Source organism: Cryptomeria japonica, chromosome 6 (genome assembly GCF_030272615.1).
Source record: "Cryptomeria japonica chromosome 6, Sugi_1.0, whole genome shotgun sequence".
In the NCBI taxonomy this organism is placed as follows: Eukaryota; Viridiplantae; Streptophyta; class Pinopsida; order Cupressales; family Cupressaceae; genus Cryptomeria; species Cryptomeria japonica.
In genome coordinates this window covers 205,505,677-205,577,765 of record NC_081410.1, presented here as the reverse complement: position 1 = coordinate 205,577,765, position 72,089 = coordinate 205,505,677, and the positions used below count along the sequence as shown (strand labels likewise).

The 72,089-nt window shown below is 35.0% G+C and overlaps 1 protein-coding gene across 1 annotated transcript; it reads right to left on the bottom strand.

Annotated features, from left to right (window-relative positions):
• Positions 1–12,251: 12,251 nt before the first annotated feature.
• LOC131069804 (uncharacterized) lies at positions 12,252–55,785 on the bottom strand. The gene is made up of 6 exons (XM_058005371.2): positions 55,595–55,785; positions 55,313–55,392; positions 51,735–52,885; positions 51,514–51,592; positions 15,605–15,679; positions 12,252–13,695 (listed from the first exon to the last, which is right to left on the bottom strand). Exons 2-6 carry the CDS (start codon positions 55,355–55,357, stop codon positions 12,544–12,546), a joined length of 2,502 nt encoding a protein of 833 aa, XP_057861354.2. The 5' UTR covers positions 55,358–55,392; positions 55,595–55,785; the 3' UTR covers positions 12,252–12,543.
• Between the last annotated feature and the right edge of the window lie 16,304 nt (positions 55,786–72,089).

Here is a 72,089-nt window from a genome sequence, read left to right as displayed (position 1 = left end):
GTTATCAGAAGAAAATCTACCACATGTGTACTGGAGAGAGGCAGTAAGCATTGCTATCTATACATTCAACAAAGTTCACATCAAAGGTGAAACCGGTAAGACCCCTCATGAACTATGGTTTGGTAATACTCCTACTCTTAAGTATTTCAGAATTTTTGGAAGTAAATGTTATATTAGAAGAGATGAGTATAATAGCAAGTTTGATCTTAGAAGTGATGAAGGAATATTTCTTGGCTATTCATCTAAGAGTAAAGAATATAGATGTTTTAATAAAATATTACATAAAATTGTTGAGAGTACAAATGTAAAGATTGATGAACAATTCAGAGAAACTTGAAGGTATATAGACTCTGAACCGAGAACAAAAATCATGACAAATGAACCTACAATAAATCCACCAGTACAGAATGATGATCCAGTTACTCCGATATCATTAGAGGATTCCACAGTAAATGAAGAACAACAATAGACTAAGACACCCCAGTATGTAAGACTGAATCATTCTGAAGATCAGATAATTGGAAGCAAATTTAAAGGAGTCATGACAAGAGGAAGATTGACAAATGAAGAGGTATGTCTTATTTCTCAAATTGAACCATTATCTGTCAATGAGGCATGTGAAGATAAATTTTGGATTAAAGCTATGGAAGAAGAATTAGGACAAATTGAGAAAAATAATACTTGGACATTAGTTTCCCGGCCTAAAAATAAAAATGTAATTGGAACCAAATGGGTATTTAGAAACAAACTCAATGAAGATGGTAAGGTTGTCAAAAATAAAGCAAGACTAGTGTGTAAGGGATATTCTCAGAAAGAAGGAGTTGACTACAATGAAACCTTTACATTAATAGCCAGAATTGAGGCAGTTAGATTATTCTTGGCCTTTGCAGCCCACAAAGATTACAAAGTTTATCAAATGGATATCAAATGTGCGTTTTTGAATGGAGATCTTGAAGAGGAAGTCTATATTGAACAACTTGATGGATTTTCCTTAACAGATGACAATGATATGGTTTGCAGATTAAGAAAAGCTCTGTATGGATTAAAACAAGCTCCAAGAGCTTGGTATGCAAGATTGGATAAGTATTTTTTAAAGATTGGTTTTACTAAAGGAAATGCAAATAGCAATTTATATTACAAAGTAACTAATGATGACATCTTGATTATTGAAGTATTTTTTGATGATATAATCTTTGGAGGAGAAGATGAATTATACAAAGAATTTTCTCTTGAAATGCAGCATGAATTTGAAATGTCTATGATAAGAAAAATAAAATTCTTTTTAGGATTGCAGATTTTACAGACTAATAAAGGCATATTTTTGAGTCAATCTAAGTACTTGAAAGAACTACTTAAGAAATTTGGGATGGAGAACTCTAAACTGGTAAGCACACCTATGACTACAAATGACAAATTATCTCAAAAGGATGAATCTACACCTGTTAATCCAACTAGATACAAATCTATGATAGGAGGTTTACTATATTTGACTCAAACTAGACCTGATATTATGAATGCAGTATGTATAGTTTCTAGATTTCAGAGTAATCCTAGGGAAAATCATGAATCAACAGTAAAAAGGATTTTTCGATACTTACAAGGCACAACAAATCTTGGATTATGGTATCCTAAAGATGAAAATTTTGATCTATATGCATACACATATGCAAATTGGGCAGGAGATGTGGATGATAGAAAAAACACCACTGAAGGAGCATTCTTTCTTGGAAAGAGATTAGTTTCTTGGTTAAGTAAGAAACAGAGTTGTACATCTTTATCAACAGCAGAATCGGAATATGTTGCAGCAACAACAAACTGTACACAGGTACTTTGGCTTAAGCAGATGTTGAAAGACATAAAGGTAAAATGCAAGGAACCTATTACTATATATTGTGATAACACTGCAACAATTGATATATCTAAAAATCCAGTATTACATTATAAAACAAAACATGTTTCTATCAAACTGAATTTTCTAAGGGAAAAAGTTGAAGAAAAGGAGATAAAACTGGTTTATGTGAATACTAAAGAACAACTTGCAGATATTTTCACAAAACCTTTGCCTAAGGAAACTTTTGAGTATCTCAGAGATCAGCTCGGAGTCATCCTTCCACTGGTAGAGACTTAGACAGTTGATGATTGTCATCAACCGGCAGAATTAAATGGACAAATCTTTTATTCCAGTATTTGATGAGGAAGTTACTTCTCAGGGGGAGTAGTTTGTATTTTTGTATGGACTTCAAATTTTGTAGCTTTGGCATTTGATGTCAAAGGGGGAGAGATATATGGAAAAACACATTATCAATTGAGGAGAGATATCTATGGTGAAAATTGATACAGGATAACATAAAATAACTCATGTTGCTTCCAGGGGGAGTGACTGTCACTTTAAGGAGATTGTTGGTTTTACTTGGCATTTCTTTTTTGGCACTTTGATGGTTTTTCCATCTTGTGTTGCCATCAATGCCAAAGGGGGAGATTGTTGGTATTTTGGTATGGTTTTGTCATTGATGTCAACACCTACTAAATACACCTACTTTGGAGATCCAACAACATTCACCGGCAAACAGTAAACTGTGCAACAGTTACCGGTATATTGTTAACCGGCAGAATATAATGTTCACTGGTACCTGGAATGACATAGAAGACACTTGGCAATGTCGAAGACATCATGTGGACACTTTATTTTGAAGTAATAATCATTGGTATATTCTTATTTGCATATTTGCTCTTACCGACAAATAGGTCCAGGTTATCTAGGGTTACACCGATAGGTTTATCTTTTCCGGATTAGCATGGAACGCTATGGAGATGATTTATTATTGTTGTAAATGCATTAAGCCGACATGTTCAATCGGTTATTGCATCGGATATTGTATTATTTGTAAAATATTTTTATTGTAATATCTTGTAGAGATGACCTACTAAAATTGGTCTTAGGGTATGGTATAAATGTAAGATCTTATTTGTAAGATCAAGTGTTGAATGCGAAAAAGATTTAAGAAAGGGTATATGCAAGATAAAGCAGAGGCATACACAAAGACATCATTTGAAGGTGAAGTTAGGTTTTTGTAGAAGCATATCAACATTACACCGGTACTGAATCCAACATATGAAGATGCTATTTTGTGCAGTACATTCTTATTGGATTTAATCATCAAACTCTAGTCAGTGTGACTCCCATTTGTGATTGAGCAGTGAGCTCTAGGCTATTGGCCTTTCTGCATGTGCAAACCCCTTTTGTACACTTACTATCTGCAATAGTATCATCTGATTGTGGGTAAGGTTTCCCACCGTGGTTTTTCCCCTTACAAGGTTTCCACGTACAAATATTGGTGTCATGTGTTGTGGATGACTTTGTGCTTATGTTTCATGCATTAATTCTTACCGGTATAGTAATTTTCTGTTAACACTGTTTACCGACATACTTAACTGATTTACCGGTATTAAGCATTAAGTTGGTTAATAAGTTTTTGGTTTGAATTTATTAGACAACTGATTCACACCCCCCCCCCCCTCTTAGTTGTCTTCGGGACCTACAAGCTAAAAAGGAGGCGGACTGGTGCAACATCATCAAAGCTAAGTATTTGGACCGGGAGCATTTCTTTTATAATCTAAATACTACTGACCTTCCCCAAGGCTCCAAATTATGGAACAACATCCTAAAGAATAGAGTGATGGTCAGAGAAGGTCTGAAGTGGCAGCTTGGAGATGGCAAAAAGGTGAGATTCTGGGAGGACTTTTGGACGAAGGATAGACCGTTAATCAACACTCGCTTCCATCAAATTAGGAACCATTTCAAGGCTATCCTGGGGGAGTATGCTGCGGATTATTTGGTCCCAGGAAATGACTGGAAGGACTTAGTTCCCATATGCAGCAATCAACTGAACCTGATCCCCCTGGCTCAGGAGTTGCAACTCTTATTGCTAAAAACTAGAATTCCCATGACCACGAACGAAGACAACTTCATCTGGAAAGAGACACAATCGGGCCAGTTATCGGTGAAATCTGCTTACTCTCAACTCCTAAAACACCTTGTGGATGCGGAAGGTTGGAAGAAAGTCTGGAACCCCCAGTTAATTCCCAAAATTAATTTCTTTTGGTGGTCCCTCATGCATGGCAAAACCCTCACGCTTGATAACTTGAAAAAGAGGGGATTCCATCTCCCCACTAGATGCAGCTTATTTAAAAAGGATGAGGAATCTATTGAGCACCTTTTTGTTCTATGTCCCTTTGCGGCTCACATTTGGTCTGTCACTCTTCAGAAATGTGGTCTGTGTTGGGTCTTCCACAAGAATATAAATTTTTTTTGTGTTTGATTGGACCCCCCCTTCCCATCATCCCCTCATCATTCAACTTCGGAAACAAATTCCTCCGCACATCTACTGGGCTTTGTGGAAGGAGAGAAACAACAGAATTTTCAGAGACACTGAGACCCCTCTGGACTCTGTTGCCCTCACCTGCTTTAAGTTGATGTTTGAGAATCTAGAAGCTACAAAATGGAAAATCCCCCCCTATCCTCCTGATGAGACGGATAAGAAGATCACTGGCGGCTGGAAGCTCCCCCCTGGCTTTGATCATTTCAACAACAACACCAAGAAAAAGAGACAGAGGACTAGGTGGCCTTCCCCCAAAATTCACTGGTTTAAATTGAATTTTGATGGCTCTGCTCAATGCAACAGTCAGGCTGGTGGTGGAGTCATCAGGGATCATCTAGGGAACATGGTTGCAGCCTATGCTGGCAACCTTAGTGAAAGTTCGGTCACTCAAGCTGAGGGAATGGCCCTCCTCTGGGGGCTGAAAATGGCTAATGACATAGGAATAAAGCATTTGGAAATCGAAAGAGACTCTCAAGTTATTATCGACTCTATCAAAGGAAATGCTTCAGCAGGATGGAGAGTGGAACCCATTCTGAGGGATATCAGGTGCTTGCTGGTCAAAATGGAGGACTTCACCATAGACTACATCTTCAGAGAAGGAAATAGAGCGGTGGATTCCATGGCGATTGAAGGAAGGCTGCAGATGGGCTTACGATGCTGGAGGGACCCCAATCTGCTGCCAATCACTGTTAAGGAAATCTTGGATAAGGAAAAAGCCTTGTGCCAGGAAAGGACTAACCCTTCCGCCCAATGATGAAGGAAAATGTGTTAATTTTTTCAAATTGGTGCGGAGATCCCGCCAATTTCTACCACAAACGGACACATAGCAAAGGTATGCGAAGTCATCACTACCACAGGGGACGAATTTATAAAGAAAGGACTGACATCGGGAATGATTACCATTCAATTATGACTCGGACAGTGCCTACTGGTGACGACAAAGGCAACGTTGGGGAGCTGTCAACTCACATGGGCCCGAGTAAAGAGTTGTCAACTCACACTGGCCCGAGTAAAGGCTCGCACGCTCCGAGTAGATCTCCGGCTAGCGATATCTACGAGACTTTAAGGGATAATAATCACTATGATTATTACGATCGTTTAACCCAAGGCTGACACATTTTCCCTAACTATTCCGTCTTGAGCTTGCTTCGGCTCTACGTTCTGTCTTTCTGTCATTTTCAAATAGAAAAGCTGGAGGATTCTAAAATGGGGGGACAGGCTTAGAATGGAACCCAACAAAGTTGAGGAGTTCAAAGCCAAACCCGCGGCCTGGTTCGCGTGCACCGAAGGAGGCATTGACAATTTCATGGAGAACATGAAGGGCAACGATGAGAGACTCTCTAAACAATTCGTGTCCTCCTGGGAGGACAGAAGGGTGACCGTGGGGGGAATCTCCTTCGAAATAAACGAAGAGGTCATAGCCCAAGCTACGGGCCTCTTAATGGAGGGCAGAAAATGGAAAAAACAGAGCCGCATTGCAGACTCTACTAGCCTTAACCAGTTTTTCTGCCATCGCGAGAACCTTGTCAAGAGGGCTGGAGGCTTTAACAGAGAGGAACTCCCTCACCCTTGGGATGAAGTTTGCTACATAGTGATGAAGTATTTTACGCTTGAAGGCAGGTATGACATTTTCTACTACTACCACCTCCCCTTCCTGAACCATTTAAGGAACAAAGACCTCATTTCCATTCCGTTCTTTTTAATGCACTCGATGGATGCTAACATTAAAGATATAGCTGAAGCTAAAAAGAAAGGAAAAGACTTTCCTATCCTGCACTAGGGCCTTATGCTTTGCCTTTTCAACTTCCACCTCGCCCTCTGCCCGCCCCGTTCCATTTCTATGCAAAATGTCGGCCCCTCGACCCAACCTCTGGCCATTAATGATTAAAGCCCCCATTGCACGGAACTTGGCTCCTCCAGCAAGAAAACCAAGAATCTCTCCTCGGAGGAGGTCATAACCCCTAAAAAAGTTAAAATCCAAGAAATTGATTCGGACATGGACATTATCGAAGATGCCAACACGCCCCGCCGCTCTAGCAGATTGGCCTCTAAACCCTCCGATAAATCCCTAAGAGACCCCTCCTCCTCGCACGACACGGGTAACTCCATTCCGACTGATAACATCCCCCAGGCCCAACACAAACATTCCCCCCTTTCTGTGAGCTCAACCCATGTTTCCGAAAGCCCGACTGCCTCTATGAGTCCGGAGCCAGCCATTTTCCCTTCCCCGACCTTCAGGATTGAGAAAATGATGGTTATTGAAGAGGCCAGTAGTGTGAAGGAAGAAGATCCCAACTTGTCAGAGCTCGAGAAAAAGATAGAAGCCCTCTCTGACAACCTGTCGGTGATTACCAACAGATTGGAGGCAACGAAGTCCAAGATGTATGATGTGTCTAAATTCGCTCTGAATGTCATGAGATGCTTGGCTACTACTCTGTGCCTTTTGCAGGATAGCGCAGACAAAGGTAAAGGCAAGGAGGACGAGGACTTTAAAGGCCTGTTCAAGTTCCTCACTAAGGAATGGGTTAAGAAGCTGCCCCCTAACAAGAGCCGAGGGAAAAAGAATTAATTTTCTGCATGTGGAGAAGTTTTTTGTCTATGCGGTGTAGTAGGCTGGATAGGTCTAGTTTCGGCTTATGTTTATATTTTAATGCTGATAGCCCCGCGTGGCATCGGAAATATACTCTGACTGGTAGTATTTTATTACTGATAAACTCTCGTAAGATGGTTTTTGTTTTTGATAGAGGTAAAAGGCTGCTTTTGTTCTGATTGTTTGCGGACAATGGTCCTTCCATTGTTCTCTTAATTGTACCCATGGGTCAGCCCCCTCGTTTTTGGCTGCTTTTATTATAAAAAACAGTTCATTTGACTACTCTTACATCCAAAATTTTACTTTGATAACGAAAAATAAATAATACCCTTTTACCAACTTCAATCAACAAATCATTATATATTGGATCGACTCTAATTTAATATATAAGCTATATGATTCTCATCTCTTTTTCTTCAATAGCACCTAGACAAGGATAGTTTAATTTGAAGTGATGGCAGATCGTGTGACTCTTTTGCATGCAGGATATGCTCAAGGAACGATTACTTCTTATCATGCATTCCTCAATTCAGGTTCGGATCCTCCATAACTAGACGCATACCTAAATATTATTTATGAATTTGGTTTATCAGATCGGCATAATACCAAATTTAATAGAAGTCCAAGCACTCAAAACTATTCTAACTTTGACATTGGTTCTCACAAACTTCTACACTAATTGGCTATGCTATGAACCTATGATCTGTGTATTTCCAAAAACTATACATACAATGGAAGGAAAAGAATCGACTCAGAAGGTATGTGCAGAAATATGCAAAGTATAATTTTCTTAAACGCAAGCGCCTAAAGCCATCCTCACGGAATGAGTTATGGGTTGTGGTGCGAACTTTTTTCAAGGTGTTTGGATGAATAATTATATGTATACATATACATGCACCAAGAACATGAACAACATATTGGAAAATTGAAAAAATCTCTTTTATATATATATATAAAATTCATATCAATTCCCGTGAATGCAGAGAATATTGATATATGTACCTGTGATCCTGACCAAGCCATGGGTGAGCAACACTTTTGGAAAAGACGTACTCCTTGAAGCCATCCTCCTATATTCCGGACCATAATGCCATATGCCCCATAAACCCCTCTCTGTAGATCGTTAGCTTCCCTCTAATTTGTGCAAGACAATGAAGATTAGGAGCATTATTTCTGCTTCTTTTCTCAGTTGAATATATTTAAAGCTACCTTCACTTCTTTTGGACTTTTCAAAACATTATTAATTCTGCAAGCGGTCTCATTGAAGATTTTATTTGAGGTCATTCTCCAAAATAAGTATTTGGTCATTTCCATACAAGGCGATTTCACTGTTTGCATCTTCACATTCCTCATAAGATTCAAGGTTATATAAGCTGTATTCCAGTTCCTTGACATTCAACTCTACATCGATACCATTTTTTATGACAAGCATATCATTAATATAAGGGCATTCATTTTTCAGCAATTCCTTGTTAATTCACACATGCACACCTCCATAGAATACTGGAACCTTTACGTCTGGCAAGTCGGTGCTAAACTTTTCAAATTCATGGCATATATGATATGCCGACTATCGAGTATGGCACAACACAAGAGCAAGAACTTGCCCTGCATCGGATTCAATTCGCTAAGACAGCGGACATCCCCACTCCAGACCTTGTTTGGAAAATCATGTCCATCACAAGGATAGCTTGAGGAATGCACTCATGTTACACTAAAGTAGAATCAAATGAATCTTGTTTGAAGAAAGTCTTCTGAAGGCGCTCAAATCTAGAATCAACAATAGTTCGAAGAAGTTTTGGTCTTCATAATAAAACCTTTTCAAAAAATCCATTTTGTGCATACTTGCGCTTATGACAGCTCACCTAATCATTCACATGCATTGTCTATGCTTCCATATTTTGCATATTTGTATACCAGAGCATTTACAACTGTGATAACTTACAAAAACCCCTATTGCATTGCATTTTTATGGATGCCCATACTCTGTTTTAAAATGCCTATTTTGGAAAATGTGTGAGATGCTGACAAAAATGGAATTGAATTTGCTTTATATTGAATTTCCAACGCCTTAGCATTAACTACCTGCACCTGGCAAAGGTTGTAGAATTCGGCTCTTGAAGAAAATCCACTTCATACATATACTACGTTGGCAGGAAACCATACTTCTTTGAGGCATCTTGTCAAACAGTTCAGCATCTTGTGCATGATTCCACATTTAGCATACATATTCTTCAGAAAAAGAGCTATGCCTACTAAAGCCAATTCTTCATATGCAACAATGCCTAATATTGGAGCTTCTCCACAGAAAGGATGACATAGGTGCCAGATGCCATATGGTTAGGCAGCTTTTATGTGAGACTTAAAATCTGCTCAGCTATCCTTACCCAGTGACTCCCATGCTTCTACGCTTGCATGCATGTTTGAAATATTTAAAACTTCAGCAACAAAATCATTTTGTGCGTACTCTGCAACCATGGCATACATATTTACCAAGCATCTGCAACCACAATATCAAATAAAAATCTTGCTTTGATTATGTTTTGACGGATGTCCATTCCCTGTTCATAAAATTTCCAGCTCGAGTGTCATATCAACAAATCCATTGAGTACATATCCAGCAGTCATTGCATTCCATGAAATTGGCGTGCTTCTCAACTAGCAACTTTCCACCAGTTCCTTGAACTGTTATAAGTGTTTCGCTTGATTTTCTTTCACCTACATATTGGTAGCTTCCCTTTGTCGGCACTTTGAAATGTGTTTCACAACTCACAACCTTTTAAATTTTTAACTTTTGGATTAGAAAAAGTAGTTATGCACAACCTTTCAAAATTTTAGTTCATGGAGTTCATAATTTGTGGGTTGTGATCTGTGATTTTCCATAATTTTATTTCTTTTTAAAAAAAATATTCACAATAAAACATGTCTATCAAGCTTCTGAATGTGATTAAGGAGAAAACAAGTATAACTTTTTACTGGATCAATATTTTCTCACGGAAACTTATCACATTATCAATAATGATGTCACAAAACCCCCTATGAAACCATTTTGCTCCAGCTTTCATTAAACTTCTGATTTAATTGTTTCTGCAAATTGTCTAGTGAAAATTTGAACTTTTTAATGTTTCACAAACCAAAAGGAGTTTTGGTTTGAAAACTTACAACATTGGGAAAAATACTAGTAGTAAGACTTCAATAGAAGGGTTTTGCACTAGCTATGATAGTTTTTCAAATTTAATTGTTCCCGTAATTTGATACACTATGTGACTGCTCCTACAACTTCGACTGAAATGAAGGTTGGTTCTTCTTCAAACTGGAATATCTTTCAACATGAATCCAATCAACTACAACACTCCAAATATGGACGAAGATAATGACAAGCATATAAAACATGTGACACTATCATTTTGCAACTAGAATCGACTCAACCAATGTTTTGATACCTAATAACATTTATCGTTTTGATTAAAAAAGTTGAAATTTTGGGATGTCAAAATGAGGCTAAAAGACCTTCACAGCATCTTCTTTAAGCTTTTGGAACTTAGCTTCTCCACTTTTTTCTATTGCCATTCTAAATCATCTCAACCACTCTACATTCAATCTTAGATTCAGAAGGTAACTTCATCTACAAACTCAGATTTTCCAATAGAAATTACTACTTTGATACCATTTGATCATAATCCATTGGGTTGATAACCTTCGCGGTTACATACCTATTTGACAAAATTCTATATTCTTATCAATCTTCCCTAATGGCTTTTATTGTGTCTACAATAATACTGAAAGCTTAAATAATAAATAACAACACTATTAAACACACAAATAAACAGACCACAATGGAAGAAAACAAACACACGGCACTAATATTTTTCTTGGAGCATTTTCAACAACAATATGCCACTGGTATCTCATTCACTATATAGTGCATTCACAATGGAGACCTTGCCATGTTGATGGTCTTTTTAGGCTTGTGCAATAATTCAAACAATTATCTTGTTTCCACAAACTTCTGCACTCTTCTCAACTTTGATAATTTTGTTGTCCATCTCAACATAGAGAAAGAGTATTTTATCTCTGCTCACTAAACCCCCAGAGGTGTATTCGGTCCCCTTTTATGCCTCTCTATTTCTGCAAGAAAGGTCAATAGTTTTGCAATGGCAATGTCCACCTATTCAGTTTCCTCACTAAGAATATGGATGGTTGCCTGTAAGTAACGAGTTGTCCATTAACAACCATGTGGCGATCTCATCATCTTCTTACTAGACATTTTTGTCACTTCGTCAGCCAAACCCAAACTAATTTCTATGATAGCCTCCCAGCTTCAACAACTACTATTGTCATTTTTGTCAAAAAGTGACTTCATGACTCCAATGGTCCAATGTGTTCCTAACTTAAAAGACCTTCCTGATCATATCAAACTCTGTCACAATACAGTCAGTAAAAGTTTGACACGTGCTGAATCCATCCAATTACAACCACCCAAGAAGCAAATTATCCAAAATGGAAGAGTTTTAGAGAGGAAACAACAAACCAAGAATTTGACTATCTAGAGGGGGCAAGAAAACGACTCTTATGCTCCATGTTGAGTTCCAATTCCCTAGTACAAGTTTGGGACAATTGTTTTTGCAAGAATGAATATGCATGTATAACTTGATATGTCATTAGAAAAAATGTGGTGTTTGTGAATGCATAAGAGTATAGGTACTGTAATTCTCTGTTTTTTAAAGCAAGTGTGTAGGCCATTCTAAAGTGTACCCTGTGACATCCCATAGTTAAGCAATGGTTTCTTGGAATCTTTTTTCTATTAAGAAAAGTCATCTTTGAATTTACGTTCTTGCAATGAGTCTTTTCATTTTAATTTTAATTTTGTAATTTAATCTTAAAAGGGGGTGTTGGGAAATTGAATGTTACATATTTTACTAAATTTAATGTTAGAATACATAATTAATTGGGAGTTAGTTTCTTATAATATAGTTTAAGAAGTTTCTGTGAATTACGAAAATACAATACTTTATAAGCATTTATACAATACATTATAAAACCCTGAAATATTATATTCTAATCTAATATGTTGATCAAATAATTTTCCTACTTGACACACAATATAAGCATCAACCTTGCCGGTCATTAAGAAAAATACAGTTGACACTTTCTTTTAATACATAGAATGAATATCATCATATATATTGCGCTTTGATGCAGTCAAGGTAAATACATTGGTCATAGCTACGAGAACTCTTATTTACTTTACAGCCATATTTCTTAAGAAAGACCACCAGAACTCATTTTAGATACAAAAAACTGAAAAGTTCATTGCAATTGTTATTGTCAAAGCTTAAAATACAAAAAACAAATGGACGAGGCAGGAAAAGTTCAGCTTTGCAAGTACAAAAGTACAAAAACAAGAGTATCCCACCTTAGAGCACGATGGGAACTAGCAGTTCCATTTAAAAGCATTTTATTTATGGTGCAGTAGAAACAATACAACTAAATATTAGACATACCATGTAGCTCACTCCAGGCTAGTCGATATTCCTACTGACTGGTAATAGGTTTCAGGCCTGCCGATTTTAGCTATGGAATAATCTTAGATAACTTCATTTTGTCAATCCATGATAGCAAAGAAGATTCTGTGTTACGAAACCCAAAGAAACCATACTCCTTACTTTTGTTCATGCTAAAGGCAGCCTCAAATGGAATATTAAGCATAAGGTCTACAAACCACCAAGTTCCAACTTCCTCGATTTTGGTGGGGCATAAATTATTTTCTTTCACAATTGCCTCCCATATAGGTCCTTTGTCTTTCATTGCTTCAGCCAGACTAAATCCTTCACCTTCATATGGTAACATTTCCAGCTCAAATTTCTCTGCGATTTGTTTCCACAGTTTTTTCCATTTAACAACATCACCATTAGTACAATTGAAGGCTTGGTTCTTGGCACAGGGCTCCGTAGCAGCCCATATTTCTTGCTCTGCAATCAATTCAGCATCAGATACACCCATAAATTGTTCCCAAGTGATTCTATTGCCCGGGTATTTGAAAGAAAGCCCCTCGTATTTGCAAATGGAAGCATAGACACAGAGAGTACCAATGATATTCATTAGGCTCCAAGGAGAGAAGCCAAATATGTTTGTGGGGCGGTGAATGGACCAAGTTAGTCCCTTTTTCTTCTTGGCAGCATCAAACAGTATATCTTCAAGAGTGTAGTAGAAATTTGGCCCAGGTAGCCTAGTCAGCTCTTCATGAAAGGGTGACTCATGGGGCTGAAATTTTTCATTTTTGGTCAAATTATCAAATGAACCTATGTAGTGTTTCCCACCAGTCTGCAGACAGATATGCTCAAGATTTTCGGCGTTAGGCAGTAGTGCGTCTAAGACATTATTGAACATTCTTCCATTGTCTTCACAGTTCTGTTCCTCTGTCTCTCTATTAACCCAACAAACCCAAAAAAGATGAGTTACATCCTTCAAAGTAGAAATCCTTTCTAGAGTTTCTCCTCTGTTTAGCACATCACATTGGATGTATTCAACAGGATTATTTGGAGACCAATCAGGCTTAGGCCTCCTGGCAGCACCATAAACTTTCCAGGGTCCACCAGGAGTGTCTGACAAAGGCAAGATTTCAGCCAAGCTATTGCCCACAATTCCTGTGACTCCTATAATCAGGGCTACTCTTTGCTTGTCGGATTTTAGTTCTGAGACTTCAACGTTTTGCTGGACTCTCCCCTGCATGTAGGTAAAAAGTCACATTCACAATTTTGCTAGATATTACAACAATAAATTAGCCCAAATATTGCAACACTCGTTATTTCCTGTTTGGATGCTATTGATAAGAAATGGACGATTGACTTTAATTGAGGAAGGAAATATCAACTTCTGATCTCATTTGCATAAAACCAACACCCCCTACAGTTTACTACAAGCTAGACATGCAAATTAGGTTAATGTCCAAATTTTGATTTGAAACCTTTATATAATATTAATATACTCTGTTGGTGGCAGATTATGATGCATCACTGAGCACACAGCCGTGAATGTCACCGGCTCTTTTCCAAGCTCAAACCCAACTCCCCTCAATATGTATACCACAAAGTTACAAACCATGCACACCAACGGAACTACAAAACTTTAGCCCAAATGCAATGCCAAGTCAGGAAGGGCAATCACTCATGCTGAGTAAGCAGAAATGAGAATAATGGGCTTTTATTGCTCATCTGGGATAATTCGTCTTGGGGCGTCATTCGTCCTCCATAATCCCCCGGTCACCCAGATCGCCATAGCAATCCTAAATGCTCTCTCACCACTGAAATGATCCCTTCTGAGTCAACTTTGTTCTTAGAGTTCAGCAGGGATCATTCCAAGAGAATGAGGGCATTTAAGAGCATTACAGTCATAGCATGTGAAGCTATAATATTAATAACAAATTTAGAATGGATTTTAAGAAAGAAAGGAATTTGTTGTGTTGGATATATTTTATGTTAAATAGTTAGGATGAAGTTAATTGGTAGAGATTGGAAAATAACTTTTCAATATGATATTTAAAGAAAAACTGGATGTTATTTTGGGTTTTAGTTTCATCTATATTTGAAAAATATTTATATATATCTTTTTCATGATTCTACTTTTAATGTGACTATTAGTATTGACAGGAAAAAAAAATTGAGTAAGAGATTCATCATTATATATATATGAATGATTGAGCTTTATACAATAGAAAAGAATTTTATTATAATGAATTTTTTATCAATAAAATTTTTACCAGGTAAAATATGACAATGAATTTTGCTTTCTATTAATTCTATAACTTGTATTAGATTATATCTTCCCTACTTCTTTTAAACAGATTTATGGATGGCATGAGCAAGGACTTAAGAGAATGACACAAATCATACATCAATTCTTAAAGTTAATGTTAAACTTTTTATTAATTAGTTAAAAATCGAATCTGAAACCCCAGCACCCGAACCAAAGATGAAACGGCCACAAAAGAGGCCAATAGTTCAGTGGCAGAGCACTCAAACAACACCTAGGACCTCCTATTTGTTGTTGGTATGCTCTGTCACTTAACTACTGCCCTCTTTTATCACCAGTCCATCTTCGGTTCACAAGAAAGTTAAAAACTAAAAGATTACAAACTATCAAAATCACACGGATCTATTTCCCCTCCCACAAATGGTTCAAACTGATTGTTTTATGGAAATTGGGTTTACAGATCGACCCTGCACTTTATGCTTCTAAAATTGGTTATCTTCACCACTGGTTTTTCTTATTATTGGTGTTAATCAAAACGGAGTTCTATTGCTTTCCACTAAGCTACGCCTTATTAACTTGTTAGGATTGCCGAACCTCAAAGCCTCACCAACCTTCAAATTATGGACAATAACATATGCATAAATTCCTGAAGTTACCTGGAGCCTATTACAGCTGGAGATTTATCTTTCCTGGAAATTAAAACCCCAACTAACATGTATTTCCTACAAAGGACTTCGATTAAGGAGTTGGGTTCTATTGCAGAGACACAGTGGCCAGTGGGGTTAATAGCTACTTTGCTGCCTTTGATTATCTCACAGTTTAACTCTTAATCTGTTCCACATAAAGCAATACTATAAAACATTTGGAGGGCTAAAATACTTACAGCTCTAGAACCAAGAGAGCCTGTCGACCATGAGTACCGACTCATTCTGAAAGATGCAATAAAAGAACCCGAATGCTAACCTGTCATAACACATATCCCAACATGAGATGAAGATGCATAATAGGCAGAACGTCTATATTTTCCTTCACAATTCTATTCATTAAAAAGGGATTTGCAAGCAGCAGGACTAGGAACAAATTTGCAAAACAGTGAATTAAGACGACCGAAAAATACAAATCGATTGAATTTACTTACCTCGAAATGAAATGTATGAAGCTTGGACGATCAAGGATTTCAGTCTGGTGAACAATGTGATGAGTGTTTCGTAGTTGGCTTAATATATATGAAAATGAGATTCAAGAGGAAGAAAATATCATTTAGAACTTTCAAAAGGAGGAAAGTGCAGTAAATTTCTAGAAGGTAGGAATTGCCGGATGGGAGAATATCAATTATGTCCATCAGTTTACAGTGGTCTAGAGAAGATAATATGGATTTGTTTATTTATTAGTTCTTTCAAGATCTAATAAATGTGAAAGTATCAATCAATCAGAATCAAGAATTAAACATGGTTGACCATTTTTCTAATGTTTATATTATTTTTAAATTTATTTTAAAATACACAAATTGTTTTATCTATTATTCTATTGGATAATAGTATTCTAAGAATGCCCAGATGATCTAAAGAAGATAATATGGATTTGTTAAATGAGATTCACGAGGAAGAAAATATCTTTCAGAACTCAAAAGAAGGTGCATTAAACTTCTAGAAGGTAGGAATTGTGGGATGGAAGGATATCTACTATGTCTACCAATTGTGGGATGGAAGAATACCTACTATGTCTACCAGTTAATACACGGTCTAAAGAAGATAATATGGATTTGTTTATTTATTAGGTCATGTCACGGTAGATTCACCCAAATCTAATAAATATCAAAGCATCAATCAACCAAATAAAAAAAAAAAAAAAGTTGACCATTTTCTTAATCTTTATATTATTTTCAAATTTATTTTAAAATACACAAATTGCTTTATCTATTATTCTATTAGATAATAGTATTCTAATAGTTCTCTAAGAATGATGTGGCAGAAATGGTTGGGGTTAAAGAAGACAAGTGGCCGCCTCTGGTGAGAAGATTATTAGAGAAGTGAAAAATAAGTGTTTGGTTTTATTTTTTAATTCCATTGAGGTAATGTGTTGAAATTAATAGACCATATGTATAGGGGTTTTTGCTATATACCTTGTAATAGGGGTTTTTGCTATATACTTTGTAATATGTTCAGTGCAGGGTAGGATAAATCTTGCTACCAAATTTTGGTTTGTAAAATTTGCAGTAGTAGTAGCAGAATTATTAGCTCAAAGGGTTTGGAGCAAGGCTTGATTGATTTTGGAGACTATAAACAAATTTTTGATATAATATAATACTTGGCTACGGCCTTTTACTTAGCTAAAAAAAAAAAACAATGATGTGGCATTTTAAATGTCAAAACGTCAATCAACAAGAATTAAATTAAGTTGACTAAATTTCCTAATGTTTGTATTTTTGTTGACATTTTCATACAATAGTGTTCTTCTTTGACAATGCAATAGGTGATTTTTTATAATAATAATTTAAAGATACATAAAATTATAAATACCAAACATATAAAATGATTAAATGTATAATTTTAATTAACTCATTTATATAATGATAAAATAATAATTTCTTATATAATAAATAAAATTATTAGATAATAATGTAATATAATTTTTATATATTAATGAAATAATTATAATACATTAATTATATTATAAAATAATTAAATATAATTAAATAATTAATACTTATTATTATATAGTCATTAATAATAAATAATAGAATACTTACTATGAATAATAATAGATGTTATTAATAATTAATATTATAGTAATTTATTATTATATGTCTATTATTATTATAATATAGAGGAATATTGCATATATAATTATACATAATACTAGTTATCATAATTATTATGTTTCTTGCAAAACCTTTACTCTACATATCTAGTTTTTGTTACATGCAAAAATCATTATTTTTACAATGTTGTTAAACTAAGCAATGTGTTATAGATTTTACTGATTGGCATGAAAAAGACGCAATGCATATGCATATTTTACTAATTGATATGAACTAGATGCGATGCATCTTTTATTTCCTTAGTAAGGAAAAATATTTTATGTTTTAATATTTAAATATAGATGCTTCAAGGTTAAACTTTCCTCAACACTATTTGCCAAAAGATTTACTATATTATTTACAGAATTTCAAATTATTATATAACAATTTCAAGCTTTTAATATTACTACTACAATTGTCCAAGGGGTTGAGCTTAACTGGTTAAAACATTGGGTTCTCACTGTGGAGACCCAAGTTCAATTCCCAATAGGGACATCTGAAGTGGAATTCTAAGTTGTGACTCTTGGCCTTCCATAGGATGGGGAAGGTCTTGGGTCAATCTAATCAAACATAATAATAATAATAATAATGATAATAATAATAATAATAATAATTCAAAGATATGTAATGGGGATGGGGGCCCCTACCGTGTCCCCACTGGTTCATAGCTCTAGTCAAAAGCTATTCAAGCTTCGGCCAATTACAGATCAAAAAAAAAAAAAAAATTACTACTACAACTTTTTTTCAATAAAAGTGACCAAAGTCACTAAACTTATATTAATTAATAATAAAGTCTTATAAGAGCGAGATAACCCTACTTTGAAAATATACCAAAATTTTCCAAGAGGTAAAAGTTTACTATCCAAAAACCCTAACCGAAACCACATAGACAACACTAACCAGAGAAACCATCAAAATGGGTCATATGAAAGTCCCAAACTATCCCATTTATAATCATATTTACAATAGAAGAACCTAACCCAATTAAATTTGCATATATGTAGTACCCCTACCGTAATCGATCTCTAACCTTGGTTTAATCTTGATTAGTTTATCGTAATATTATGTTATAGTCAGATGTTGATTTTACGCATAGCTATTGATGTGGTTTTCTCACTAGTTGTATGCAAGTTGTTAGTGTACCTATTTCGTGGTATCAATATTGAGCTAACGCTTTCATTAAGTTATTATATATGTATGCATGTATGTTCTTTGGTTGCAGGAAATTTCAGGTACAACGCCGCATGAGTGCGAGGTTCGTCTTCACCTGGTTTTTTTTTCAGGTTTGAGTGTACCCTTTTTAATCCTTAGAGTTGGATTAGGTGTTCGTTAGACCCTAGTCGGCCTTAGTCGTGCTCAAGTGAGCATCGTCAGTTGTCGTCGGTAATCCCTTTTTGTTTGGGTTTGCGAGTCGTCTGTTTGGTTGACATTCTCGATTTGCGTGCCTGGTGTGTTTGGTTAAATCGATTATTTAGTCCTTAGTAATTATCTTGATTAAATATGCGTTTGTGCATTGAAGATTAATGGGTTAAATTAATCTGGTTTCCGTTATGCGATCTCCGTTGTTATTGGATTGCTTATTTTATATTGGAAGTAAATTCGAGTAAATGACTGATTTTGATTATTAAATGCATTATATATATATGCTGTTGAAAAAGGAAAGTTTTGTATTTTATCGCAATAGAGTTAATTGCATTCTGTTGGATTCTGAATATTGAAAGGTTTAATTGAATTGATTGGGAAATCGATTTTTGATTTGAATAGCAAGTTAATTTGTTGTTATAATGAGAAAAGGATTAATTTTGTGAATTATTTGTAAATAAGAATTTTAATTCCAAAAATGGAATTTTTGGGTTAACTCTTCCATATAACCCAAATTTGGGGAAAAATGGAGGGATGGACAAATTTGGAAAAATCTTTGGTTGGAGAGAATTTTTGGAAGGAAATTTGGAGGTTTTTGGGAGGAGGCAATTTTTGCTGGATCTGGGAGGTGGGCTCTCCTTCAGCTATGCCAGGATTGCGTGTTAAGGTAGGATCCAACTCTCTCAATTTTAGTTTTTTGTTTGAATTGGAAATGGGGGTTTTATCTTGGCTTTGGATTCTCCATTGAATGCCATGTTTTTGATTGATTTAGTAAAATAACCAGCTTGGCTGGGAGTGTTTTTGAGATGTGTTAATTCCTCCACTCTTTTTGGGCGTTTGAAACCCTTGGATGTTTGAATAGAATGAGAAAACCCATCAAGAAAACGTGATTTCAATCTCAGTTTATTTAAACCGAATTCATGGTAAATCGAAATTTTTCTTATCATAATTGCGGTGGGCGTTTGGATTTTCATTGTTTTCGAACTGTGTTTTCAAAGGAAAAAGAAAATATGTATTTTTATGCCGAGCTGGGCGTCTGTGTTATTTTCGGACTGTGTGTGTGTGTGTTTTAAAAAAAATATATAGAAAACAATATATATTTTGGGGTGGACTGTGCGTTTTGTGTTTAGCGGACTGTGGGTCGAGGTTTGGGAGAGCGGGGAGCGGAGCTCCACCCGCTCCCCTCCCCTCCCCCGCACGTCCCCCCCCTTCCTCCCCCGTTCCCGTGCTCGTGCTCGCAGAAGGTTTGGGGCTGTGGCCCACGGCGGTGGCCGCAGGGGCCGCGGTGGCCGCAGGGCGCCGCGGCACCTGCGGGCACCACCGTGGGCGCCGCCCGCGTGCCCTAGCCGCGTTTTTTTTTTAAATGCGTTGTTTTAGCTTGCCTCACCATGATTTTTAAATGCGTTTTTGTTGTTTTAACATGGTTTAAAAAAAAATGGTTATTTTAATGTATTTTGTTTAGTATAAAAAAAAATACATATGATTTTTATATCATTTTAAAGAGAGTTGTGTTTAATGTTAAGTTTAATTAGATGCTTAATTATCATTAAAGGGCATATCATGATAAAGGATAACTTGATTTTGATTAAGTATATAATAGAATTTATAGGTGAATTAATCATTCAATTCCATTTCATGATCTGTGCACCTTGTCTAATTAAGTTCTAATATTGATAATTTCATCATCAAATGTTAATTGGCTATACTTGGGTCCAATCTTGGATTAATAAGTTTATATCATGTGCGTTTGGAAATGAGTATCTACAACTGAATTTCCTTTATTTTTATATTCCGTGATCCGTATTATGCATCTGGAATTGAAATTATGAATCTGTAGAGATTGATTTTAGACCAGTATGTTAATGACGTTTGATTGGAGATTAAATATCTTATTTTAGTTGATTAATGGTTGTCTGAGATTTATTAATATAATTTGGTTTAAAAACTCATTATGGCTTAATTTGCCTGTTCGATGCTTTGAACCTTAGGAGTTAGAAAACCAAGAACAACCTATCCCTGGATGAGGTAGATAACTGTAACCTGTTTTAGATCATGTAGAAAACTTGATCGATTTTAATGTTTAAATCAATTGAGGAATATTGTCTTTTCTGATTATTGCCTTGCGAGTTTAATTTCTGTATTCGCCTTTAATTATGAAATGGCATGTTTTGCTTTGTTTAGTAGGACCCTGTCGTATGGATTGACTTGAGGTACCTGTTTCAGTCCTCGATTTCTGAGTTGACTATTGTATTGTGGTAGTGTCGTTTTGGTCATATCCTCGTTGTGTGAGTCGAATGATGATTCATGGTTGACCTTAGTTTGTCAGGTCTCTAGTTAGAGTACCGTCAGTAAGTGATTACCCTTGAGTCGTGTTTGACCAGATGATTGTTTCTCTCTTCTTGGACTCCGTTCGTCTGACCATGTGTATTCCTTGGTTTGAGTTCGTCTGAGTATGGTCTAGTGTCGTATGGGAAAGTGGCTTTCGATTGGGGGCCGCACCCAAAGTGGCTGCTGGGTAACCCGTCGAAAGTGAGTCTAATAAGTGATAACCTTTAAGTAGATTAGAATTGTAATTTCTAAATAAGATAAATGTGCCTCACACATGGGACGAGTGCTATCATAGATTCGACATGCTGTGAGAAGGCCTGAAATGGCAAACCATCTTCCTTGTCTTCACGAGAGGATGTGTGGGTCCACATGAGGCTTGGATGGGCCGGAAGCTCGGATTAGGTTGCCAGGGTAACCCAGTGTATGGGGCCGGAACCTATGAAGACTTGCCATGGTAACCATACCAGGTTGTGTGATGACACTTGTCCCTACGTTTGCTAGTGTGTTGTCGTTATGTCCTGTTAGGAGTACCTTTGTGAGTCGTCCTTTTGTCTCTGCCCTTGTGAGTGTCGGTTTCATGTTAGACCTTGGGTGGTGATGGCTCAGTTTTATGGATGCTCTCATGGACCTCTTGTTTTAGCTTTGATTATGTTCAGCTGGATCCTGTTCTTTTCAAGGATCGTTTATGTATTAATTGACCGGTGCGGTCGCTTGTATATTGTTTATGTATCGCCTTGATGGCTGGATTGTATGGTGTAACCTCTTGTATTCTTAACTTTATTATTTATCAGAGGGGTCTTGCAGTTGAGCAGACCCGGAGATGTAGCCCTTTAGGGGTGAACTCCGAGATCATTATGGTGTTATGTGATGTATTCTCTTATGTTCCTTTATTCAGCTTTATCATGTATGTTTAACTTATGTTAGAATGGTTAAGTGGATAATTGGAAATAACTATAAATGCTTATATTCAGTTCTTTCTTGAATGCCATGTTGATCGGATGCTTAAGTGTTTAGATGAGATTTATCGTAGATGCTAGTATGTAATCGTCTTTTGAAATGCAATAAGTTGGAATATGAAAGAATGTAACTTAGAGTAATGAATTATACTCAGTTGATGTTAAGTAATTTAAATATGCTTGGAAAGATCTCTTATGTTATGATGAAATCCTAGTGTATTAGTATGTTAGATGTATGGTTGTAATTCTAGATGAAGGCTTGAATGAAGATTATGAATGGATCTTAATGATGAATCTTCGCTTGTGATTTATATTTCCATCTTTTGAAAGAAATTATCCTGATTATGAATTATCTCGTTATTAAGATATTCAGCTTTTGGATTAATTGTGTGAGTTAAGTGAATTGTGAAATTTAAGTAATCTCGTTGGGAAACTCTTTAGGTGTTAGTTGATGTCTTCCGCTATGTAATCTGAATCTTTGATATCTTATTGCATCTTATGTGTTGTAACTTTAAAAAAAAAAAAATTTGCACTCTATTCTTGTGTTATGGCTTAATCCCTTCGGGGTTTCCTGGCGGGGCATTACAATATATAACCTAAATACAAAGATTCTACACATAATAATTAGTCCAATTACTTGAACCAACCTCCATAGGCAAAATTCTAGCATGTGAAGAAATGTATGCCACGTCAATGTCACCTTGTTGATCTAAGAGACAATGTCCTTCTCCATAGGAGACACATAATGAATAGGCTCGATGTTTAGAGGCTAGTCATCATCATGTTTTGGATGACCAAACAAAGCATGCATACTAACAAAGCAATCCAAAGGCACCACAAGAATGCTAGCATTGACATGGTCTAGAAGTCTTTCAATCTCTTGCAATGTTTGGTCATACTTGTCATAGATTATACCTGACCTAATGGCACACAATAACTTATCACAATACCCATTAGTAAGTAAAAAAAACATAACAATCTACCAATAAAAAAATCATTGTGATTAAGTCGATAATTTTCCAAACCAATTTGTTACTAGAGTTATTATTTAAAGAATTCTAAATTATCATTTAACGACGGCAAGATTTTAATATTATTACTACAATTTACAAAAGTTCCAACTTCAATACAAATATATTATGACAGGAACATGACACAAATGTGTCTCTTGTTTGAAGAGAGATTATTGTTGCTTAAATTTTAGTGTAGAATTATGTAGAGAAAATAATAACCTAGTACGTGTAGTTATAGGAGGTGCAAGGGATAAACCGATAGGTAAATAAGGGAAGACATTTATATTAACATATATATGTCTATATATGTCTATAGACATGTATCGATTATAATACAATTTGGTACATAGTTTTTGCTCATTTTCTTCATTGTTTGGATAGAACTATATTCATTTGAACTATTAACATCAAATTTGGATGAATGAAGGTCATATACGACTGTCTTCTTGTCTTTTTGCAGTTCCTCTTTTTAAATCCCAAGATTCAAATGCATTGAAACAAATTAGAAATTCATTATTTGTAAATAACTTTATGTGTTTACAACTAATTGTAATTTGAAGTTGCTATTGTAAATAATTTTCCTCTATTTAAAAAGAGAATAATAAGACGTGTAAAACTTTGTGACAACTAATTGTACATACCTAAACTTTCTATTGGAGAGCAATTGTAGGTGAGATTGTTCTCTCTTTCTACTAATATTATATGGGTTCTTTTTAATTTTGGAATAGTGGTCAAAAGAGAATGCAACCTCTGTCAAAGAAGAGAATAATTATAAGTATGCAACTTTATTAGAGTGTACAAGTAATTGCATATACTTGAACTTGCTATTGTAAGTAATTTTTATCTATTAAAGAAGAGAATAATTAGAAATATATAACTTTATGAGAGTGTACAAGTAATTGGACATATATAAACTTTCTATTCAAGAACTCAAAAGAGTAAGAAAGGAATACAAGCTATTCAAGAATGTTGCTATAGTGGAGCAGAACTGGTTGACTAAATGCCTTGAAGAATCTGAGAAATGTATCTCAAAGTTGAAGTCTCAAGAAGAAGGCACCAAGAAGTGTTGGTGTGAATATTTAGCATCTAGGCTAGAAGTAAAAAATGAAGAATATCAACAGTTGCTTGGTGGAAATGGAGATTCTCCTAAATGACCTTGAGAAATGTCAGGATGAGCTCAAGGTAAGAATCTGGTTTGATGGAAGCAGTGATGCCTTGGATAAAATGTTGAAGAAGCAAAAGCATGCCAAGGACACTGAAGGTTTAGGAAGTGGTGTTGGTGAATGCTCCACCAGCAAGAATGTCCCCCACAACGACATTTTGTTTGTCTCCTCAAATGGAGAAAACAAGGGATAGGCCTTCACAGTCAGATATGCTCCCCGGAAGAAGGTTGACCTAAATACAACAGGTAAAAAATTGTAGACAAGAATGAAGACCGATGTTGCAAGAAGGAGGAACAATGCAGATCCCAAAGGAAAAGGGAAGATGGGAGAAGACAGCTTCATCGGAAGCAGGAACATGAGAAGATATCAAGAAAGACCTCCTACCGATAGAAGACAAGGAAGTGCTATCGCCCACAAGTCAAAGCAAGTGTGGGAGAAGAAGAGACCATAAGGAAGGGCTGCACAAAATGGACAATCAAGGATCCATCCTCAAAGGAGGAGAAATGGAGATGCTAGACTGGTACGATCTCCCCATGCATGGCAAAATAAATTTGTAAGTTATATGCCATCCTTTACCGGTTATTGCTTTGCATGCAATGCTTATGGCCATAGGGCAGAGGAATGTAGAAAGAGATCTAGAAAGAATAATATAGGATCTCATAGACATCATGCATATGAGAAAAATGTATCCAAGAGTAGATACATGCATGTCCCCTCTCCCGGTTATGCTAGAAATAATCCATTTGTTGTCCCTAAAAATGAAATTATTACTACAATGGATTTGGCCATAGAGAGTTTGAATACAGGAAGAGGAGCCTACAATCACATGGAGGCCGGTATAGAAACTTTGCTCTACAAAAAGGTGGATACAGAGCATATGGAAGTCAGAGACCTGCATGGAACCAAAGGAGAAATGTCTCTGCAGGAGCAGCAGGTCCACCAATTTTGGTTGCCAGTCACAACAACATGACCAAAAGTAGACGGTCAAACTGGTATGTCAAGAGATTCCCCAATCATGAAGTTGGGATGGATGTTGTGTGCTACTATAGAACTACCTTCGGCTGTGAAGAAGAATTAGGAAATGGAGGGACCCATCAGCAGAAGAAGGAAAGACCTGCTCCCAAGCCTGAAAATGGGAAGAAGAATGAGACCAAACAGGTATGGAGAAAGAAGACCATGGACAGGAATTGTGCATTCATTGCACAAGTGATACCTCCTAAGGCCTAAAGGATATGCAGGATCTAAGGGGGAGTAATACACTGAACTTATCATTCATCCCCTCAATAAAGAAGGACACTTGGAAGAACAAGATGCTGTCGATATGAAGGTTGGACATGAGATGATAAATGTGTGTAGAGGATGCCTTGACTACACACCTACAGATGAATGTTGGAACACTACTGCATGTGTCAATGGATGAAGATTAACAATTGGAATCAGATGCAAAGTGACACAGAATATCAGGAGTCATAGAAAGGTTCTCCGACAGTGATGATGAACCGGTACAGGAAACTAGTATGTGCAGGATGTTACCGGCATGATTGCTAATAGGAATGTGCAGGTTATGTAAGACAATGAGGTTGGAGATCACTGCAATTGCCCTGGTAGCATGGAATGTGAAGTTAAGTCTCAAGTGGTGTTGATGAAGACTTGAATGACATATGTTGGCCCGATGGTTCATCATGCAGGCATGCATGCTTTGGGGCTAACCAGTTTAATTTATGGCATGATGATGTCATTGTATGACATTGTGTACATTCAGGATCATGTCATAGGCTATGGTGAAATAATGGAGCTAAAAGATCATCAGACGATCACAGTTGCACAACTCAACTGGTATATTGTGAAGATTGAAGTCTCGGTATTGGACTCGACTAGAGATGAGGACCTGAGATGTATGACTCAGGGGGAGTTTGAGTGCTTATGATGCAGAGCCAACATGCTTGAACTTGTAAGTATAAGTGTACATACTACCCAAATTGCAGTAGGATTACCCAGGAGAATTTCATGGTTATGGGTATCTGCTTGTCACTTGGTTGGTTGTATTCATAGTGCAATCACATTTGATTCTAAAGAAATTTGGGATCAAATGGGAGGTGATGCAGTTTGACCGACGGGTGAGTAGTATTCACTGACACATCCTTCTGAAATTGAGTCCTTTAACAAACAACATCAAATCTGCATACTCAATTGGTGTCAGTTGATGGTTGTGTCCTCCATCTCAAGTGTTGTGACTTGAGAAAATGTAACAAGTGGTATCAAAGGAGGAGATGCATCTAATGAAGATAAAGGGGGAGAAAGAATTTTGTTAGTGACCAATAAATACAAGGAGGAATGATATCCTGACAGTGCCCTTTGCTATTGTTGTCAAAGGGGAAGAAAGATTTTGTAGTATACCACATACTACATGTGTGAGAATCCATTGGATCATACAAAGGGGGAGAGAGATTATGTAGTATGCCAGATACTACATGATTTGACATCAATGCCAAAGGGGGAGATTGTTGGCATTGTATTGTCATTGATGTCAACTAGTATGGGATGACTACCGGTAGAAGAAGATGTTTGTGCAACACTGTCATGAAGGAGTACAGAATGAGATATCTTTGATATCACCTTGTGTTGCAAAACATCGGTAAGGTAAGAAAGAGAATGTCATTCAAAGGAATGATCACTGGAGTCACCGATACACAAGTTAGTGATTGACTTGTGTAGATGAAAGGGCAAGGTTATCGGTACAGTGTATCATCGATAAGGAAAGGATGTCAACTAGTAAGTGATGTGTTGACATGGAAAAGAAAAATCAACCAAGTGGTTGTCAATTGGCAAGATTATGAACAGTGAACAAGCAGGATGAGCACAGTGCTTGAGTTGTTGTTTGTGATGAAGAGGCAAAATGTTACCTAAATCACATCAACACCAGAGGAGAAGAATGAACAGGTCACTAGTATGCTGAGAGGTTGCGGATTGACAGGACTCCCACCGGATGAAGATGTAGTCACCATGTAAAGAGATAACTGACAGTGAATGTGCCCACATCGGATCGCATGTGCCTATTTGAAGATATGTTGCACAAACAGAGATGTCACATGAATGCATTGCAGGATGTAGATGACAAGGTGTCACTACACCGGTAAGTGGAACTTATCTCCTATTATGCATAATGTGCATTATAGTTCTGTGAGATAAGGAAGAAGAGGTAAAGGCAAGTGTTTAAAGGCTCACACCAGATCTACTGGTGAAACAAAAGGGATGCCTCGAGTATATCAAATCAGGGTTATGCACTGGACTGAAAGAGAAGGCATGTGGGGATGTCAGTGTCGCTGAAGTATGTTGGGTTTGTCAGTTTGACAAACTGGCTGAGATATGGTCTGAGTTGATCAGGAAGAAGGCAAGGTACAGATGCATAAAACTTCCCACCTAATGAGAATGAGCATGATATGGATGGACATGTCCGGCGACCAGTTAAGGAGTTCCACTGACAGTTCAACAAAGAGCAGACACGAGGAGTTAACTGGTAAAGTGTACGATACCAGCAGGGTTAGTAAATCGACAGAATAGAAGAACCAATTGAGTGTTTGGTCGGTGATCCCTAAACCAACACACCGATCTAAGCTAGCAGGTGGTCAACTTGGATGCCACGTGGAGACAAGGTGGCGGACTTGCATGCAACGATAGCTGGAATGCACACCGATGAGGTAGTTGTAGAGTTGGCCGACATTAATGGTAGATCCCGTAAATCATGGGATGTGTTGCAAAGCCATTGTAGAGGTTTACAGCTCAAGGTCTGGAGAACAACAAAGAGTCAGCTCAAAATGATTGAGGAGATCAAGGCGAAAGAAGGAAACCGCAAGACCAATCTTGGTGTTTGACCAGAAATTAGTCGATAGGGTAAAAAGCAAATTGCCAAAGATAGAAGGCGTGATCAAGAAGGCACGACAATGGTAGAGATGAGAAAACAACAGTCTGGGCGATCAGATTAGATAGAATCTTATCAAATTTGGTTTTCCTCGAGGTTGATGAGGAAACCCTAACCGCCCATGATATTGAATTGGTTTTTGGCGGGAAAACCAGGTTATAAATAAGGAAGCCAAAATCATTGAAGGCAGTTGCTGAAGAGAGGAAGATAGGACTGTTGCGAAGTGTGTGAGTGTTGCATGAGAGAGTTAGATCAATCAAAGGGAAAATAGTTGAGGATAGCAGTGACTAAGGGAGTGAAGTTTAAACTGATGTTAGGGTTTAATAGAGGGTGAACTGGTATGGTTTAAGCAACTGGTATAGTAGCTAGAGTGCACCTGAAGAGATGACCAGTAGGAGCTTGTACTAGTAGGTAGATAGTTGAGAAAACTGAAGAGTAGAATAGCAAGGAGGAGATCTGGTAGAGCAGAAGAAGAGAAGTGGTGAACCGATAGAGTTTATCGGAAATGCAGCAACAAATGAGAGCAAAAGAAGAGTGAACTGGTGTAGCAGAGAAGGTTTCTCACCGGCAGAAGGAAGTTGTGTGCAGAGGTTGCAAAACTCTTTTGTAACCAGGATATTAACTTTGTTTTTGATGTTATCGTTGATATCACTGAGTTGTAGCTCAATGCAGGGGTTGTAGCCCATAAAAGAGTTAGGGGTTGGTGCTCCTTAGGTTGGTGCCCTAAATCAGGGGTTGGTGCCCTAAACATTGTAAAGATTCATTGTGAGGCTAGATTGGAGTAGTAGACTCCAACAACATTGCTCACCGAGGTTTTTCCCATCTTGGGTTTTCCTCGTACATACTGGTGTTATGTGATGTCCCTTTGTGAGAATGCATTTGTGATTAGTCTCCCCACTAACTGGTAATTCTTCATTGTGTTAGATCTCATAACCGATATACTCACATAAGTCAGTTAAAGGAAAATATTTGAGAACCACTAATTCACCTCCCTCTTAGTGGTGCATTGTGTCTAACAATAAGGACACCCAGAAATGGTGTTGTTTAGACCATGAGCTCTATTGGACAAACCAAGGGCACCACCATACATCCCAGGAGCGCCACTATTCATACCAAGGGCGTTGAGAGACATGCCACAGGTGCTAAGGTCTTGAAACTGCAGATGCAAGAAAAATGACCAAAAATGCTACCATATGGACTAAAAAAGTCACCATACCTACCAAGAATGCCATGGTAAGTACCAAAAAGGCTAGGGCACCTACCAAGGGTGTTGAATTGTCCCGGAGGTCCTAAAAAGTTAGTTTTTGGCCATGTGAGAGTCTTGTTGGGGTTTGTGCATTCTCCAGAGGCATGTGTGATTTGTGTTAAGATTCTTTGAGTTGGATTTGATGTGGTTTTATCTTCCATGATGTTTCTTGTGCTCTGGTAAGAGGGTTCAATCCTTAATGTTGAGGTATTCATATGTGATTTGACACTTCGGCGAGAGGGAGAATGCCTCGTTGTTGAGGGATTGTTTATGTGATTCCAGTGGGATGTGTTATGCCCCACTATTGAGGATTTGATGTTATTTGGGTCTCTTTTATAATTTTCATTCATTATTGTCTTATCTTTGATGTTGCATTGGTGAAGGCCTCCTTTGAGTTTGATTTGTGAATACATTTTTCTTAGTTTGTTGTAATTGTTATTGTATCTTCTTTAGGCCTTCATGATGATGTTATGTATTCATTGGATATGTATTTTTCACCCTATGGTAATGGTCCATGGTAGGGAGAGTGGGCTCTTGCATGTGTGGACTAGGGTCTTGAGAATTAGGCCTCTAGGAGGGGGTCTAGACTTGTTGGAACCACATGAAGAGTTTTATTATAATTGTAAGTGATAAATTTAATAATTGATTAGTGGGTTTGGGTATTCAGGAATTCACTAAACAAGATAATAATTAGTTTTGTGCCCCTCCTCATAGCCCTAGAAGCGTGCACGCTCGAGATGAGCTTGGGAAGACCGTTGGATCGATAAACCAATCTCCCTGAATGGCTCCAAGGCTGAGATGGTTCCACATGTCTATCAGGGTGAGGCTTGGCCCCTTATGTTGTGAGGATAGCATGCAATGACACTCTTTCCCTACATGTGTCCATTGTCCATATGCCTTGCTTTATTGATTTTGCCTCTAGAGGGTCTATTATTGATTTTAGCCTTGTGTTGCATTTTGTGTTGTGATCTCTTGTTGGAGTCTTGTTGAGTCTTGATGTATCCTTTGGTTGATAGGTGTCAGCTTAGGTCACAAGTGTGAGTTGGAACCTTTGTCATCTCCTAACACGGGGGGTGGTTCCTTGATTGGATCCACATGGCCGGGTGGTTGAATGCCTTCTTCCATTGGGATGTTTTTCTTGGTGTAGCGTGCGTGGATTGGATTCTTCATGTGACTGTACTTTAGAGTTGATTCCTATGTTCTTGGAAGAGAAGACATTGTATCATAATTGAATTGCATATGTGTAAGAGATGATGTATTCATGTATAAGCTTTACCATGTATTTGAAAAAAAATTGTAATAGGACTTGATGTTGAGACTAGAGAAAGTACTTGGATTATTCCTTGATGTATTTGTTGTTCATAATGTAACATAAGATAGGGAATCTATGAGAAATAAAATGGTTTCGAGTTGCATTGCGTTTATGAGATGGTTTAGTATCATATTATGTTGTAGAGTGAATGATAGAAAGAATGGAATAGGTAGCATCGATCTTTAGTTGAGTAACTAGGGGATCATTGATATTATCTAGATAAATGAATGGCGAGATGTTTCTATTAGAGTTTATTATGTGATATAGATGTATGAGTTCTATGTGGAAATGAAATGGAGTAGCTTGTATACATTTGTGTTGCATTTGCATTGAGAGTTTCTATCTTGCTATGTTGTCCTATGAAATGAATATTGGAAAGGATAGTAGTGGTTGCTTGAATCCTAAGTGAAATGGTTTAGTAAATTTAAGATGCATTATGATAAAGGAAGTAATATTATGTGTGTATGTAAATCATAATATTAATCATTTACGATATGGTGTAGCAATAGAGACTATGTTCTTGTTCTATGTACCCCTATGTATTAGATCTTGATGAATTGGAAACAACAGTCTTGTAATAAAACGATGCATTAATCTTTGGTTCATGAAATGTTCATTATGTTGGAATTGAGATGCTATGTTAATGGAATGTTTGGTATATGTTTATAATATTAAATATGATTCTTGAAATTGTTAGTAGCATGGTATCCTAGTTGGAAGGTGATAAATATTTGCTATTTTAATCTTACATATGAATATGAAGATTATTTTTTATGAGTAATGTAATGGTTGTGCTTAAGGAAATAAACAAGTCCTATTTGAAGGAGAAGGATAAATGCATTTAGAGTCATGATGTGTTAAGTGATTGATGAATCAAGATGCTACTTAGACACATTTGATTAGTGTTTTAAAAAGAACTTAAGAAAATGCAATGTGATGGATAATCTATATGTATGTTAATCTAGTTGCATGGAAAGTAATTGGTTAGATGCATGGTAGCTTATGATCTTCTAGTTAAGTGTTATGTTTACATGATGTCAATTAGTGACATTAATATACCCTAGGGAGTGGTTATGTTTGCAAGAGTATGTTTGGAGATAAGTTGATATTTAAATGAAATTTATCCGCTTGCGTAATTTAGTTTTATGGTTATGTACATGTTGTTTCATGTGACCTTACAATGGTTAATTTTGCATTGATGTATGATGATGATAACTTAGAGTAATGGATGTTTTAAAAAAAATTATCTCCATTTGTTAGTAGATTTTATGTTATTCCTCTAGGGTATTTTGGCGGACATTACAATGTGTGTCAAGGTTTAGAAACCCAACACACATCAATTGCGCATAAACATGGAAAGAAAAAATACAATATAATACAAGTGGAATATTTACAGTATACATCGAAGTAAAAAATTTGGTGTGTATTGTACATATCAACCCGACATATTTGATAAGCAAAAATGTCAATAAAACACAAAAATCACGAAGGAAAAGGTAAAAAAAAATGCATACCATGGAAAAGATGAATTTGGCCTTACACCAATAATCTTCACAATCTCACAAAACTCAATCAAAATGAGAGGAAAGAAAGATTAAAATGAAAATAAAAGAAAAGAGAACAAAATCAAATCGAACACTAAATAGAAATAAATGCAAATCGTGCTACATTATAGTGTATTTTGGACTTACAAGTCCGATTTGCACCATAAGACCCAAAGAGGTGTAAGTTGGACTTGTAAGTCCAAAATACGCCTAAAAAATGACTAATAAGTACAATTTTGGGTTCTAAGTCCGACTTAACACCTAGGAAGCCAATGATGGTGTAAAATTGGATTTAGAACCCAAAATTGCACTTAGTAGTAAAAACTTATTTTAAGTTAAAATTTTGAATTTTAACTAGCAAAACAAGATTTTGAAAATGAATACAAAGTATTAAAGACCAACAAGGTGACTAAAACTCCTCAAAAAACTAAATCTTAGAGAAATGAGAACCAATTTAATAAAAATTCATAGGGGGTTATCATGTTTTCACCTGAAATGAAAACAAGGATAACAAAGGGATCACCTTTTCCATTGTAAATCTCCAATTGAGGGACTTCCATACGTTTAGGAGGGACAACATGAACAATATCATCAGATAATGGGCTTGCTACATCAAATGTGGGGACATTAAACTTGGATTGGGTAATGGAAGCCACCTGTTGTTGTAGGGATGAAACAATTTGGGCTAAGTTATTCATGGTTTCTTTGATGAATGGATTGAAATTGGACATATTAGTTATTGTATTGGAGGAGTAAAATTGTTGTATGTAGGTGGAGGTTGAGAGTAAGGAGGTGGAACACTATGATGTGTATGTATCGGAGATGATGGGTCACAAATGGAAGACTCACGAAAGGAGGTATATAAGAATTTTGATTAACAATCTTGCCCCCTTGACTAACATGTGTAGGATTAACATTTTGTGTGGAAGTGGTCATGATAAAAGATGTAAATGTAGGAACACTAGGAAAGGATGTAGGTATAGGAATAAAATGATTGACTTGACTAGTGGATTGAGTGTAACCAAGCACTTCAACACAACTTTTGATAGGCATGATATTAGTGTCAACAATATGAGCAAGGCCACACAACAAATCAACACCAATTTTATCGCTTTGAACCATTCTTTTTAATCCTTCAATCAACGTGATTGCCTCACTTTTCGAGTATTGTTGACTCATCCATTGTTGAAGATTTTCAAATTCATTGTCAATCTTCTCAAATTGGTCAACGGTAACCCTAGTTAGTGATTCATCTTCATCATAAGAATTATGAAAAGAATGGGGATAAATGACATCATTTGTTGGGTTGGAGGAACCACCAACATTCTCATGAAATAAGTTATCCACATTAGGCTCCATAGTAATTAAGCTTTGGGAAGCCTTAATTCTACAACTTCTTCTCATAGGAATATTGTAGGTAGGGCTAACGGTAACAAAACTCATGCACAAAAGAGGTAAATTTGAATGCATAAATAAAAAATTATGATTAAACAATGCAAAATTTTGTAAAAGTGATTGATTAACAAATTAATTAAGCACTTTGGTTTGCAGATTTAAAAAATAAATGCCTCTAAATCATAACATATCATAAAGATCGTATTTGAAAAATTATGCAACCCACAAGTAAATTTTAGAATTGTAAATTAGGGTTTTTGTGAATTCAATCTCTAAATTTATGTAATTCAATTGAAAATGAGATCCATGAGTGCAAATTTGAATTTTAAATTGCATAAATAATCAAATCTAAAATAATTAATCTAAATTAAGTGACCCACAAGTTTGATTTTAGAATTAAAAATTAGGGTTTTTATGAATTTAACCTCTAAATTTATGTAATTCAATTGAAAAGTAAATAGTTTGTAAATGTAATTTGAATTTGAAAACGTATAAACACTCATATCTGAAAACATAAATCATAAATTAAGGATTAAGATGTCGAGTTCACCAAAAAACTATTTAAGTGTGAATGACTGGTCAGCTCCCCCACCATCAAAGAATAAACTTCCTTATCTCCAAAGCTAAATTTAACATCCAATAAATTAATTCTAAACTTCGTATCCTTGCACATGCAGTGGCATACAATATATTCTCCATTCACACATATAATGTTGTAGAAAGTATCATGCAAAAGGATCAAGGGTAGTAACTATATTGATCATGCAAATATATATTAAATTGCATTTAATTTGATTAAATGAATTATTAAATAATATTGAAAAAATGGGTTATGACACAACACTTCCCTAATTCATGTTTTCTAGAAAAGTGTCAGATCCATGTCAATTCATTCAAAGTGGATGCTGGATAAAATAGAATAAAATAAAGTAAAGTAAAGAAATAGCATAGTCAAGGGTAAATTAGAAGGCATGAACATGATATGGGCTCATTTTCGTGGGTATTAATGACATACGACAACGAGAGTATGGTGTAGATAGGGGCACCACTCTCAACATTATGAGATGTTTTAATGGGAGAGCGACAAGAGATTAAAATGGACAAAAGGAGAAGAACAAAGGAAAATGGGAGAGTGGCAAGAGATTAAAATGGACAAAAGGAGAAGAACAAAGGAAAATGGGAAAGCGACAAGAGATTAAAATGGACAAAAAGAGAAGAACAAAGGAAAATGGGAGAGCGACAAGAGAATAAAATGGACAAAAGGAGAAGAACAAAGGAAAATGGGAGGAGAAAGGGGAGACCTTGCAGGTTGCTTAGAAAAGATATTCTTTGGTAGAGAAAACCATAGAAAAGAGACTATGCACATGCTCTGCTAGAGAAAAAGGGAGGAAGGAGTAGAGTGGATAGGCACATTGAGGAGAAAAGGAGGAATTACCTGGGATGGGACCTGACTATGTGAGAGGAGATGGGAAGAAGCCAAAACATGAAAAGGATGAGAAATAAGCTATCGATGGAGGTGAAAAAAAGGAAAAATGCACAATTCTTAGTCGTTAGAGATAAATATTTCCTTCATGGCATACAAGAATAGGTAGAAGAAAACTGCAAGGAAGGGGATAAACTAGATGTTTGGTGGGGAAACAAACAAGGACATCCATCAAAGCATTAAGAAGAGAGGACTTTTGCTAAATGTTGTAGTTGCAACGACTCTCTCTGGTAGACATGTATTCAAGATGCGCAAGAATAGATAAAGCATGTGAACTGTTTGACAGAATACCTAGAATAAATGTGGTCTTATGAAATGCAATGATCACTGGACATGCACAAATTGGATTTGTAGAAAAGACAATTTTGGGAGGCATAAGAGCATAAGAAACTACACAATGTTTGATTGAGTCCTCCATGCTTACATCAAGAGGGATTTCTTTTGAGGAGGAAGGGCTAGTGAATGGGATTAGAGGAAAAAGAACGCTTGGGTAGTTTTCTAGACACCCACAACCCCACCCTAAAGGTGATTCAGAATTTGTTGGTAAGACAAATGTGAGGAGTGAGAAATGTAGATGACGAGTATTTGAAGGATTTGAGAAATCTTTTGGCATGTTGAGATGAGGTGTGAGGATGGAGCAAAGCAGTTGTCTCACTATCGCCATGGTGTAGTTGGGACTGTAAACATCGATCAAAAGACAAAAACATATGCCTCATTCAACAATAATTTTAATGTTATCTTAGAGATAAGTATACTCCTCCATATTTTCTTTCCCAAAGTATATCTACTTTTGATTTAGCTACTCGAGCAAAGGTAAACAATCTAAGTCAATGCTTTCTCATTGTTACTGTTATAAGTAATGTAGATGCTATTTTGGGGGTGTTTTGGGAACTAGATCGATGGTTGATTGCAATAATGAACCCTTATTAGCAAGATTGATTATTTAAATGAGATGTAGCTCATTGTTCCAATGATCTTTAATAATGGATCCAATTATTTTTCTTTATGGGCTAGATTCAACTAAACCTTAGATGAATTTTAAAGAGTGGATTTAGCATTTACGTCCATTTTATGTTATGTATAAAATGTTGAACTTTAGAATATTATAATCATCAAATGGCTAAATTATACTATGAATGAAAATTAGAGGAAGTGTGGCTTATTTAACTTATTGAAAATAAATTGGACTTGTTTTATTTTATCATAAATAAAAGTCCATATACTCATCATATATCATTAATAATATTCATAAAAAAATTTCTTTCCATGGTCATTAAGGATTGAACCACTTGCAAGCATTAACAATTAATATACAATGTGTACATAAGTTCTGTGACAATTAAAGCCATGGACCTAGTAATGAGCTTAATTTGAGAGCACAACCCCTCAATTGCATCTTGGTTCCATTGGTAATTGATACTAATGTACTCTTCTATAAAAGATAAAATGGTTTAAATGGTGAATCAAGGTTATTAATTATGTTGCAATGCTCAAATTGGAAAATGTCCTTTGTGTTTGAGAGTTACGTCAAAATTAAATTTATGGTTGAGTTGTGGAATTATGCATTGACCTACAACTGTGTAACATAAATCTAATAAATTAGAGTAAGGGTTTGTTAACCACAATGAAAAGAGCTGATTACAAACATATTGTTATTATATACAAATGACTTATTGTTGACACATAGGGATATAATTAGTAGGAATATATAGGAAAAATATTAGCTCGCATATAAACTAAAACCATAATGTAAATTCACATTTTAACATTGTTATAAGTTGACACTTTTAGGTAATCCGCTTCCGGTTTTGGACTATAGGCTTCATTAATATAAGAATCATAATATTTAGACTATCATGTGAACTAAGGGAAGGTACTACAATTGTATCAAATTTTATTGCACAATTATATAAAAAGAAGCTATCATTTATTTCAATGTGATGGAGTAAAGAACCATTTGCAATCATGCAATTTAGCATTTATTTATATATTATTGTTAATAGTGAATATCACAATCAAATTATAAGTGGTGAATGTGAATATTATATGGCCAAGGAACTATATTAACACAAGAGTGTGAAGTTTCATTATAGGATAAATGAAGTAAGAAGGATTAGAATATTATTGATGCTTTGCAAAATGAACAATGTTAGACTAAAACTTGTGGTCATATAACACACAAAAACACAAGAAACAAAGATAGATGTTAGTGTCAATCAACCAAAAACTAGTCTAAGTAGGCATATCAAAAGAGACACTAAAAACATGATGAAATATTTAACTATGGAAACAAATACAACAAGGCATCTCCAAATGCCTTCTAACATGCTCTTAGCTCCTTCTCCCTTGTTCCTCTCCTCTCCAAGTTCCAAATTAGTGTAGCTCTCAACAGCTTTTTGCACTATGGATGCCTTATGAAGATTCAAGATTGAAATGATGATTAATCCAAAATGTTATGCAAATGTGAACAAGAGCTAAAACAAGGGATTATCTAATTAGCTAGTGTTGATTTTAAAACAAAAGAGTGAATATGATTGATTATCTAATGCTCTCTAAAAATGGCTATAATGTAAATGCATACCAGTTTTCAGGATTTGGATTATGAAGAAACGGGCTCTATTTATAGGAAAAATGGAGCAATGGATGGTTGAGATTGAGTAATCTCAACAAGGGTCAGGATTGAATGATATTCAATCCATGTGAGGGCTTTCAACCCAATCCCAGGATGACAAGTGTCAACATGAGATAGGTTGAGAGGAGAGGGAAGAAGCATTAAATGTTTGACATGACCTGAGAGTTAACTTGGGAGTTAAGGTCAAGGTTGGGTTGAGTGAATAAATTCATTATTCAAATAATAATGTTTTTATCCAATGGATAAACTTTTGTTCAAAGGTTAAAGGGATAACCATGGTCAAAGCAATAAATGCTTGAGAAGACACATGGGTCACATGAGGGTTGAGTTAGGGGTTAACCATAAATGGTTATGTAAGAGCCATTAATGGTTTGGAAGACTTTAGAGATTAGCTTGTTGAACACATAAAACATTAAATACTTTTCAAAGACTTTGGAGTCTTTGAGAAGTGACTCCAAGTTGCTTAGGAATGTGACAATAATTAGGGGATGGATTAGGCTAATTAGGAAGGGGTTTAGAAGAATCTAGAAGGGTGTTAGGATTGCAAGTGGGTTTGGTGGGTGAGGGAAAATAGGATTTTTATTAAAATAAAATTAATTTATTTCAACAAATAGGTGCAAGTTGCATTTTTAGGAGAATGCAAGTGGGGGGGATTTAATGATTTAAATAAATGTTTTATTTAATTTATTTAAAAGAAGAAAAGGGGATTAAATGAAATAAATAGGATCTATTCATTTAATTGATTATGAATTTAGTTTAATGAATTAATTAAAATAAATTAAATAATTTATTTAATTAATAAGAGAATGTTTGAAGATGAATTAATTAAATGTTAGTTATGGAAACGTGTGCATAGATATCCCTTGAGAGAAATGTTTTAGAAGAAGTACATGTGACTTTGACCTGTTTGGAAGCCGGAACGTAGGCGGTCCTTGGGTGAAGGATGCCCCTATGACCTCAAGTCCGTAGGGGTAGGCTCTAGGGGGGATAAATCCAATGTTTAAGGTTGTTCCTAACTTGTAGACCTTTCCTCTTTAGTAGGCTTTATATGAGGTTGAATAGGCATTAGAAGATTATGAAAGAGTTAATAAAGCCTTATAACTTGTATTTAATATTGTTGCTTCGTAAATTGTACACCCTTAATTGGGTGGTACAATTCTATGCTTAGGTTAGCACTCGCCTTAGTGTGTTTGCATCTTGCATCTTAATTTCTCTTTAAGCATTTAATTAATTAATTTAATTAAATCTAAAGTATTCTTTCATCAATCTACATATCATAAAATTGGGCCCTTTACCCTAAGTGTGCCCCTTTTTATTTTTATTCTTTCAATTAATTAATTCATCAAATACCCTAATTATGTCCATTTCGACCTTCAAGGCCCGATTTCACATATCTAGACATCTCAAATTACCATATACTCCTGGAATTGACTTTAAAATCACAATATCTTGCTTCCCAGTAAATTTTGCGAAAAGTTGGTCAGACCATGTGTTCGGACCAGGTAGCTCCCGACTTTTTCTCCCCAAATTTTTGAGCACATGTTTTGGTGGTATTTTAATGTTTAAATCCAAGAAATTAGCAAAAAATATCATTTTTAGGTTGGCCTATGACTCAAAACAAAGTTAGGGTCTCCTACATATAGCCTTTCCTTTCCTCATTTGAAGGATCCATCTACAAGCAATTGAAGGAGCCTCTTATGAAGTGAAAGTGCAGGTTATATGGAGTCTACAATCAGCAAATAAAACATTCATCAAGCATTTATGAAGCCTTCATCAATCATTTTCAACATCAATAGGAGCTTTGAAGATATTGAATAATAATAGGAGATCACTGACTGTTGATTGGCTTGTACCTCTCCCTTAGGGTTTGGTATGGTTTCATGTTATTTTCATGTCTTTGTATGAGCTTCATAACATTCATTTTTAGATTTGCATTCATGTTTTAGATCCATTATTACATATGTGATTTGAAGCATTTACATTTACATTTACACTCATTTAGGGTTTACTCTCCAAAGCGTAGGGTAGAACTCTAGACCTACTTTCTTGTTCATTTAGGATCTTGCATACACACAAGATTCTTGCACACACATTTTCAATATATTATCAGCTATTTGTGGAGTTGGAAATCACCAAAACAAGTGGTTTGACTAAGACAAAACCCTATATAGCCACCTAGACACCATTTTTCTAGTTGCAGGTGCAGGTACAGGAATCCAACGCATGCATGATTTTTAGATCCGACAAATCACACAGGTGCAGGTTTAAGGACAAAGCTAGGTCTCAATTTTCTAAGACTAGGGCATGGCGCCTTGGTCTAGGACTAGGGCGTGGCCCCCTAGTCCCTTTCATTTTTCAGTTTCTGTGGGTAGTTCATTAGATCAGACTTTCAGGGCTTGATTTTCAGAACCATAACAAGCTGTAATATCAGGGACCAAGGCACCCAATGCCCTGGGCCTTCTCGGTTAGCTTCAAATTTCAGTCACAGGTGCACATTTGGATTTCCCTCTCTTCTCTATACTCAGTCTCTAGCTTTAGTTCAGTTAGATTCTGCATTTTCAGTTTATGTTTGATCCATTGTTCATCTCCTAGCTTAGTTGGTTATTGCATCATATTTTGCACATCTCCTCTTCATTACAGAAAAGGAATAGAAACCCTAAGAGATATTCCTTGACCCTCTAACTCTCTTACAAATAGTGATCAAAGTGAAATATCTCCCTAGGCTCTTTCGTATTCCAATGTGTACATGAGAGTGGGATTAGGTCTTAGCTACTTGGTTCCATTTTTATGCATCACAAATATATATCACGTTTTTGAATGATGAGTTAATAAAGTGAAAGGGTAGACCACCTTATAGTCGGTTTGTTTATTTATTGAACTTAGAGGTCATCTTGTGTTGGATCCAAGTGAAATTTAATCCTATACCTATAAAACTTTGTGTATATACTCCTAGACCTATCTTGATTATGATCTACTCATTTTGAATTAGGAACCTCTCTTCCAATTATAGTGCTAAGCCAAGTACATGCATTGACTTTTACAACAACGGATGGAGATAGGAATCTATGAAAGCATAGGTAGAGGATTTCATTTCTCTAGCATGTAGACTAGTCCTCCCTATTTGAGGTGATCACCAAAGGTTAAATTCTATGACCTACTTAAGATAAGCTTATCTGCTCAAGATTCATTGTAGTCAAGTAGCATATTATGCTAGTAGATTGTTAGTAGTACAACCTAGTTAGTGGATGGATACTGCCAGTTGCATGCAGGCGAGGAATGCTCCAAAGTGACCTAGGATATTGCACAGATTCTGCTAGGAGCGTGTGGGCATGGGGGCCAATTGCATGCCGACTATGGATCTTCTCGTTGCTTAGCTCTTCGATGGATTGCAGGGAAGATAATTTCTAATGAATAATATACAGGTAATAATTGGACCAACCCTTGTATAATTTTGAGCATATCATACTGTGGAAGTGGTATGCTTGACTATGTTGGGATGGGGACATATGCTCAATGTAGTATGGGATACTTCAAACTCCTATTCTCACTTGTTCATTGGTGCAAAAGATCGAGAAAAGAATGTGATCCATAATGTAGTGTGCAGTGCACTTACATTCCTTTTATCTGGGATGCAATAAGGGGAAGTGATAGTTAGTTATGTGGATTTGTCAATCTCTCACTGTGTATATGTTAGTATGAAAGTATATGACCAATGTGTAAGTGTGTATGTTTGTACACTACTTGATGGTGATTAGTTATTGGACTTTGTTCAATAAGTAGTATTGGTGCAAAGAGATATTAGAGATCTCATATGAAAGGAGAGAATGAACTCCCTCTAACATTTGAGGGTAAACTATGAAGCCTTTGACTTCCCATGAAGAGATACATAGGTAGGTTCATTAGGAATGAACCCTCAGGGAAATAGGTCTAGCTCTAAGGTGGACCTTAACCTCAAGAGCTTACCACCTTTGAGTGTAAGCATAAGTTGTAGAAAAGAATTTTTTTTGACAGCACAATAATGAGTAAAATTATGAAGTTGTCACTTCTAAGGAAAAACAAAGATGCTTGATTAATTAGTTGATAATTGTAAAAAAAAAAAATAGCAAAGAAGGGGTGGTTGTTGCATGAGTATCAAAGGAACTAGGTTCAAACACTAGAGAACTACAAAGCCCACCTAACTTTGGGTTAAAGGATATAGTTTTGCACTGCTAAATGATCATAACTAAGTTGGACTCTTGGTACAAATGTATTTGCTTTGAATTTTTTAAATGGACTTTAAGCTTGTGATAATGGTTGGCTAGTCCTAACTAAGACAACATAAGGGGGTGGGTGAAGGGAAATTTTTAATATACAAATTGTAATTTAATATTAGAGTGTTTAGTGGAAATTTATGGCATTTAATTATCAAAATATTGATAATTGAATTCTTATATGTGATTTGAAATCTTGTCATGTGTGGAACTATCATAGTATATCTAAAAATATGCAGAATTTTTCTCATGATATGTGCATGAATTGATATCCCCATTTAATGCATTAGTATGTGTTAAAGATAGAGTTGGTAACGCCCTCATTGGGTAGTTTGAAACTACCTCAATACTTGATGGCATAATTGTAAGTTTGAGTGAGCAAGAAGAAATTCTTCTATAGTGATAAAGTGTTTAGGAGGAATGATAGGCGAGTGGAGACTATTATACATCCACTCATCTATTGCCTTTGTAAATGAATATACTATGAGTTTGTAAATGAGAGTATATTGTGATTGGCACAATATGAAGCCTTATGAAACATTACAAGGAACACAAACTTGTATTTGTATTCGTTAATGATTAAAATAACTTTCTTTAATTGAATTTGTTTAAGGTTGGGACACTATGATATGTGATGTCAACCCACTTAGTAAGTGACTTGATTGGGGCAAAAGTACCCAATAGGAAAGTGTATGATATCCTTTATGATTTGTACTTGCTACGTTGCATGGGTTTCTTGGTAAATATGAGAACTCGACTGTATTGGTGCACTCACGGGTTAGGAGGGACCTCAAAGAGATCAATCCGGACCGGGCAACAAGAGTAAACACAACATAAACATGAGGATATGGTAGAGGCAATGCAAAACTTAATGAATTAGATCATGAAAACTGATTACAAATAACTGATAACATCTAGATTACAAAATTCGGCTCATTGGCTTGTCACATACATTCTTAGTTACAAAATTGGTCCACTCCAGACCTTCAAATCTTAAGATCTTTCTTATATGTTCTATAGACTAATTTCTAATGCCGAATTTCAATGATTTATATGATCCAAGGAGATCCAGTCGGTCCAAAAGCGATCAAATGCCGAAGAACAAGATCAAACGTTTAAAACCAATAGGTTGGCCTCTGCCCAAGAGATTCCTCCAGAAAATCCAAACGATGAAGTGCGGATCAAAGGGAAGGTCAACCACACACCAAGGAACATTGGAATCAACGAACTGGGATCCGTAAGCTATGGAAAGGATCCGGTAGATTCACCAATGCAAATAGGTCCAAGCGGTTTCGGTGCCAGAAAACTGTCTCGGAATCCAAAATTGATAACTTGTCGGAAAAATGATCCAAATGCTCCGCGGTTTAGGAATAAAGAAGATGATCACGTCTTCAAGAAAAATCCAACTTCGCAAGATCTAGTGAGCCAATGCAGAAAGAAATGCTGAAATTGCAAAACAAAAAACAAACAGAAAAGAAATATTTTTGGTTGATGCAAGATTGCCATGAACCAGGGATGCTCCCGCATCATGTATAATATTGACCTCTCTTAAGAAAGTCAATCTATAAATTGAAATTGAAGGATTGGGGCTAGCTAAAATGCTTACTCAAGGGTATATTTAGTATACACCCTCCTAAATATTAGGATAATTATTTTAAATCAATTAAAATAAGGAAGGGAACCACTTGAGAGGTAAGGATAACAAGTTCAAAAGAAATTAGCTTACCTAGTAACCAAAGCTTTTGAAGAAAATGACCTATGGAACTAAAAAATTGACCCATAAAAAGGTCAAAATAAGATCAATAATAACCTTACAATGGTATAAATATAACTATTAGCAAGAAAATAACAATTGTGACCTTCTAATAAGCCAAGATGACATATTCCCAAGGGGAGGAGGATATCACATCTCCATCAGTTCATTCACAATGGATGTTGGATAAAATAAAATAAAGAAATAGCATAGTCAATTCTGAATTAGAAGGAATGGGCATGATATGGGCTCATATTCATGAGAATTAATGACAGAGGACAATGGGAGTGTGGTGCAAATAGGGGCACCACTCTCGACATTAGGAAATGTATCAAGGGGAGAGCGATAGGAGAGGAAACTGGACAAAAGGAGAAGAACAGAGGAAAATGGGAGGACAAAGGGGAGACCTTGCAGATCGCTTAGTAAAGACATTCTCTGGTAGAGAAAACTAGAGGAAAGAGACTGTGTGCATGCTCTGGTAGAGAAAACATGATGAAGGAGTAGAGGTGGGAAGGCACATTGAGGAGAAAAGGAGGAATTGCTCAGGATGGGAGGAGTGCGTGAGAGGATATGAGAAGAAGCCAAAACATGAAAAGGAAGAGAAATAAGCAAACGATGGAGGAGAAATAAAGGAAAAATGCATGATTTTTGGTAGTTAGAGATAAATATTTCCTTCATGGCATACAAGAATAGGTAGAAGAAAACTGCAAGTAAGGGGATAAGGTAGATGTTTGCTGGGAAAACAGACAGGGACGTCCATCAAAGCATTAAGAAGAGAGGACTTTTGCTAAATGTTGTAGTTGCAACGACTCTGGTAGACATGTATGCAAGATGCGCAAGAATAGACAAAGCACCTGAACTGTTTGACAGGATACCTAGAGTAAATGTGGTCTTATGGAATGCAATGATCACTGGACATGCACAAATTGGATTTGTAGAAAAGACAATTTTGGGAGGCATAAGAGCATAAGTAACTGCACAATGTTTGATTGAATCCTTCATGCTTACATCAAGAGGGCTTTCTTTTGAGGAGGAAGGGGTAGTGAATGGAATTAGAGGAAAAAGAACGCTTGGGTGGTTTGCTAGACACCCACAACCCCACCCTAGAGGTGATTCAGATTTTGTTGGTAAGACAAATGTGAGGAGTGAGAAATGTAGACGAGTATTTGAAGGGTTTGAGAAATCTATTGGCATGTTGAGATGAGGTGTGAGGATGGAGCAGAGCAGTTGTCTCACTATCGCCATGGTGTAGTTGGGACTGTAAACATCGATCAAAAGACAAAAACATATGCCTCATTCAACAATAACTTTAATGTTATTTTAGAGATAAGTATATTCCTCCATATTTTCTTTCCCAAACTATACGTACTTTTGATTTAGCTACTCGGGCAAAGGTAAACAATCTAAGTCAATGCTTTCTCATTGTTACTGTTATAAGTAATGTAGATGCTATTTTGGGGGTGTTTTGGGAACTAGATCCATGGTTGATTGCAATAATGAACCCTTATTAGCAAGATTGATTATTTAAATGAGATGTAGCTCATTGTTCCAACGATCTTTTATAATGGATCCAATAATTTTTCTTTATGGGCTAGATTCAATTAAGCCTTAGATGAATTTTAAAGAGTGGATTTAGCATTACGTCCATTTTATGTTATGTATAAAATGTTGAACTTTAGAATATTATAATCATCAAATGGCTAAACTATATTATGAATGAAAATTAGAGGAAGTGTGGCTTATTTAACTTATTGAAAATAAATTGGACTTGTTTTATTTTATCATAAATAAGAGTTCATATACTCATCGTATATCATTAATAATATTCATAAACAATTCTCTTTCCATGGTCATTATGGATTGAACCACTTGTAAGCATTGACAATTAATATACAATGTGTACATAAGTTTCGTGATAATTAAAGCCAAGGACCTAGTAATGAGCTTAATTTGAGAGCACAACCCCTCAATTGCACCTTGGTTCCATTGGTAATTGATACTAATGTAGTCTTATATAAAAATTAAAATGGTTTAAATGGTGAATCAAGGTTATTAGTTCTGTTGCAATGCTCAAATTGGCAAATGTCCTTTGTGTTTGAGAGTTACGTCAAGATTAAATTTATGGTTGAGTTGTGGAATTATGCATAGACCTACAATTGTGTAACATAAATCTAATAAATTAGAGTAAGGGTTTGTTAACCACAATGAAAAGAGCTGATTACAAACATATTGTTATTATATACAAATGACTTATTGTTGACACATAGGGATATAATTAGTAGGAATATATAGGAAAAATATTAGCTAGCATATAAACTAAAACCTTAATGTAAATTCACATTTTAACATTTTTATAAGTTGACACTTTTAGGTAATCCACTTCCAGTTTTGGACTATAGGCTTCATTAATATAAGAATCGTAATATTCAGACTATCATGTGAACTAAGGGAAGGTACTACAGTTGTATCAAATTTTATTGCATAATTATATAAAAAGAAGCTATCATTTATTTCATTGTGATGGAGTAAAGAACCATTTGCAATCATGCAATGTAGCATTTATTTATATATTATTGTTAATAGTGAATATCATAATCAAATTATAAGTGGTGAATGTGAATATTATATGGCCAAGGAACTATATTAACACAAGAGTGTGAAGTTTCATTGTAGGGTAAATGAAGTAAGAAGGATTAGAATATTATAAATACTAAAATCATTGGGTGTGATCTTGATATGATGATGATTTGAAACATACGGCATTTAAGGATCACTTGGGTATCAATCATGCGTAAGTAGGCTTATAACTAAGGTGTGAAATATTTTAAGGTCAAGGTTTATCATGTGGCCTTGAAGACAGGATGATGTCTTATATTCTAAGTGCAATACTCGGTATCATATTGTGGCAGAATCTCATTGGGAGCCTTGTCAAGGCTATCCCATTATTTTTGTTACATTGGAATGATAATTGACCACTTTATAAAGACATATGTACTTTATTAATGTCTCATTCTTAATTGCAATCAAGAATGCCTAACAATGTTGTACCTAGGTATACTTTATTAGAGTAGCAAGGAATCCCAATTTTTATAACGTTGTACTTAAGGGAATTGGTTATTCTTATAATCTAGCCAAATAAAGCCAAGATGGTCTTTCTTTAGAATATGACTTTTGGGATGTAGTAATTAAGATTATAATAATACAAATTCTTCCACTATGTCCTAGTGTCTTAGCCTAGTTATAAGTATATGGTTTGTGTGAACTAAGGTAATCTCAAGGTAAGTGATGAGGTTACCCCCTACATTGATAAAACAAACCTTGGGACATTCAAGTTGGTTTATGAATAAAAATGGCAGCACTTTGAGTCAAATCCTCGATACCCTGAAAGGGAAGTGTTATAGTATGGGTTCATAAAGTATGAACTAGTTGTGATTCCCCAACTATTGTTAAGAGTTATTGATTAAAAAAACCTTGGTTATGGGAACATGTGCATAAGCATCCCTTGAGAGAAAATTTTCAAGAGAACTATGTGTGACTTTGACCCGCTTGGAAGCGGGAATGTAGGCGATCCTTGGGTGAAGGATGCCCTAGTGACCTCAAGCCTATAGGTGTAGGGTCTAGGGGGGATAACTCAAAGGTTCAGGGTCGTTCCTAACTTGTTGACCTTTCCTCTTTAGTAGGCTTCAGACGAGGCCGAATGAGCATTAGAAGATTATGAAAGAGCTATAAATCCTTATAACTTGTATTTAATATATATCGCGTTTTTGAATGACGAGTTGATATAATGAAAGAGTAAACCACCTTATAGTCGGTTTGTTTATCTATTGAGTAGAGACCATCTTGTGTTGGATCCAACTGAAATTTAATCCTAGACCTATAAGATTTTGTGTAAATACTCCTAGACCTATCTTTATTCTGATCTACTCGTTCTGAATTAGGAACCTCTCTTCTAGTTATACTGCTAAGCCAAGTATAGGCATTGACTTTTATGACAATGGATGAAGATAGGACCCTACGAGGGCATAGGTAGAGGATTGTATTCCTCTAGTATGTAGACTAGTCCTCCCTATTTGAGTTGATCACCGAAGGTGAAATCCTACGACTCGCTTAAGATAAGCTTATCCGCTTGAGAATATTGACTGTAATCAAGGAGTGTATTATGTTGGTATACTGTTAGCAGTACCACCTAGTTAGTTGATGGATATTGTCAATTGCATGCAAGCGAGGGATACTTTGCTTTGATCTAGGATACTGGACAGACTTCGCCAGGAGCATGTGGGCCAGTTGCATGTTGATGATGGGTGTCCTTGTTGCTTAGCCATTGGATGGACTACAGGGAAGAGAATTTCTAACAAAGAATATGTAGGTAATAATTGGACCAACCCTTGTATAATTTTGGGCATATCTTAATGTGGAAGTAGTATGCTTGATTGTGTTGGGTTGGGGACGGATATTTGGTGTAGTATGGGATACATCAAATCTTGTTCCCATTGGCTCATTGGTGCAAAAGATTGAGAAAATAATTTGATCCACAATGTTGTGTGCAATGCACTAACATCCCTTTTATTTGTGATGCACCAAGGACAAGTGATATTTAGCTATGTGGATCTGTTAGTCTCTCACTATGTATATGTGATGTATGCTGGAGCTAGTCACTATGTATATGTGATGTGTAAGAGATAGTCATTTTGAGTAGGCGCGATGTGTTATTGAGTCAATCTCTATAGAATGAGAAAATATGAAAGGATATGACCCTTGTGTAAGTGTGTATGTTTGTACACTACTTGATGGTGATTAGTTATTGGACTATGTTCAATAAATAGTATTGGTGCATAGAGATATCAAAGATGTCACATGAGGGGAGAGAATGAACTCCCTCCAACATTCAAGGATAATCTACAAAGCCTCTAACTTCCCATGAAGGGATACGTAGATAGGTTCATCAAGAATTAACCCTTGAGGCAATAGGTCTAGCTCTAAGGTGGACTGTAACCTCGAGAGCTTACCACCTTCGAGTGTAAGCATAAATTGTAACAAAGAGTTTTTTTGACACCACAATAATTAGTAAAATTATGAAGTTGACACTTCTAAGACAAAACAAAGATACTTGATTGATTAATTAGTACTTTAAAAAAAAAACATAGAAATCGAAAGACGTCGTTACAAAAAGATTGGATACCATGAGGATCCTTAGCACACATTAAATCAGCACACATTAAATCATCCAACAAAATATGACGTCTGCTCATTAGGAGCATACTATTCTGCTTCTTTTCACAGTTGAATATATTTAAAGCTACCTTCACTTCTTTTAGACTTTTCAAAACATGATTAATTTGTCCTATTTTCATATAAAACTACAAGCGGTCTCATTGAAGCTTCATTTAAGGTCATTCCCCAAAATAAGTATTTGGTCATTTCCATACAAGGTGATTTCACTTTTTGCATCCTCACATTCCCCATAAGATTCATAGTTATATAAGCTGTATTCTAGTTCCTTGACATTCAACTCTACATCGGTACCATTGCTATTACAAACATATCATTAATATGAGGGCATTCATTTTTCATGCACACCTCCATAGAATACTGGAACCTTCGTCTGGCAAGTGGGTGCTAAACTTCTCAAAATCCTGGCATATAGATATGCCCTCTCGAGTATGGCACAACACAAGAGCAAGAACTTGCCCTGTATCAGATCCAATTCGCTAATACAGCGGACGTCCCCACTCCAGACCTTGTTTGGCAAATCATGTCCATCACAAGGATAGCTTGAGGAATGCACTCAGGTTACACTAAAGTAGAACCAAATGAATCTTGTTTGAAGAAAGTCTTCTGAAGGTCGCTCAAATCCAGAATCAACAATAGCTCGAAGAAGTTTTTGTCTTCATAATAAAACCTTTTCAATAAATCCATTTTGTGCATACTTGCGCTTATGACAGCTCACCTAATCATTCACATGCATTGTCTATGCTTCCATATTTTGCATATTTGTATACCAGAGCATTTACAACTGTGATAACTAACAAAAACCCCTATTACATTGCGTTTTGATGGATGCCCATACTCTATTTAGAATGCCTGTTTTGGAAAATGTGTGAGATGCTGACAAAAATGGAATCGAATTTGCTTTATATTTTGCCTTAGCATTAATTACTTGCGCCTGGCAAAGGTTATAGCAAAGGTTATAGAATTTGGCTCTTGAAGAAAATCCATTTCATACATATACTGAGTTGACAGTAAACCATACTTTTTTTGAGGGCATATTGCCATACACACTTCCACATTTTACATACACGACTAGCATTGCTAAAACCAATTGTGGCACTACAATCGCCTACTTGGTCAGCCAAACCCAAACTAATTTCTATGATAATCTCCCAGCTTCAACAACTATTGTCATTTTTGTCAAAAAGTGACTTAATGACTCCAATGGTCCAATGTGTTCCTAACTTAAAAGACCTTCCTGATCATATCAGACTCTGTCACAATACAGTCAGTAAAAGCTTGACATATGTGCTGAATCCATCCAATTACAACCACCCAAAAAGCAAATTATCCAGAATGGAAGAATTTTGGAGAGGAAACAACAAACCCAGAATTTGACTATCTAGAGGGGGCAAGAAAACAACTCTTATGCTCCATGTTGAGTTCCAATTCTTAGTACAAGTTTGGGACATAATTGTTTTTTGCAAGAATGAATATGCATGTAGAAAAAATGTGGTGTTTGTGAGTGCATAAGAGTATAGTAGCGTAATTCTCTGTTTTTTAGAGCAAGCGTGTAGGCCGTTGTAAAGTGTGCCCTGTGTAAATAATTGCATGTGTCTTGATTCACAAAAGGGTGTTGTGCTTGTGAATAATTGAGTAATATCTCGTTTCATGTGTTGTTGGACAATTAGGACATTTGTTTAGACATGAGCAGTTTAGGGTGTTTTAAAGAGATTTGGCAAACAATTAGGATCAGTTAGGATCAAGTATGAATATGAACAATTTATGGTCTTTTGAATGAGTAAGCAGATTTGGTGCAGATGCTTTCACGTATTTCTAAATGAGCTGATGCAATCAGTCCATGTTGTTGTGTTTACGTTCTTTAATTTTTTTTATTTTTGTAATTTAAACCTTAAAAGGAAGTGTTGGGGAATTGAATTTTATATATTTTAATAAATTTAATGTTAGATTTAATAAATAATTAATTGGGAATTAGTTTCTTATAAGATAGTTTAAGAAGTTTCTGTGAATTACAAAAATACAATACTTTATAAGCATTTGCACAATACATTATAAAATCCTGAAATACGATTAATATATTTCCATTTTAATATTTACGATACAACAACAATTCAATTTTATATTATGTATACGTCCAATATTCTAATCCAATATGTTGATCGAATATTTTTCCTATTCGACACACAATATAAGCATCAAATTTGCCAGTCATTAAAAAAATACAGTTAACACTTTCTTCTAATACATAGAATGAATCCAAAGACCTTCACACTAAAATTCATCATATATATTGGGCTTTGATGCAGTCAAGGTAAATAGATTGGTTATAGCTGACGAGAACTCTTTATTTACTTTACAGCCATATTGCTTAAGAAAGGCCACCAGAACTCATTTTAGATACAAATACTGAAAAGTTCAGCTTTACAAGTACAAAAACAAGAGCATCCCACCTTTCAAGGGTATCCCACCTCAGAACACGATGGGAACTAGCAGTTCCATTTAAATGCATTTAACTTATGGTGCAGTAGCAACAATACAACTAGATATAAGACCTACCATTTAGCTCGTTCCAGGCTAGTCACTCTTCCTACTGACTGGTAATAGGTTTTCAGGCATGCTGATTTTAGCTATGGAATAATCTTAGATAACTTCATTTTGTCAATCCATGATAGCAAAGAAGATTCTGTGTTACGAAACCCAAAGAAACCATACTCCTTACTTTTGTTCATGCTATAGACACCCTCAAATGGAACATTAAGTACAAGGTCTGCAAACCACCAAGTTCCAACTTCCTCGAGTTTGGTGGGGCATAAATTATTTTCTTTCACAATTGCCTCCCATATAGGTCCTTTGTCTTTCATTGTTTCAGCCAGACTAAATCCTTCACCTTCATATGGTAACATTTCCAGCTCAAATTTCTCTGCGATATGTTTCCACAGTTTTTTAAACTTAACAACATCACCATTAGAACAATTGAAGGCTTGGTTCTTGGCACAAGGTTCCGTAGCAGCCCATATTTCTTGCTCTGCAATCAATTCAGCATCAGATGCATCCATAAATTGTTCCCAAGTGATTCTATTGCCCGGATATTTGAAAGAAAGCCCCTCGTATTTGCAAATGGAAGCATAGACACAGAGAGTACCAATGATGTTCATTAAGCTCCAAGGAGAGAAGCCAAATATGTGTGTGGGGCGGTGAATGGACCAAGTTAGTCCCTTTTTCTTCTTGGCAGCATCAAACAGTATATCTTCAAGAGTGTAGTAGAAATTTGGCCCAGGTAGCCTAGTAAGCTCTTCATGAAAGGGTGGCTCATGGGGCTGAAAATTTTTATCTTTGGTAAAATTATCAAATGAACCTATGTAGTGTTTCCCACCAGTCTGCAGACAGATATGCTCAAGGTTTTCGGCATTAGGCAGTAGTGCGTCTAAGACATTATTGAACATTCTTCCATTGTCTTCACAGTTCTGTTCCTCTGTCTCTCTATTAACCCAACAAACCCAAAAAAGATGAGTTACATCCTTCAAAGTAGAAATCCTTTCTAAAGTTTCTCCTCTGTTTAGCACATCACATTGGATGTATTCAACTGGAGTATCTGGAGACCAATTAGGCTTAGGCCTCCTGGCGACACCATAAACTTTCCAGGGTCCACCAGGAATGTCTGACAAAGGCAAGATTTCAGCCAAGCTATTGCCCACAATTCCTGTGACTCCTATAATCAGGGCTACTCTTTGCTTGTCGGATCTTATTTCTGAGACTTCAACGTGTTGCTGGACTCTCCCCTGCATGTAGATAAAAAGTCACGTTCACAATTTTGCTAGGTAATACAACAATAAATTAGCCCAAATATTGCAGCACTCGATATTTCCTGTTTGGATACTATTGATCAGAAATGGACGATTGAGTTTTACTAGAGGAAGGAAATATCAACTTCTGATCTCATTTCTATAAAACCAAACCAACTGATCAGAAGAAAATTTGAATTATATTTTTTTAGTTTGTTTATACGTTAGTAATTTGCATTTTTGAAGGCCTTCTGGCCATTTTTAGGTCTAGCAATTCAAATTCTCATCTACAACTTTTGGAGACCTTTCCAACGAGTTAAACAGCTCGTAATTTCGAGTCCCGAGCAGAAAGTTATGCCTAGTTGAAGTTAGGATAAAATTTCATATAGTTGAAAATTTCGTAGTTTTTAGATTTTATTATGTAATGAACAAATATGACTGTTGGACTTCGATTCTTAAGAGGTTTTTGTGACACTTGGAATCTCATGAATTTCTATATGTTGAATTTTCGAATGGAATAGATTACTTTTTGGCTTGCTTCAATTCTATGCTTTCTGATTCTTGTAAACAGAATTTACAATACCGCAGGTTCTCACTCAGGTGTTGTCATCCGAATCCATAATTCGGATCACCAACACCCTCTAAAAATTTAGTACAAGCTAGACATGCAAATTATGTTAATTTCCAAATTTTGATTTAAAACCTTTATATAATATACTCTGTTAATGGCAGATTATGATGCAGCACACAGCCGTGAATGTCACGGGTTCTTTTCCAATCTCAAACCCAACTCCCCTCAATATGTATACCACAAACCATGCACAACAATGAGAATAATGGGCTTTTATTGCTCATCTCGGATAATTCGTCTTGGGGCCTCATTCATCCTCCATTACCCCCGGTCACCCAGATCGCCATAGCAATCCTAAATGCTATCTTACCACTGAAATGATCCCTTCTGAGTCAGCTTTGTTCTTAGAGTTCAGCAGGGATCATTCCAACAGAACGAGGGCATTTAAGAGCATTACAGTCATAGCATGTAAAGCTATAATATTAATAACAAATTTAGAATGTATTTTAAGGAAGGAATTTGTTGTGTTGGATAAGTGTTGTATAGATTTTATGTGAAATAGTTATGATGAAGTTAATTGGTAGAGATTGGAAAATAACTTTTCATGTGATATTAAAAGAAAAATTGGATGTTATTTTGGATTTTTTTTCTTTCAATTTCATCAAAATTGAAAGTATTTATATTTATTTTTGCATGATTCCTGTATAAAATTTTCTTTTCATGTGACTAATAGTGTTGGCACATGAGAAATTGAGTAAGAGATTTATCATTAAATTTATGAACGATTGAATTTTATATAATAAAAAAGAATTTTATTATACTAAATTTTTTATCCATAATATTTTTACCAGGTAAAATATGACGGTGAATTTTGCTTTCTGTTGATTCTATAATTTGTATTAGATTATATCTTCCCTACTTTTAAACAGATTTATCAGGCTTCTCTTCTCTACATTATGGATGAATGGTTCTAAGCTTCCATCATTTGCTTCAGACTATGGATGGCATGAGAAAGGACTTAAGAGAAGGGCACAAATCATACATCAATTCCTATTTAACAAAAAGTTAGTGTTGAACTTTCAGGGATCAGTTAGGAGTCGAACTGGGACCTCCACCCTGAACGAAAGATGGAACAGTCACAAAGGGAGCAGTAGCTCAGTGACAGAGCACCTCAAGAGCACCTCAAGAACACCTAGGACCTCCCATTTGCTGTTGGGGTGCTCTGCCACTTAGCTACTGCCTTCTTTATCACCAGTCCATCTTCAATTCAAGTGCGACTCATTTTGCAACAGTTAGAACAATAGATCCTTCTTTCCACAATCATTCACAAGAAACTAAAAGATTACAAACTCATCAAAATCACACGTATCTATTTCCCCTCCCACAAATGGTTCAAACTGATTGTTTTATGGAAATTGGGTTTTACAGATCGACCCTGCACTTTATGCTTTTAAAATTGATTATCTTCAGCACTGGTTTTTCTTATTATTGGTGTTAATCAGAACGGAGTTCTATTGCTTAGGCACACTAAGCTACGCTTATTAACTTGTTAGGATTGCCGAAGCTCAAAGGCTCACAAATCTTCAAACTATGAACAATAACATATGCATAAATGCCTGAAGCTACCTGGAGCCTCTTACAGCTAGAGATTTATCTTTCCTGGAAATTAAAACCCTAATCAATATTTATTTCCTACAAAGGACTTCGATTAAGGAATTGGGTTCTATTGCAGAGACAGAGTGGCCAGTGGGGTTAATAGCTACTTTGCTGCCTTCGATTATCTCACAGTTCAACTCTCAAAATGCCCTACATAAAGCAATACTATAAAACATATGGAGGGCTAAAATACTTACAGCTCTAGAGCCAAGAGAGCCTGTCCACCATGAGTACCAACTCATTCTGAGGGATCCACCAAAATAACCCGAATAGTAACCTGTCATAACACATATCCCTTAACATGAGATGGAGATGCATAATAGACAGAAAGTCTATGTTTTCCTTCACTATTCTATTCATTAAAAAGGGATTTGCAAGAAGCAGGACTATGAACAAATTTGCAAAAACAGTGAATTAAGGCGACCGAAACATACAAATCAATTCGATTTAAGTACTGCATAGATTTTCTGAATTCTTACCTCAAAATGAAACGTATACAGCTTGGACGATCAAGAATTTCAGTCTGGTTAACAATGTGATGAGTGTTTTGTAGTTGGCTTAATATCTATTTTTTTGGTCGATTGGCTTAATATCTACTTACTTTATCGGAATTCAAACATTCTTTAATAGGAAAATATCATCTAGAACTTCCAAAAGAAGTGCAATAAACTTCTAGAAGGTAGGAATTGTGGAATGGGAGAATACCTGCTATGTCTACCAGTTTATAGGTGGTCAAAAGAATATTTGATTAATTGTACAAGAAGATAATGTTGATTTGTTTATTATTTTTTATTATTTATTGTCATATCAGATTTATCTAAATTTAATAAATGTCAAAACATCAATTAATCAAAATCAAAATCAAAATTAAGAATTAAAATAGGTTGATTATTTTTTTTAATGTCTATATTATTTTCAAATTTATTTTAAAATACACAAATTGTTTATTTATTATTCTATTGAATAATATTATTCTAAAGTACTCTGAAGATGATGTGGCATTTTAAATGTCAATGCATCAATCAATGAGAAGCAAGAATTAAATTTGGTTGACTAAATTTCTTAATGTTTGTATTTTTGTTTGCATTTTCATACAATAGTGTTCTTCTTTGATAATGCAATAGGTTTATTTTTATAATAATAATTAAAAAATACATAAAATTTTAAATATCAAACATATAAAATGATTAAATGTATAATTTTAATTAACTCATTTATATAATGATAAAATAATAATTTCTTATATAATAAATAAAATTATTAGATAATAATATAATAACTAATTTATAATAATGTAATATGATTTATATACATTAATGAAATAATTATAATACATTAATTGTATATAAATTAAATATAATTGAATAATTAATACTTATTATTATATAGTCATTAACACCAAATAATAGAATACTTACTCTGAATAATAATAGATGTTATTAATAATTAATATTATAATATTCTATTATTATTATTATAATATGGACAAATTATTGCATGCATAGTTATACATAATACTAGTTATCATAATTATTATTATATTTAATTAATTAACAACAATAGCTATTATAATTATATAATAAGTATTATAATGTATATTAATTAATTTTAATTTAATGATTAAGAATTATTATATATGGAGCTTTAATTCTAATTTGGCATATTTTGTTTCTTGTAAAACCTTTACTCTACATATCTAATTTTTGTTACATGCAAAAATCATTATTTTTACAATGTTGTTTAACTAAGCAATATGTTATAGATTTTACTGATTGACATGAACTAGATGCAATGCATATGTAGATTTTACTAAGGAAAAACATTTTATGCTTTAATATTTAAATTTAGATGCTTCAAGGTTAAACTTTCCTCAACACTACTTGTCAAAAGATTTACTATATTATTTTGAAATTCCAAATTATCATTTAACAATGTTAGGATTTTAATATTGTTACTAAAACTTGAGAAAACTTAGATTACTAGTGAAACATTGGATGACCTCTCAAAGTGTGGGCTTTGAAAGCTAGAGGTAAACCTCCAAAGAAGGTTGGTTCCCTAGTTACCATCACCTAAAACTACTTCTTGACTGGGAAAAGGAGAGAAAAAGACTTAAAAAGAAAGTTAAAACCTAAGGTGGTGCATCGAAATATTATGACATATAACACAGTTATATGCATACAATATGCGCAATAAACAAACTAGGATAAGCACAACTCAATTTAAACATCTTTGTGCATAAGTGTTTCATGTAAAGTTAAAGATTGTGAAAGTTTTAGAAGGACAATCAAACATTTTTCACAACTAAAAGATTGATAGCTTGATAACATAAACCATGACTTGCACCCATATGTATCTCCATGAAGGTGAATTGAAAATGAAGCATAAAATCAAGGATATGTCAAGTATCACAAAAATTATATCCACCACTTTCATAATTTCACACAAAAATAAAGAGTATGAGAAGCTAAAAGCTTGTTTTATTAACCAAAAGATGCTTTTTATAGTTGCATACAAGTCTGAGTTACAATGATGTTCATGCTTGAAAGAACTAATCAAGTTACAATACATGTTGAGGATAAGCAAGGACTAGAGAAAGAAAATACAACTAAGTATTTAAGTACAAGAAGCATCATTAATGCTTGCATCATGTGTGATGAGCTTGCCTTTAATGTTTGAAGAAGTCCTCTTTCTGTTGTTGGGTCAGATGTAACTGAAAATGACCCTTAAAGACCCCTAAAAATGCTCCAAATTGCAACATTGATGAAGAACAACCTCTCTCTTTAACTGGTCCATTTCTTTAATTTATGCTCCCTAGACGCTTGGAAGTAGCTGTGAAAGGTCTTCAACTGTCCCTATATATTTCCTCCATCATATGGACAACACACCAATTTGCTCCTAGATGCCCTCTTCTTGATGTCCACCTCACACATTGCCCCTAAATATCCACCACATGCTTGAACAATTATCCTCTTTTTCATTTCACTACCTAGGGGTTGGATGTGACCCTTTTTGGGTTATTAAGACTACCCAAATTGCTTCATAAAGTGCCATAAATACTTAGGCCTACCCCATGACCATATCTACACCCATTGGTTGTCTTCTCACATGTCAAAAATGCCTCCTAAAAGTCTAAAACAGTCCTTTCCTCTCAACTTTGTGCCTCTGTTTTGAATAACTGTCATTTGTACCTTTGTCATCTTCATTAGTGCACAGGCTATTGTGATCTACTTTTTAACTATCTTAACTCCTTTCTCATAGACAACAAATTATTAAGGTTGCTAAAACTTTGTTCTTGGGCTACCACAATCCCTATGAAATGACTGCAATTATTCTTTGCTTTTACTATCACCAACCTTTGTGTCCTTTGCTTCATGTGACTGTTGTGACTGTATTTTTGATTGGTGCTCATGAGATCACAATTTTTTTTTAGACTTGCATTTTTTAATGATTGTGACTACCAAGACATCTCTATGATATCTTCTTACTTTTTAAGCAACCATTTGATCCTTTACCTCTACTCTATGTTATTGTGAATGTGACTGCACTTTGTTTGATGATTTGGTGTTTCTTTGAGGCTTTGATACTATGCTATGTTTCTTTAATAGTGATGTATCTTTATGATTGTGTATGTAATGATCCTTGGTGAACATTTTATGTCATAACTCTGTGATATATAGTAGGATTGACTATAGTCTACCACAAATTCTACAATAGTATCTTTCTAATGCATCCTCTTTAATATACACCGCACTATGACTTCAAGCTTGATATCACAATGATTACTATGTGCTCTCTTGTTAGGACTTCTTTTAAATGCATTTTCTGAGTTTGGACTGCTCTTTTATTCATCCTTGTTTAACAAGTATTCCTTTATGATCAAAACAACCTTCTATAATAGTGAAAACATTCAAACATTGCCCTTAGGATGGGTGAATTTTTCTCAAAAACCATGAATTGGGTTTGCACAAAAATTATTGGGTTTTTCATTTTACTGTCTTCTTCTTTCTATCCAAAAATTATAAAAACCCAATTCGTACTTTTCAATATATGTTTGAATCATGGTTTCTTCCTTGCTATCATGCCTGGTTGCTCAGTAGATCTTGGAATGTTCTTATAGAATGAGATGCATATGAATTTCATCTTGATGATCACCTTGGTGGAGTCAATGGACTGTCATTATAAATCATTATTGCACTATTTGATGCTCACTATTTTTAACAAAACTTTGAGCATGGAAACTCTGACGTTGCATTTGTCTCAAACCCTCTTTGAACTGTCTCTTTCATATTCCTTTCAGCCATTAACCAAATACTCACATTTTCCCTTCATGACAATACTCTTCATCAAAATAAATGTCTTCAAATACACAATTTTTTCTTTCATCTTTTCTGAAAACGCTAAAATTATGCCCTCTTCCTAGCATAAATACCCACGATCTATAAGAAGATTGTTATACCAATACCACACCATGCCAAATAAGAATATTCAGTGCTTCATGACCAGATAGGTTATTATAATGAGAATAAATATCCAATATTTTTAACATAGATCAATTATCTGTGTGTGTGAAAAGTGGTAATTTGTAAGCTGTAAGGCACAAACACTTCAATAAATCATTGCATGCATGGTTAGACAAATATAATCATGATATAAAAACCATAACGAATCGACCTATTGTCTTCTAAAAGATGCGAGTATAGACTTGCTCTCAAATTTGTCTAAGCAATACCAGTGACTAGACTACACCAAGATGAAGGATTTAATCTATATGAGCACAAGATTGAGCTAAATGGATGCAAGATTAAGCTAGATAGATGCAAGATTAAGCTAGGAATGAATATTAAGCTAAATGAATTCAAGCAATCATGATTAAAATAATATGCAAAAAGATAAGATACAATAATCTCAATGTACAATATTCTTAATGATTATAGAGCAAAAACTGCACAATAAGAATAAATCTCCAGGGTCTTGAATGAGAGATGAAAGGCTGAATTTATAGAGAATCCAAAGAGAGACCAACGGTCAAGATTGATTAATGATGAGCGGTTGAGATTCCTCAAGAGAAAGCACAATCCAGGTGATTGACATAATTGGATGCTTTGATTCAGTTTCAGAGAAGATTAGATTGAGTTAATCTTGAGATAAATTCTAATTAAATCTTGATTGAATGCATTGAAATTTGAGATTATAAGTTTGAGTTTGCATTGGAGATAAAATTAGTTGATTTTGTAGACACCTAAAATTGTCTTGTCTAATTATTTAATTATTTTAGCCTAATTCTTCTATTAATTAAATAAATCTTTATTTATTTAATTAATTCATTTATCCTCTTCTAGCCTTATTTTTCATTTAAATAAATACCTTTATTTATTTAAATTCTTTTTTCCCTAAATTAAATAAATATCTTATTTATTTAATTGATCCCACTTCTTCTATTAATTAAATAAATCTTTATTTATTTAATTAATTCATTAGCCTTGTCTACTTATGACACATGTCATTCATCTCTTAATTCCTACACTACCTACCTTCTCATTATTTTCATATTTCCTCTACCTATCCTCTAATCCTAGTCGACCATTTATCTTTTACAACTCTTAATCTTATCCCTCCATTTCTTACAGTGTCTTCTATATAAGGAGATGTTTCCTTCATTATCAACCCCCAACTACGCTTTTGAACTTACTTATGCAATCAAGACTACTTGCAACCACATTTCCGTTCTTTGTTGAGCTCTTGTGCAAACATAAAATCTGAGAACAAATATATCAAGCAAGATCAATGGAGATAGGAAGAATGGAGATCCAAACCCTATTGGACATGTGATGGTATAATATTTGTGATTTCATTTAATTTGCATTGTCTTAGGTAATTTTCATATGTTATGGTGGATCTTTGTTGTTGTTAAGCTAGGGTTTTGTGGTTGAATTCATTTAGTCTTTCAATATTGTTGTTTCCATTTTTACCATAAAAATTTTGGCACGCCCGATGTGACATGGATTTTTGTTAGATCTGTGTTTTTTGCAGGTTTTTCTAACCCTATATTGTTGTTTTGTAAAACAATTTGGAGAATAACCTTGTGATGCTAGGGTTTTGGAAACAAAATCAAGATCTTGGAGAGATTTGATCTGATATCACAAACAACTTGGAATTTTTGCATCAAATTTTGTTTGCAGGTTTGGGACTGTATCAAGAGCTCGTAGTCCAAAATTTAGATTTTTTGGAGCATATTTGAATTTTCTAGAATTTTTTATGATTTTTCATAAAAAAATAATTTTGAGAGCAAATGAGCGAATTGTTTGGATTTTATTACATTTTTGGAAATCTCTCTGATTTATACACAAGATCTGTTTTTTGTGATTTTAATTTTGATGCAAAATATTTCCTAAAAATTCGGATCTTTAAAAATTAGGGTTAATCATTATTTTGATCGTATCTCACCAAATGTTTTGAATTTTGGCACAAAATTTTTGTTGCAGGTCAAGAAACGTATCAGACATGCTCAGTAAAAAACTCAATTTTTTGTGAATTTTCTATGATTTTTTGTGAATTTTCTATGAATTTTTTATGCATTTTTATATTTGAGAGCAAATGACCGAATTTTTTGAATTTGTTTACAGTTTTGGAAATTTATCATAATTATACGCATGATCTATTCTTTGTGATTTTAATTTTGATGCAAAATAATTCCTAAAAATTCGGATCTTTAAACATTAGGGTTTTACATTATTTTTCTCATATCTCACAAACTGCTTGGAATTTTTGTAGAATTGTTTTTATGCAAGTGTGGAATGCTATCAAGAGTTTCCAGTAAAAAAATTAGATTTTTTGGATCAATTTTTCATTTTATATGAATTTTTTATGATTTTTCATAAAAAAATAATTTTTGGAGCAAATTAGCAATTTTTTTGGATTTTCTTACATTTTTTGAAATGTCTTGAAATTTTACAGGTGGTATTTTTTTATGATTCAAAAGAAATCAAGGAATAATTAGATCTTTGAATCTATCAAAAAACGTCTTGTCGAAGACCCCTATTTCACAAAGTCTTTTGGATCTAAAATTTACCTAACTTGTGTGCTTGCAGGAGGGGTATTATTGCAAAACTATTAACAAATCTTTGTTGCAGGATCTTGGCAAGGGTTTTCTTTTGATCTTTATTGTGTGCCTTGTTTTCATAGATTACCAAACACTTCAATTGGTGCACTAAAATTGAACCTACGTCTTTTGTGTCTTGAGCAATAAGCTCTTTTTGTTTAATCTCTAGAGGGCCTGTCTCCCCATGTGGTCATTAAGAATACTAGTGAGGAGAGAACGACCCAAGTGGTAGCGAGGAAAACCCACCTCTTCCGAACCACTATAAATAACTATATCCATGGTGAAAACCATGGGTAACGTGTGTTAATTAGTTCATACCAACACTATGTCTCCCCATAAACCCGTTTGATTAAATTTATTTGATCATTTGTAGGGTGTAACCCCTACTGCCTGGGAGCCTTCTGTATTTACAGAGCTAAAAGTATCGCATGTATGGCCACACGAGTGGATGCCCTTACTAGCACCTTTTTGTTTTAGAAAGCCAAAATCCTTCTAGTTGTTGGGGCAGGAGGTCGGACCTCTGGAGCGGCCCACACACATACGGTTCTTAGTAGAGATACAAAGTTCACCACGGGGAGTTTTCATGGGGATTGATGCTTGGCTGCCCTGAAGAAGTGAGTGCCAAGGGTGGAGCCAGTGGGGTCAAACATATAAGTATCCGCTCTGAATAGTGTAGCCTCGGGGGAAACCCCATGTGGGATCAACAACAATTGTCCTGGCCAACCATTAGAATTGTGCTTGTCTTCTTTTAAACATTCAAACATTCAAGACCAAACATCAAAACATTGTGTCTTTTGTGTCTTCAAGTGTATGCAAAACATCTTTTACATCAAACAACACACTTTCTTTTGAGTCATTTTAAGTCTAAACACTTGCAAACATTGAGTCCTCATCAACATTGTGTCCTCTTGTCACGAAAAAACAATCAAAAATTCAGATTTGGTCCCAACAACAACTTTACAAAATTAGAAAAATTGCACTTAGTTTCTGGAAAAGTGTCTGTGCAATGTTCAATAGCATCTGTGTCATTTAGCCACGTTTGTGAAGTACAGAAATGCGTTTGTGTTATCGTAAAGAAAATTGCATTCACAAAATCTTAGAAACGCGTCTGTGTAGTGTTAAACAACGTCTGTGTCATTTAACCATGTCTGTGAAGTATATAGGCACGTCTGTGTTCAGAATTGAAAAAAACTTACAATACAGCAAACAAGAGCAGTCAGTTTCAGACTTCTTGAGCTTCCTAGGTTACTTCTCCAGGTTTTCATCTAGAATTCAACCTGTCTTTGGGTCTCACAAAGTCCATCATTGCTTTAAATCTTGCATTACATTCACATTTGTCTAAACTTGAGTCAAAAGGTCACTTGCTTGTCCTCATCATACTTTGTCAACACACTACATACAACAACATTTTGCTAAGTGGTCCCTCACATGCCTAGAATTTGACGGTCACCCCTACCTGTCATATGATTTTTTTTATGACAGTTTAGTCATTTGAATGCCTTTCATTTGATGTTTTAAGAAAAATATTAACTGTCAAAAAATATAAGTGTAGAAGATTGAAGCCACACCAAAATGCAATGCACATCTTCTTGGGAAGAAATGAACAATATATGCAAAAATCTTAAATTTACTAAATAAGTTTCTAAATTAATACACTAATATATATTATATATTAACATTAAATGATAAACAATTAATAATTACTAATTTAGTAATAATAAATATTAAAATTTAAAAATTATATATATGATGACAAGTTTCTATAACAATCTTATTAAATATATTTAAAAAATTAAATTGACCAAGTTTCTAAATTCATATATAAAAAAAATAAAATATATTGTAAAAATTCATATTAAAATATTTTATCAATTATATTCTATCATTTCAATTATGACAAGTTTCTAAATTCATATGAAAAAATAAAACTATTCTAAAAAATCATAGTAAAATATTATAAAATTAGAAACAACTGCATCCTTCCATTCCAAAATATTCTAAATAAATTTATATTTTTATAATGAACATTCTAAATTAATATATATCAATATTATAAATTATAATATTCTATGATATATATTACCTACTATATTTTTTTACGGTTTATTTATAATTTGAAGTGTCATCTATACGGTTTTAGAAAAAAATAACATGTCAATGCATACGTTCAACTAATTTTTTAAGCTATCAAATACGGTTCAAAAGTGAAAAACCAGCCATTTAGCCTGTCAAATTTCAAGTCTGGTCCCTCATCAAGGTCTATCACCTTTGGGTCTTATTTGGTCTTACTTAGAGTCAAGGTCAACTTACCTCATCAAGAGAAACTATCATCTCTTTGGAAGCCACACCTACTCTACTACATATATACTTGGTCTTACACTTTGGACATTGCAAGTACACCTCAGATTCATTTACATTCCATCCAGCTCTTGGTCTTCCATACTCTTTCCATTTTCATCTAGTCTCACACATCTTGGTCAAGACCTAGTTCATGGTTGAAACCCGTTCCCAAAAATCTAGGAGAGAAGCTAAAGAGGCTCAAGAGTTCGCAAACATGAGTGCCTATGAGTATGACAATGATGTCTTTTTCAATTCTGATCATACCACATTACCTGACATGGATGCCTATAGAAACATTCCAGATGTTGAGAACATGGACACTACAAACAACAATGATACACACTATGTTAATATGGACAACTTTTCTGTACATTCAGCAGAAGTGGAAGACTCCATTATGGATCCCTGTTTTAATCGATTGGTTAAGGAAATAATGAGGAGAGATAGACAATATTTCTTACAAGTAATGGCACAAAGTGGAGCCAATATTCCTCATGATTTTGACATGTCTCAAATAATGGAACATCGACCTTTACAAGAGCCTCAACTCAACATGGATCAAAGGAGGCCTAATAGTGGAGGTAATAGAGGACCATGTTTTGTGCCTGAATCACCATCGTCTTTGTTTCAAAAACCTGAGGTCCCACATACACATGGTCAAGCCTATGATACTCATCTACGCAGACCTTTATGGAAATCTTATGCAGAAAAATATACTCAATCACATACCAATGTTAAGGACCAACCATCAAAGCAATTGGATATCCAAAGGCATGCTCAAAATTTGGACACAAGGAAACCCCGTGTCAAATTTGGGGGCAACACACTAGAACAAACTCATGACTTGCCTGTAGAGTATGGTATACATGGATAAAATAAATATTCCATTCCTCATCATGACCCTATACCAAGTGGTCCCTATACACAACATCACTATAGACCTCCTCCATATGAACATGTGTGTGATCAATACCATCCATATATGCAACATGCTCCTCCTCCACCCGGTGGTTCAGGAACGGGATATGATCCAAGAAGTCGGTCTCCACCTAAGAACAATTTGGAACAGCAAATTAAGGACTTACAAAAGAAAATGGAGGACGTAAATACACCAAAGCCAACTTACACAATGAGAGACATATGTCCCTATCCATTTCACAAAAGCATTCCAATGCCTCCTTTTTCCGACACATTTCGTAAAACCAAAGTTTGATAAGTATAGAGGAAAAGGAGACCATAAGGCACATATAAGATAGTTTTTCATGGCTTGCATTGAGGTAGCAGCATAAGAGACATATTTGATGAGACTATTCCCAACTTCCCACAAAGCTTAGGTGATCAAGCTATGGAATGGTTCTCCCAACTTCCACCTGGAATTAAGTCTTGGGGTGATCTAGTAGAGGCTTTTATCCAACATTTCTCATACAACATAGAGACAGATATATCAGTCACCACTCTGTGCAACACCAAACAAAAGGATGGAGAATCTTTTTCATCATTTTTACAAAGATGGAGAAATCTAGCCAGCATATGCTCTTGTGAAATTCCACAAAAACAAATGGTAGAGATGTTCACACAGAATGTCCATAGAGAAATTGGTTATGATCTAAGAAACTTGTGTCCACTTTCAAGGACACCATTGAAAGAGGCTTGGCAATAGAGAAGGTCCTAATTGAACAAGGAGTAATTAAGATATTCAAAGAAAACAAAGAGGACTTTAAAAGAAAAGACAAGCCAAGATTTTGGAACAAAAACAAGATCGTAGTCAATGATGGTGTTGTTGATGCTAATACAGTGCGACCCAAAATCATTTTTTCATGATCAAGTTCTACAAACAACCAAGTGAATACTCAAGCAACTTCCAAACCACGAAGGAAATACACTTCATTGGGAGAACCACTTGAATTAGCTTTCAAGAAGCTAGTGGCAAACAAGATAATAACAATTCCTGACAATCCTCCATACAAACCAAAGGTCAAACCAAATTGGTGGAATGATGATGAGTATTGTGAATTTCACAAGAGAAAAGGACATACAACAAGAAATTGTCATCGGCTGAAGAACATCATACAAGATATTATTGATAGAGGTGACATTGAGATTAAAGGACATTCATCCAATCAAGAACATGAGATTATTAAGGAACCATTCCCTAAACATGACAAGAGAAAGGGTAAGTGCAAGAAGTTGTGTCCACTTTTTGGCCAAAAAGTGGAATTTTTTTCCTTTTTTTTTTTTATTTCATCCTGTTTGACCTGAATATTTGAAGCACTTAAAGAATGAATCTTGAAAAAAATTAGCAATAGAAAATGTAGTGCTCGAAGTCTACTTTCCAAATATGTAATTTATTTTAATACCCAGATCTTAAAAATGAAGTTTGAATAGGCATTACTAAAACCTATAGTTTAAAAGTCACTTTTCAGGACCATACCATGCTCGTGTATGGCAAGCATAATTTGACCTAAATGAATTTTTTTTTATAAATCCTTTTGGGAAAAGATCTATAACTCACTCACCTTTGATGAGAATATCTTTTTGTAATTTTTTTTTGCATATTTGTTTTTTTGTTAATTTTTTATTGGGCATAATCATTGTTTTGAAAAATTCTTGTGTACGGCAAGCATAATTTGACCTAAACTTAACATTTTTTTATTTTATTTTTAAAACTGTATAGAATTGTCTCTAGTTTGATGCCATATAATTTTATTTTTTTTAAACTTAGAAACAAAAAAGTTATTAAAAAACAAAAAAACCTTGTTATTTCGAGTTTATAGACCTCTTTCATTAGTAATTATTTTAAAAATAAAAATATTGATCAATTTTTTTTTTAAATTACATATTTAGAATCTAGACAGTCTCTACTATAATGGGTTTTTATTGTTTAAAAAAATTCTGAAAATTTGGTGTTCAGATATATTTTTGAAGTCATTATTTTATATGAAGATTGATTTGGCCTTCAAGTTGCAAGTCAAACTAGGTCCAAGCCTAAGGGTTGGCTCTCCAAGCCATTTCTCAAGCCAAAACCGAAGCTACAACCGAACCAAAGTTGAAATTTTTAGAAATGGGATCCCGTTTCATTTTTTAAAATAATTAAAAAAATGTTTAGCAAACGGAATCCTGTTTCAAAAACAGAACGGGATCCCGTTTCCCTTTTTCTATTTTTTATTTTATTTATTTTTATTTTTATTTTTTTAAACAAACTATATATACATGAAATATTAAATTTAAGTTTAAGTCATATTTCCCTTTGTCTTTTTCCTTTCTTATACGTTAAGTTATATTTTATGTATATATTAGCAGGATGTTTGAGAATGGTTTCAGATCTCTAGGAGTTATAATATACAGATTCTAGATTTTAGAAGATCTTATAAATTATGACGTAATATGACCTATAATGTCATAATACAACCTATTATGTCACAATAAGTCTCATTGGTACATAATAGGTCCTAATGTGTCATAATAGGTCATATTGTGTCATAATAGGTCCTATTGTGACATAATACGACCTATTACGTCATTAGAGGTCCTATTATGTCATAAGACCCCTCAAAAGGACCTATTATGACATTATACCTCTTAATAGGAACTATTATGACTTAAGACCCCTTAGTAAGACCTATTATGTCATAATAGGTCCTATAATGTTATAAGACCCCTTAAGAGGACATGTCATGTCATAATAGGTCCTATTATGTCATAAGACCCCTTAAGAGGATGTATTATTATATTATTCCCCTTAATAGGATCTATTGAAGGGTATTATGACATAATAGGACTGATAATGACATAATAGGACCTATGATGACATAATAGGTCATATTATGTCATCATAGGTCCTATTATGACATCATAGGTCATATTATTTCATAAAATCTTGTAAGATGAACTATTATAACTTTATACCCCTTAGTAGGACTTGTTAAGAGGTATTATGTCATAACAAGACCTATTGTGACATAATAGGACCTATAATGTCATAATACAACCTATTATGTCATAATAGGTCCTTTTGTGACATAATAGGTCCTTTTGTGTCATAATACCCCTTAAGAGGACCTATTATGATATTATACCTCTTACTAGGATCTATTATGACATAATACCCCTTAGTAAGACCTATTATGACATAATATGATCGATTATCATATAATAGGACCTATTATGTCATATAGGTCCTATAATGTCATAAGACCCCTTAAGAGAACCTGTTATATCATAATTGGTCCTATTATGTTTATAAGACCCCTTGAGAGGACCTATTATAACATTATGCCCCTCAGTAGGACCTGTTAAAGGGTATTATGTCATAAAAGGACCAATTATGACATAATATGATTTATGATGATGTAATAGGTCCTATTATGTCATTGTAGGTCCTATTATGACATCATAGGTCATATTATGTCATAAAACCCCTTAAGAGGACCTATTATGACTTTATACCCCTTACTAGGACATGTTAAGGGGTATTATGTAATAATAGGACCTATTGAGATATAATAGGACCTATAATGTCATAATACAACCTATTATGTCATAATAGGTCTCATTGTGACATAATAGGTCATATTATGACATAATACGACTTATTATGTCATAATATGACCTATTATGTCATAATACGACCTATTATATCATAAGACCCCTTAAGAGAACCTATTATGACATAAGACCCTTTAGTAGGACCTATTATGACATATGTAGAGAAATAAGTTGGTTGGAAGAGAGAGATGGTATGTTTAGATAGAGTTGAGGGGTATTATGTCACAACAGGGCCTATTGTGACATAATAGGACCTATAATGTCATAATATGACCTATTATGACATAATAGGTCCTATTATGACATAATATGACCTATTATGTCATAATAGGTCCTATTATGACATAATATGACCTATTATGTCATAATAGGTCCTATTATGTCATAAAACCCCTTAAGAAGACCTATTATGGCATTATACCTCTTACTAGGACCTATTATGACATAAGACCCTTTAGTAGAACCTATTATGACATAATATGATAGATTATCACATAATAGGACCTATTATGTCATAATAGGACCTATTATGTCATAATAGGACCTATTATGTCATAATAGGACCTATTATGTCATAATAGGACCTATTATGTCATAATAGGTCCTATTATGTCATAAGACCCCTTAAGATGACCTATTATGACATTATACCTCTTACTAGGACCTATTATGACATAAGACGGACCTTAAGATGACCTATTATGACATTATACCTCTTACTAGGACCTATTATGACATAAGACGGACCTTAGTAGGACCTATTATGACATAATAGGGTTTATTATCACATAATAGGACCTATTATGTCATAATAGGTCCTATAATGTCATAAGACCCCTTAAGAGGACCTATCATGTCATAATAGGTCCTATAATGTCATAAGACCCCTTAAGGGGACCTATTATGACATTATACCCCTTACTAGGACCCGTTAAACGGTACTCTATCCTAATAGGACTAATAATGACATAATAGGATCTATGATGATATAATAGGTCCTATTATGTCATAATAGGTCCTATTATGACATCAAAGGTCCTATTATGACATCATAGGTCATATTATGTCATAAAACCCCTTAAGAGGACCTATTATGACTTTATACCCCTTACTAAGACTTGTTAATGCATATTATGTCATAATAGGACCTATTGTGACATAATAGGACCTATAATGTCATAATATGACCTATTATGTCATAATAGGTCCCATTGTGACATAATAGGTCCCGTTATGACATAATACGATCTATTATGTCATAATACGACTTATTATGTCACAAGACCCCCTTAAGAGGACCTATTATGACATTATACCTCTTACTAGGACCTATTATGACATAAGACCCCTTAGTAGGACCTATTATGACATATGTAGAGAAAGATAAGTTGGTTGAGAAAGAGATATGGTACTTTTAGAGAGAGTTAAGGGGTATTATGTCATAACAAGACCTATTGTGACATAATATGACCTATAATGTCATAATACGACATGTTATATCATAATAGGTCACATTGTGACATAATAGGACCTATAATGTCATAATAGGTCACATTGTGACATAATAGGACCAATTGTGACACAATAGGTCCTATTGTGACATAATACGACCTATTATGTCATAATAGTATCTTATTATGTCAGAAGACCCCTTAAAAGGACCTATTATGACGTAAGACCCCTTAGTAGGATCTATTATGACATAATAAGATCGATTATCACCTATTATGACCTATTATGTCATAATAGGTCCTATAATGTCATAAGACCCCTTAAGAGGACCTAACATTATACCCCTTTGTAGGACCCGTTAAAGGGTATTATGTCATAATAGGACTATTAATGACATAATAAGACCTATGATGATGTAATAGGTCCTATTATGTCATCATAGGTCTTATTATGACATCACAGGTCATATTATATCATAAAACCCCTTAAGAAAACCTATTATGACTTTATACCCCTTACTAGGACTTGTTAAGGGGTATTATGTCATAATAGGACCTATTGTGACATAATAGGACCTATGTTATGTAGGTAGGGGGTAAGGGGAGGAGTATAGAGATAGCGAAAATAAAGAGTAAAGACTTAAGGACGTGAGAGAGAGGTAGAGACATAGTTTTAGATTTTGGGAGAGAGGGGACAAAGTGAGATAGAAAAGAAAAAAAAGACAAAGAAAAATGTGACTTATATATAAATTTTATATTTCATGTATATATAGCTTGTATTTTTTATTAAAAAAAAAAACGGGATCTCGTTTTGTTTTTGAAACGGGATCCTGTTTTTAGATCTAGGCTCGGGATCCCGAAGCTAAATGGGATCCCATTTCAAATTTTGGCTCGGGATCCCGTTTCATTTCTCATGTGCTCCATGAGATTTGCCTTTTTTTCTAAGTGTAAAACTTCCACACTAAGTGGACACAACTTTGTGCACTTACCCGAAAAGATAAAGCCACAGATGACTAGACCAACTATACCAAAGCATCCTATAACTATGATTCAACTGCCAATCACATTTTGAAGGATAATTATGTCTCTACCATTATCATTAAGGACAAAACACCCGAAAAATTCTACCCAAAGACCCAAAGTTGTCCAAAAAGGCATTGCACCTTCTTCTAAATCTACCTCCGAATGTAATGTTATAACCCGTTGAGGTAAGGTCACTTTGCAAGGTGCTCCAACTAAAACCACCGCTTCCTCATCAACCAAAATTGAGTACGATCTGGTAGAACAATTAGGGAGGATGCCCACGCTTATCTCCAACATATCACCCGCACATAAAGCCATTCTTGACAAAACTTTGAGAGACACTATTGTCCCCACTGATCTAAATGTGGACCAGTTTCAAGCCATGGTGGGATACCTTTCCGTTCCACACTCCCTTACATTCACTGAAGCTGATGATGCCTCCATGAGCCAAACACATAATGCACCTTTACACATTGAGTCCTTCCTACACAAATATCGAATAAAACGAGTCATGAT

Bases quoted from the DNA above. Each gene is read 5' to 3' on its own strand.
- LOC131069804 (XM_058005371.2), bottom strand. From the start codon at position 55,357: ATGAGTTGGTACTCATGGTGGACAGGCTCTCTTGGCTCTAGAGCT. The intron at 15,680-51,513 runs GTATTTGTATCT...ATGACAGGTTAG, and splicing joins TTGTAAAGCTGAACTTTTCA to CATTCGGGTTCTTTTATTGC. The intron at 13,696-15,604 runs GTAAGTATTTTA...ACCTACATGCAG, and splicing joins GCTCTCTTGGTTCTAGAGCT to GGGAGAGTCCAGCAAAACGT.